Below are 62,693 nucleotides of genomic sequence, written 5' to 3'. Positions count from 1 at the left end.
ATTAATTAATGCCGAGTAGTTTCAATTTATGTAAAACATACATATTAATTACTCCATTTTTTTGTACCCGTGTGTCAGATGAAACCGTCTATGAGAGAATACATGAAAATGAGTATGAATGAAACAGACGTCACACGAGACACAAGCAGAATAGAAGCAAATTACTGTTAATGTGATTCTTATATTGATATGACATTAAACTGACACTGGACACAACAATGGGGAACTTTAGTAACTTGTTTGGTATTTTATTTTAAGTTCCGCCTCTTGCATGTTTCTCTATTTGCTCAAAGTATGTTTCTAATAATAAATAAAATACATGATGACATCACTGTAACAACGATATGTCTTAAAGAAGCGCTTCAGTATTTACAGATTGATAAGTGAAATCATGTGTTTTGATGAACATGTGAAGATGATGATCATGATGATGTCACAGTGTTTTCTGATGGAGTTTCTGTGTTAAAGCATCATCAGATCTCACATCATTCAACATCAGTGACATGAACACAACAACATTACACAACATCTCATTCAGATCAGAGATGTGCAACTCACTAAATGTGATATAAAAACCCTTTTACACTTCGGTTCTATCCTGCTCTCTATTATACTGTACTTCTACTCTTTCTTTTTTATATAAATATGATGCTAAAACAAAAAATCTGAACGTATAGACGCATTCATCTGAACAACATAAACAACCGTTACTGCGCATGCACACTTTTGTGACCCAGACTGAACTTCCACTACACCTTCACAAACAATAGAGCGCCTGTAGATTATTCTGATAACAATAAAGAAACTGAGATGAAGCGTTACTTGGCTAAACTTGTCTCTCCAATATTATGACTTTAGACTGTGATACCAAGATCAACCGCTAGATGTCAGTGGACCGTACGGTTGCTTTAAACGCGACCCAACTACAGGACCCGTTCAACAAATGAACATACATTAAATATTAAAGGTGATGTTAGACGCTAGCCAAACACAAACCGGAAGTTAACTGGGGGTCAGGTGCACGTGCGTCCGATGAAACGCTCTATAAAAAGTATGCCATGTGTTGTCTACCAAGTTCGTTACACTATATTAAGTTGTATATAATGTACTGTAAGCGGCTGCTGCTTCATGCATTTGTCTTCATAAAACTCGAAAACATGAATCACGAAGAAGAAAATGACTTGCGTTTCCATATCCAGGTGAAGAGGACTATAACTCCACCACAGAGCAGAACACCATCATCCCCTGGACAACAAACACGTTTAACGTCTCCACCGCAGAGAGCTCAACAACAACATCAGCAGTCGTCAATCCATCGCCATCTGCCATCACGACAAACACACCAGCCCACGTGACATTCATCTCCTCAGACAGAATCCACATCACACACGGACACAACAGCATCCATCAACTGTACCTTTGACCCCTGTGCTGACCTCCAGGTGACCTGTGGGTGTTCACATGTGACAGCACTGCGCTGGAGTACGAGGTTGTTTTCAGCCGTGGAGGTTTAACACAGAAGACGCAGAGATTGCGTTCAGCGGCCTGTCAGGTGTTTGTGTGCGTGCGCTTCAGGGAAGAAACACATCAGAACCCAAATGACCTTCTGTTGTGATGGACATGAACACAGAGCTCTTATAGTGATGTGTGTCATCCTCACTCTGACCGTGATAACACAAACCTTCTGTCTGATCAAGCTGAACCGGCGGAGAACCCCACATCTAACCAGACTCATCTCCATTCCTAATCCTGCATTTGACAATCCATAAGAGCTTGTGTGAGAACACATACAGTATGTACGCAAATGACTGGACAAAGCCATATATCAGAAATATCATCTTATATCAGATATAGATCCAATATATCAACCAGACATAAGGCTCTACATTTCAAAGTGATATACGATCCTATATAAATCAGATATAAGACCACATTTTTTAAAAGTATGTCCTATATATATATATATATATATGTGCAGTACATAAATACACACACACTATGGCATGCCATTCAGGAAATCAAAGTATTTATAAAATGATTGGTTAAATATATTGAATTAATGTATGAATATATATGGATTAAGACTTAAATATATGGAATACAACAAGAATTTATTGAATAAAGTATGAACATATGGAATTAATTTGCGTAATCATGTGCTCATGTTCATGTGGTGGTCAAGTGACGACACATTTTGTGTTATGCAGTTTACTGCTTCTGTATGCGTAGATTATTATCCCACATTTCTCCTGGATATCTTAAGTTTTAAAGGTTTTTATTGGCAAAAACATAACAAAGAGTCAATATTTACGATGTTGAACAGCCTTGTTTTTCATAACCTCTGTAATCGGCTTTGGCCTGCTGGATATAAGCTTCTGGGCCAAATCCTGACTGATGGCGAACATTTCTTGCCTTATGTCTTGTCCACTCACTTTTTGAGGATCTTGTCCACTCCTCTATATGGGACACCTCGCGAGTATCAGTCACTTGTCTCACAGCTGATTGGTCCAGTTTTGGTTTGCTATCTCTAACCCAGAATAAAACTCGCTCCGTTAGTTACCATGGCGACGAAACCCGCTTAAAACCAAGCCACCTTCTTGAGCCCGAAAACTCTGAGTATACTCAGACTAAATGCAAACTCACCAGGATCAAAACCCAAAACCCTTTTTTGAATTATTAGAAAATGCATTGGATCACTCTGCATAATAATCTGATGAACACTACAACAGTTTCAGCAGAAACTTTGGAAAATACAAGAGTTATGTCACTTCCAATACTTTTGGACAAGACTGTGCAAGACAAATAACAGATAAAAGATGCTATGATAGATATAAGACCATTTCCGTCAGCACTGATAAGCCATGTGGTTAGCGCAACATATCGCCAGAGTGCTCACAGGGTCCCGAGTTCAGTTCCCACCCTCGAGAGTCCTTTGCCTATTGATACTTTCATCTTAACAACATAAACAACCGTTACTGCACATGCGCACATTTGTGACCCAGACTGAACTTTCGTTACTTGGCTAAACTTGTCTCTCCAATATTATGACTTTAGACTGTGATACCAAGATTAACCTCTAGATGTCAGTGGACTGTACGGTTTCTTTAAACGTGACCCAACTACAGGACCCATTCAATGAATTGTTTATTTAATCAAATGAACATTCAACTAAATACAGTGATTATACAATAAAATAATAACAAATTAATATCTACATAAATTAAATAAAAAGTAATATTAGACACAGGCCAAACAAAGCGGAAGTTAACTGGGGGTCAATCGCGCACGTCCAATGAAACGATCAATATAAGGCCTGATATGAAATTAATTTCTTTGCGCGTGAATGGAAGTCAATGGAACAGAAAGTGTAGTGTGATCGCTCAAGTGTCTTGAAACATGTACCCGTACAAACATTAAGCACATGTATTTGATGTTGGTTTTATTCTGAAAATCGGTTCAGAGTTGATTAAAAGTGATTTTAAAAACACCTTTTGTGACGCTGAAATGCATATACCGATGACAAGTGACATCACGTGATATAAATACAGTCATGAAAATAATTTCCGTCTTTATACAGATGAAACAGATGTTGCCTACAAAATGCTGCAGTGTTTGAAGAGAGAGGGATTCTCCACAGATGATCAGTCAAATTATTTATTGTTGTTCAGCACCTCAACAGTCTTTTTACCGTAATGATAGTAGCTGTATGCAGACACTGTGGTGGTCAGTGCGGTAATGTACCTGTGAACAAACATAAGACACGTGTTTGATTGTGTTGACATCAGTGCAGATGAGTGCTGAAGTAAGACTCTTACCACAGTGAGTGCAGTAAAACACTGTCAGTGAAGTGAAACACAGGAGCCGATAGAGACGCCGCCACCAGAAATAATTGAACCGCCGTATTGATCTGAAAACAAATACACACAAACGCCTGACACGTGAATATAAACACACAAACAACTCAAAATAATCCATTCGTTCACACCAGACGCGGTAAATTGCACTATTGGCGTGTTGTTGGACGCTTGAACATGAACGTTTACTCGCTTCATTCGCGCATGAAATTCACTTCAAAACAAACGCAAATCCACGTGATGGGAGAGGCTTTAATATGTATGTATGTATGTATGTATGTATATATATATATATATATATATAGCTCAAATTGAGAAAACAGCATTTTTACAACTGACCAGATTGTCTGACCTCCTCACTCACTTTCTTCCAAGCAAGATCCTTTTTATTCCTGTTTCTATAAAAGTAAGATGTATCCACATACAGAGACGATGATTTTGTCCTCCATTGTTGTTTCGGATTTCTGCCTCCGCTCACTACGTCGAATATTCGCCAAAGTTAAACATTTTCAACTCTCGCGATTTGTGTGAATCACACATTACCTGCATCAAAACAAGTTGAGGTGTTTGATGAAAGCTTTCCAGGGTTCGATTGATGGGGAGAGATCTGTCAGGACGCTCAATACTAGATTACAATTATTACAGTATAACTGGCTAATGCGAGTTTATGTAACACCTGCATTATCAAATACATTTAATGATAATGTCCTAAGTGTAATCTATATTTATGGGAGGAAATCCGGAAGTTTTGGAAAGAAGTGCACAATGCGACAAAGATTTGTAAGAAATGTGTGTCCTGTAATAGGAGGCCTTTAAGATATGTGTTTTTGACTATATTTAATTTAAATGTATTTAATTATTAATTTTGTGGTTGTTTGATGATTTAAATTATGTGAATATTGTTTGTTATAATTTGTGAAGTTATGTGTGGTAAAAAAAAAGAGATAAATTTTTTTTTTTAAATAATATTTTAAACATAAATACAACTTCTATATTACACAATCACGTTGGAAAGGTCACGGTTGACGTAGATTTCAACAGATTAAACATCCCGGATACGCACACGAACAGACCAGTTCAAACTATTATCTTGCACAATGACATATAACGTGTCATTCAACATCCAAGAACCTTTGAGCGCTCGTCTTTCTCCACACTCATAAAATCAAACTCCTCAACTTGTTTTCAACAGAAGAAATAAAAACAATGCACATAATGAAATGCATTGATGCAATAATAAAAACAACTGTATGACATGTGGGAGAGCGAATTATCGTGACATTTTAATTTGAAAGCGAACTGCTCCTTTAAGTTTAGTTTCGATCTCTAAGGGTTCCAGTAGGCTATGTTTCCAAGTTCAGGGAAAACACAGATTCTAATGACGTCGTGACCCGTGCACGAATATCCTTACGACAGAGTTTCTGAGGTGATGTGAAAGATAAACGTCTGACCTTGCTGATAAGTGTTGGTTTTAAGCGAGCCGTTGTGTAGCAGGGATTGAAGAATTTACTGAGCGTTACCTGAAGACACAAGACAAGAAAACATGATTTCTTCACGGCAAAGACAAATCACTTATAACTAATGACACAAATCACAGTTAACACACTTACTGGTGCAGGAACAGTTTTATATCTGACATAGAAAACAGCAGCGATCAGCGCCACATCTCGACATATCACCAGTGCTGTCAGAGGAACTTTAAAAGAGACCAGACGAGACGTTTAGAGACAGAAAACATGATGATGTACCGCCTCAAACATTCTAAAATACATGCATACAGCAGGGGCCGGATTCACCAAACTGTTCTTTACACAAAATATAAGATTACATTTAAGATTAATTACAGGAAAGATTTTTGTCGTAATAATAAAAGAATATGTTTATCTATAAGATAAGCTTTGTGTGTAACAAGCATGCAGCATTCTTATATAGCCAATATATATCAGCATTTATGGTCGCATGTTAGCTAATACGTTGGCAATAACGGATTAGATCATTCACACATCACCCGTATGAGGTCCGTTCGGTTGCAGATGCGGTGCGTCAGTACAGTGATCGTTTACCCATCGAGTCTATTTTTGCTGTACAGCACGGACTGTTTTAAAGTGATAGCACACGTATCACGCTCTAAATGAACACAAATGGACCAAGAAATGCAATAATTTCACCATTAATGCATATAAATTAAGATTACTACCATTTCTTGATTTTATTTGTTTAATTAAGCAATAAAAGCAGATTCAAATGTTGTGTAGTACCGATATTCTACAGTGTTTATATTGCGTGAGGAAGGTGCTTCTATGCAGATGGTAACGGGTGGTACAGAAAGTACAAGACGGCAGCGCGATGGATGACACTCGGCTAATTCTTGAGGTAGAGAAATACAAAGTGATTTATGACCCCAGGACTGTTTTAATAAAGACATGATTGCTAAAGAAAAGGCAAATCAATCATATATCAGAAATTTCCATTGTTGACTGAATCACACTGAAGATGAGGACCGATAGCACGCTACAAATGTAGTATGTGTGGAAGCAAAATGCCACATGACGGATCTGTACTGTATCGTGTTTCTCTACGCACCGCATACGTACTGCACACGGAGTTTGCTTGAGACCCTCTCCGTTTCCAGTCACTTTGTCCCAGAATCATGTAAAAAGCACTCCGTGTTTAATAATGAGAGCTTAAGTAAGGGAGCTAGACCTTGTCATTATTATATCAAAATAAATATTCCTTTATGGCAAGTAAAAGTCAAAATCTGGCACAATACACATCACATGTGAATTAAACAAACACATCTTACCTTCTGAGATTTAACAACCGTGAGGCTGTCTTAACTTTAAGATTATATCTACGCCAGCTTTTGTTTTGAGAATTAGGATTCTTTGTAATGTTTTTCCTAAAATCCATCTTGAGTTGCAACATTTATAAGAACCGTCTTAAGAAGATTTTTTCGGGAAAACGTAACATTCCTACGTTTGTATTATGTATATAATGTATTATTTATTATTAAGAAAAATGTTTTGTGAATCCGGCCCCAGGAAAGACAAATATTGTAACCTGTCTCTGGATAAAACCTCATGTATTTGTATGAGATTCTTTAACGTCCGGTAAGAAGAGTTTCACCTGGTATGAGATGTGCATATGTCAGACTAACATACAGCACACTGATGAGAATCTTATCAGCCAATGGATCCAATGCACTGCCGAGAGCTGATTTCTGATTGGGCCAGTTACGTGCGATGTAACCGTCCATCTGAAATTAAAAACACAGAAACTATAAAGACAACAAACATTTGTATTAACCAGCAAACGTCAAGTAAGCCGTTTTTTAACTTGCTTTATTTCTATGTTGTCACAGATCTACACAGGTTTTTTGTGTCTCACCAAGTCCGTCGCTCCAGCCAGAAAGAACAGTCCAAGAGACACGTGAAAATACTGCTCCATGATTAAATAACCCAGAACCGGAGACAACAGAATCCGAGCCACGCACAGATAGTTAGGGATCGTCCAGGGATTCTCATACTGTCAATAATTGACACAAATACATCAGCATATTTCATTCAATTCAAACAATGCAGTTTATGTTATATGTATATACTGTATGCGATCAAATACTGGGAATGATATAAAAAGGTAAAAAGTTACGAATTAACAGAACAGAGAGTGAGGCTGCGTCTGAATACCACACTTGAAGTCTTGGCCACTTGAGAGTGTGACCGCGAGAGGAAGTAAGAGCGCAAGTCTGTCCAATGTCTTAATACTCCAAAGTGCAGTGCCCTTAACGCACACTATTCTGGGTGAAGTGTATCCCATCATGCATCACGCTCTGGATATATCCTGAGACTTGTTGCCCAGGTCTCGCGAGATGTTGTGGAAAGCCTTCTTATGTGAACTACTTTTTAAGGTTATATTCCTTTATTCTGTGTTGGGCTAACATGTGTTTTTCTTTGGGTACAGCTACAGTTGCTTTGATACAATAGAAATAAAGCTGGAAACACTACAAGACAGAATTTTTTAACTAGACATCACACACTTGCAGAAAGTTTCAGATAGAAATGTGTTTCTATTTTTACAAAAGTCTGCAAGTGTCTGATGAAATCTGTTCATATTTATAAAGTCTTGTAGTGTATTCCAGCCATAACTGATCAAATCTGCAGACCGGAACAGACTTTCTGCAACAAGTCTGGACTGAAAATCTGAGAAAAAGTCTCGCAGTGCATTTTAAAAATTTGACTATATAATTACATATTAAATATAATTTCGAAATAAAACTTATTGGTGAAAACTCCAGTTATGCATTTTGTAAAACTTCTTTTTAGAAACACCACATGAATCAATGTTTGCACTTGTTAAGTGTGTCCCACACTACATGCTCACTAGGGATCTTCACACCCACTAGAACACTTGGGACAAAAACAGGAAATACGTCATGAAAGTAGTCGAGTGGTCAACCGCAAAGACCACAGCCAGATGTTGTTGATAGTTTAATCAAACTATTTCTTGTTTTATATCTAATGGAAATGAAATAGAATCAGACAGACAGGTGTGAGCACATCTACTCACCAGCTCTTTAAACTGGAAACGTCGCTCGTTACTTTGAGGTGAAGATGACGAAACTCTTTCTTCTTCATCCGTTTCTCTTCCGTCCTGTTGTGAAGCTTCATCTCTCGATGCTTTAGTGCAGAATCCATGTGAAGCACGTGGACTGAAGCCGGAAGTCAGAAGTCGAGAGGTTAACAGCTGCGCGTGAAGACTGTAGTGATGCGCGTGTAGTTTCGATCGACACACAACAGATGTCAGAAGTTCAGAGTTCAGATTTGTTCCTCTGTGAAGGTTCGGATCTGATGATGAAGTGAGTCCGGCGGGCGTACAGGTGTGAATGACCCTGATCTTCAAACATCTGGAGTTCTTCAGCTGTATGTGTGGAGATATTTTAGTGACAGCAGGGTTGACACTCAATCTGTGTACGTGCCCTTTAGCACAAGCCCACAAACTGCTTTTACAAGCTGCCCAAAACATGTCAGCTGTTTAAACTCAATGAAACCTAACGCACACGCATCTCTCGAACTCAACTGAACGTATCGATCCGTGCACGTTTAACTTCATTTTCTCAACATTTCAAAGAAACACAAATGACCCACGTTTCGGAATCCCTGCCGTATTCCGAGCCGCCTCTGTGTGTGTGTGTTTACGACAGTTGTCGTAAGGGGGCGGGGCGGTGCCGTAAAGCAAACACGCTTTGTTATTATTATTACACCGAGAGATTCATCAAATCAATATCATCATTCAATGAAAAACATTTAAGATTCCACAAGTTTAACAAAACACATAGTTGTGATCAATAAGTTGTTTTTGATTTCTGTCCAGAAAAATTGTGTCTTAGGACATTCTGAAAATAAATGATTAAAAGTCTCGGTAGAAGTCTTAAAACATCCTCTTTATAATGTTGTATCACCAATGATTTAACCTGATAGACTCCATGGAAAATTTTATACGACAATTCTTTGACCGTGTTTGTGATGCAATGTTTATCAGGTGTCTTCCAATTACTCCAATCAAAACATTTTTGGAAATTTGTTAAATTATTATATTATATATGATTTTATTGTTATAAATCCCCGTTTTTTTACATTCATAAAGATAAATGGTGTGGAAAGATAACTCACTTTGAGAATTTAAAAAATGAAGTTAAAGCATATTTGAAAACAATAAGAATACGTAAAATTTACAAGCAAAGAAGACTATAAAGCTATTTAATAAATACAAGCTCTTTATGGAAAAGGCCTTTTAGTTTAAATTTTTTTATCGTCTTTTTTTAAACCCCTGACTTGGATAGGTTTATGTACTCTTATTTGTATAATACGGTTCAAATTGTTCTTCATTAATAAAAAAAATAAGATTATTGGCATGATAAAACAAATGTTACATAAAGCACAGGGACATTAAATATAAACAAGTACACACACAGATTAAGATAAAAATGTAAGTATATAAGTATCTATACATACATCTCAATAAAAACAAAAAGAGCAAAGTATTGATGAAATATCTCAGTGATATAAATAACTATGCCGCATTAGCACCTGTTTCTATGGGCTGCTATACGTAGGTCGTCCGCCATATTGGAACGGTGCGAACCGTTAACACTCAAAATCAAGCTGACTGTGAAGGATTATGAAGACATATTTACTGTTGTGTAAACTCAAACATTATATCCGTCACAACGAAAGGTTAGCCCATTTTCAGGAATTTAAATTCCCGTTGTTTTCACAGCAATGGCTGCGCGCTGGGGCATCATAATCGACTGTGATTGACGTCAGTAGACCGTTCCAAGATGGCGGACATGTCTTCGTGCCTGGAGCGCTTGAATGCCCCATCTAGTTGTACACATTTATGATTACACCAGTGTGTGACAAATATTATAATTTTACAGGTATACGTTTAATATATTAAATTAAAATAATAAATAATATATATTTTCAAATATATAGATAATACATTTTGAAATATTAATCAACACTTTATAACCTCTTATAAAATAATACCAAAATACAGTTATACTCTACTGTAAAATTATAATTTATACCTTTATTTTTATTTATAGTGATACTATTATTGATACAATTATATTAAAAATAATACATTATAATTAATGCAGTTGAATTAATATAAGAAATAAAATACATGAAATACCACACTGCATAACAATTGAAGCATTCTGTTTTATTATTGAGATACTGTTCAATTAAATTAATTTAACTGTGAGATTTATCTATATTTATGTACATAAAAATACGAAAAAATGGAAACATTGATGTTAACATCAACACATAAATATATATTTTTCTGTATTTAAAACATAACACACAACAGTGAACTCAGCTTGACACATTATAAATATCATACAGTCTGAAGCTGATAGGTCCTGTGAGCTTTCTTCAGAAGGTATCCCTGTTCATTGAGAGCACTTACGAAACCCTCAAAATCCACGACCTGAACAAAAGCAACGAAACAAATGTGTGGATTTTACTCCTGCGATCATGTAGTGTGTTCACTTGTATTTGAAGAGTGGAAATAATGTCTTCACCTGTATTTGTAGATCTTTGGCGAGTTGTCGTAACTCCTGGATCTCAAACATGTTTTTTCGTTGGCGCTCAGCAAGCTTGTTTAACGCTGTGATAAATTTCTTGGCTTTGGAGCGGTTGCTCATTCCAGAGCCGAGCTGAGAACGGTCGAAATCCAGACGGCCAAATTCATCTGAATACGTGTCAACTAAGCTGAGCGCAGAGGAAAGAGGTTCAGCATTTAAAAATGTAAGGTCAAGCAAAAGATTTGAACTAAACACATGAAGATCAAGTGCAGGTTTTAGGAGACACCTGTGTTTCATGATCTCCACCACATCTTCTGCATCACTTTGTGTTGCTTTCTCTCTCAGCTCAACACGAGCTCTCGCCTGCAGACAAGACAACAGATTTCAGCACAACGACATTAAGTTATTAAAGAGAGCTGAATTAATAAAACATGCAAGGCGTCAGACCTCTGTCAGACGGATGAGAGACTCCAGCTGACGGGTGGTGATGGGCGTGCTGTCCGCCGTCTGGTTCTGTTTGCGTAGCTCTAGATAAAAGTTTTGCAGAATTCGCGCAGCCTCTGCGGAGAGCGTGGGGTGAACGTAATGTCGGGCATAACCCAAATACTTTCGCAGGAGCTGGTGCGGAATGAGATCGAGATTCTCTCCAGGAAGCAACTGTGAATAAAAACAGTGCTGTGAAATTCAGTACGGTGCTGAACCTTTCATTTTTAATAAAACCATGAATCACGCATGTGTGTTACATTGAGTCTGTCAGCAAGGGGTTTCTCCTTCGAGACCTCCAGTATGGAGACGTTGGACTCCTGCGTGCCGGAACGTGTGACCGCAGCGCTGCCAATCGCTCCCGTCTTTCCAGCGCGCATAGCCATCACGTGTTCGGACAGCAGGTGATCGTGGTCTTCATTTGGAGTGTCCAACAAGATGAAAACCAGATCAAACCTGGACAATAGAGCACTTCCCATTCTACAGCCGTACAGAGAGAAAATGTTTCTAGATTATCATAGATTATCATTAACATATGTTGTATCTTCAACCAAGATCAGCCCACAGTTCTTATAACAAAGAATTATTTTATTTAGTGTAAGTTTAACTGACAATAAACCACAATGCTGTGATTTCACAGTGGTAAAGGGATTTTGGTAACATACATCTATAAATCTGATTTATTGGAGACATGAACTCACTTGAGGTTCTCAGAGACAGTCTTTCCTTTATTATAATGTCCTCCCGCAGGATTGGCCGCTGCGATGATGGAAGTTCGAGCCGGAAGTGTGCATACGATCCCGGCTTTAGCCAAACTGATGCTCTGCTGCTCCATGGCCTCCAGCAGCGCCTGATGCTGACTGCCCATCTTATCGAACTCATCAATACAACATACTCCTGTCACATATACATCAACAGCAACTCGATCCTCTTAAATACATCCTTACATTTTCATTTGAATTACTGTTTCCCCATTTCTTACTTGAAATGTTTTCAAACCTGTTTCCCTTAAATAAACAGAGACAGAAAAGTCTCGCGTGTCGTTTTGTGCCACGTCATGTTTAGAGGCGTGGAAATGTGCCCGCAGGACATTCACGAACATGTCAAAAGTTAACAGCAACAAAATTATTATAAGTTAATGCCGTGAACCTCGCATACTTTAAAGAATGAGGCGTTTAGTCGATCTTGATGAATTCTTATTGCATTGTAAATACGACAGCTTACTTCTTAGATCAGACAGCTTAATGTTGTTTCCATGCGGACCGTTAAAGAACGTGACACGCACGTCTTCCGTAAATTCTGTGAAATTCTGCCAATCAGATGACGACTTTGAACGTCTTATGCCTTATGCATCAGACATTTAGCCAGTGGTTTGTGGGCCTGACGTCTGAGACTTGTTCATAGATGATCATGTGTAGTTGAAATACCTTGATCTCCTAACACCAGAGCTCCTGCCTCTAGAGCGTAATCTCCAGATCCGCCGTCCCGAGACAGAGAAACAGTCAGCCCTGAGGTGGTGGTTGTGTTCCCGCAAACATAAACGCCCCGTGGAGCCACGTTACACACGGCCTGAATCCACAAATACACACACAATGAGCTTTAATCTACAAACATCTGAGCGGTAGTTTTTAGAGATGAATACACTCATTCACCTGTAACAACTGACTTTTACCCAGTCCAGGGTCACCAACGATAAGCATATGAGGGTCTCCTCGTATCGGGATCCGATTCTTATCGTCGACATACTTCTGGCATCCGCCAAACAGAGCCAGAGATAATCCTGCTTTAACAAGCTGACACACACAGACACTGATGTTAAATATGAAGACATTACACAATATTGTGACTGAGGTTAAATAAAAAAAAACAACTACCACACAATATATGGACACTCACCACATGGCCGTAAATAGCAGGACAAAGTGAGCTGCAATTAATATGACAGAGTGTTACACATGTACAATAATATCACGTGAGATATAATGAAGCACAGGAAGGTGTTCCTCACTTCACTATGAGTTTGAAGAGGTCGTCCTGAGCCTGAATCTCCTGGATGGCATAGAGATCTTTAATGGAGAACTCCACAGAAGGTCCCTGTCCTTCCGTTTCAGAGGACGCTTTGCTCTTCTGTCCCTTTGAGTTACTCACTGAATTTGCCTGAATGTACAGCAGGAACATGCACTTGTCCTTCTTGTGTCGCCCACTTCCTGAAAAAACACACAAATCACATGTCTTTCTTCAGACTCACACCTGAACGCCTTCACTTAAAAATTAGCTGAAGAAGAGAGTTCTCTGTCATAAATATTACGCATGACAAGCACCTCGTACCGTCGTCGCTGGACACTTTAATAACACCCGTGATGGTCACCATGTCTCCAGGCACACAGCTGTCCACCAGATCCTGCGTGAGTTCGCATTCAACGGTGCGCGGGATTCGACCGGACTCACGCTGGTCATCTGAGATCAGCTCCTGAACTCTGAGCACAAATCAGCACGACACACAGAGCATGTGTTTTCAGACGTATAGATCACTTCATCAGATATAAACACCGGTCCAGAGGCACTTCACATTTCATTTGACTTTTAGATTGTACGTATACAATTCAATCTTAAGGATCTTCGTTTAACATTTTGATTCAGTTATAAATATTCTGTTGGTTGTATTTTGTTTCAACATTTTTGTTGTATTAAAGGGATACCTCACCGAAAATTCTGTCATCATTTACTCTCCTTCCAGTTGTTCCAAATGTATATAAATGTGTTTGTTCTGATGAACGCAGAGAAAGATATTAGGAAGAATGTTTATAACCAGACAGATTTTGCCCCCCATTCACTCCCATAGTAAGAAAAATACTTTGCTTTTATATTTTTAAGAGTTTAGGGCAGGAAAAAGTTCTGGGGCACTTTTGACTACCATTGTATTTTTTCCTACTATGGGAATCAATGGGGCCCAAAATCTGTCTGGTTATAAACATTCTTCCAAATATCTTTCTCTGCGTTCATCAGAACAAACACATTTATTCAGATTTGGAACAACTCGAAGGAGAGTAAATGATGACAGAATTGTCATTTGTGAGTGAAGTATCCTTTTAAAGAACTGAAACTTTTGGACAAGCGTTGCTTAAATTTTTCAAGGTGGTCTCTATATCAATCATGTCATATACGGTGTGATAAAATGATCCTCATGAAAGCACAATTATAATGATGAGGCACAAAAACGTGACTCAGTTCTACACTTTCATACTTGATTGTTTGCCAGTCGACAGTGAGGGTCAAGGGTGAACTTCTGTTTGGTGTGAACAACCGGCCACGACATTCAACCTCTAAACACTGAAACATCATACAAACATATTTCAGATTTCAAAAGATACGTCAAACAATTTTTCTTCTCATATCTATTAATCTTTTTATGGAAACAGACTTTATTTATTCTGTTATTAGCATACTTGCACATGGCTTGAATGTTTGAAACAAAACTAAAGTCAACAAACACAGAGTATCAGACGAGTAATGTTCATGAAGCGTACTTTAGTGGGTGTGGAGTATTTTCCATCCGGCAGCATCACGCTCTGTGTGTCTCCACAGGAGTTACAGGTGAAGGCCAACTTACTGCACAGAGGCTTGATGTTACTCACTCGTACCACCGTACCTCTGATGGCAACGAACTTGCCGTATAAATTCGCCCTCAGACTTTTTAAAGGAGTCAGAGGCTCAAAGTTATAAAGCCTAAAACAAAGATACACAAGATGATTATAAAAGACACGCGTGTATGTAACACTGCTGGAGTTACTTCAGTAAAGACAGATGAGCTCTCTCACCTGGCGCTGATATGAGGGATGTTGATTATGGGTCTCAGACCGGCGGGCAGCTCCTCCTGTCCCTGGAGTTCAGCCGCGTGTCTCTCAAGATCAACAGTTAACACCTGCAGATAAAAGAGATTCCTGATTCAGCTGTGGGTCAGCTGTGGCCTAATGGTTAGAGTGTTGGGTTTGTGATCAGAAGGTTCTAATCTCAGTGCCAGCAGGTCATGACTGAAGTGCCCTTGAGCAAGACACCTTACCCCTGATTGCTCTGCAGTAATGTGCCACTGTATAAAACTACTTGTAAGTCGCTTTGGATAAAAGCGTCTGCCAAATGAATAACTGTAAAATGTGATTCTGATCTACAGCTGAAAGCAAATGACTCGCGCTGAAATACGCGCAGTTAGAACTGAATATATTTCATGAGAAGTGCTCTACGGACAAACACACATTTTAAATATACACACACACCTGATGAATTGCTAAACCCAAGCAGTCCAGGATCTTCTCTGGCATTTCTTTTAGCTTCTTGGCGAGGTCGGGTAAATTCTGTGATATCAGCTTGTTTGAGAGAAGGTCTTTATAATCCACCAGAATGCTTCCTTTCCTTTCAATTTCATCCTGATAGAAAGGAAAAACTGTGATTACACGGCTGCAGTATGGAGAAACATTCACAACGAAAGGCCAGAACTGACCAGAAACACAAACATATAATTTCACAGTTATAAATGCATATTTAAAAAAAGGAAATAGTTATTCATCAAGTAAAAAATAATATCCTTCACCTTATCATAAAGATCAATTTGTGATGTGAAGTACTGCTCAAATGCCTTTATCTTCTCAACATACGGTGAACTCTCAACGAAACCTGCAAGAGGAATAAAATCAAGGTTATGTAACGGTTTAATACGGTGAGTGTACAGTATACAGTATGTACATTAAGCAGTCACATGGCTTGATTTAACGTACACAAGTACGTGAAACAAGAAAACACAAAACCTTCAGAGAAATAAAGTCTCCAGCCTTTATATGGACACATGATATCAAGAGTTGACTGGATGATCCGTGCTTGGCTGACTGCTGGAGCTATTCCTGACCCTACACAAACACACAACAGTCAGTAATCAATCAACAACAACAGCTTAGACTGTACATCTGATAGAACACTCACTGTGTTGGGTGACGTTGGTGTTAAAGTTTCCTCTTCCTCCTCTGTCCCACGGCCGACCTCTCCAGCCTCTGTACTGACCAGCATTATATCCACCTCCTCTTCCTCCTCCTCTCCACCCTCCTTCTCCTTTAGCACCTGGCCCGTCTCCTCCTCTTGCACCTGACCTGTCTCCTCCCCCTCTCCAGCCTCCTCCTCTTGCAGCCGAGCAGACTCCTCCTCTTCCTCTCCGGCCTCCGTCTCCTCCTCTAGCACCTGACCCGTCTCCACCTCCTCTTCCTCTCCACCCTCCGTCTTCTCCTCCTCCTCTAGCACCTGACCTGTCTCCTCCTCCTCTTCCTCTCCACCCTCTGTCTTCTCCTCCTCCTCCTCTAGCACCTGACCCGTCTCCTCCTCCTCTAGCACCTGACCCGTCTCCTCCAACTCTTCCTCTCCACCCTCCGTCTCCTCCTCCTCTAGCACCTGACCCGTCTCCTCCTGCTGCTGCTGCTCCCCTCCACGACCCCCCAGCAGAGGCCAGGTTGCTCATCCTAATAAATCTATGATGATTTATCAATTAAGTAATAAACCTCCTAACCTTAATCAAGATGAACAAAACGCTGAATAAAAGAGAAACAATATCTTAGTGCTTTATCGTAGGTATACAGTTTATTATTACAACATCACAGAACTTCGACTGGATTTAATGGGAATTGTGTTGGTTATAATGAAAACCATAATGACGTCTGTGGGTGTAACACCGTCCTTCTTAAAGAAGACTCAAAACACGCAACACAAATGTATTTTCTACTGGTTTCAATGATAAACGGATCACAGTGGTGTTTGTAATGGAAACCATCGTTTCACGGTTAAAACTTGCTACGTCTAATCAGCTAAAATTTACTTTTTATCCTGTAATATATATATATAAGTACATTTATATTACCTGAGTCATTTTAACGTGCTGAGACTGAAATTAGCATCTGTGCTAAAATGAGCTAAAATAATGACGTAAATGCAAATAACTCCTCGGTGTTGTGGTGTATAAATGCTGTTTATATACGTTACTTACTACACAACAACTTGACTAAACTTCACAATCATAAACATGAGACTAAAAACACCTATTTATGTTATTAAATAAAGATAATTTAACACATTTGTTTGACATACTTACAATCACTGTTTACTTCCTCAGTGTGTGACGTCAGCGCCACGTTCAAATTTGGCGCTAAAATGACACAACTTCCGGTCACGTTCTAGGTCATGAACCACGCAAACCTTTACTTGCGACATTTTATTTTATTTATTTATTTATTTGTAGAAGGAAAAAAATGGCTCAGTAAATGAAAAACAAAGCAGAAATAATGATTTACATAACACATTGATTTCGTAAAGTTAAGCTGAATACATGATATCCAAACGTGAGCACCGAATCTGCAGAAATACATGGATTAAATAACGCATACATTTATTCACAATTTTATTTATATTTGTATTATTATTTATCCTACATGTATTCATTTACTGAATCATTTAATTGGCCTTTTTCTCTACGTCCTCGCGCCGCAGTTCCTCTTCTAACCTGAAGGTGTCGCCGTTTCTCCGTCGACTCTCAGCATCATCAGCATCACCCGACAGGAGGAGGAGAGCATCCTTCATGATCCTGCGCTAGAGAGCGGCTCTATATCAACAAACCCCGGGCCTTCACCGATCCAACAGCACCTCCACGCATTATATATCACACATCACATCATGGATAACTCCGGCAAAGAGAAGGAAGCCATGCAGCTGATGGCAGATGCGGATAAAAAAGTCAAATCGTCGGGCTCGTTTCTCGGAGGGATGTTCGGGTGAGACATCGAAATGATGCTGGTCACGATCTGACATTCAAAGACGTCCAATGCCCCAGAGAATTGTGCTGTATTTTTTGTTTTCCTGTCATCTAAATACTTTTGTATGTGTGTGTGCATATTTTAAACGGATCCATAAGATGTTTTTTGGACCCGTGTCCATGTTTCTCAGCATAAGTGTTCAATGTCAAATATTTCCATTGCGACATCCGGTTAAATGAATCGGCATTGCACCGTCACGTGATCGTTGCAATATTCATTACATGAAAACTGATGTGAAAATCTGTCATGAAGAATATGTGCACATGTCTTTCAGGGGTAACCATAAAGTAGAAGACGCGTGTGAAATGTATGCAAGAGCCGCCAACATGTTCAAGATGGCTAAAAACTGGAGTGGTATGAATGACCCTACATCACATTTACAGCTGTATTATGTCTTATTGATGTTATAACATGTTATTAACGTTAAGCTGATTTTCTGTCGTTTACGTTCATCAATCTTTCTGCTTTCATTCATTTAACATGTCTGTTTACGGTTTGTTAAAATAGTATTTATAGGTGATCTTACTGTATTGTTATTGTAGTAACTATTAGTATGTGTGGTCTGTTTTAACATACATGTACTGTGTGTGAAGAGACAGGTGATGGTGTGTACGTATGTTTTGGTTGTCGTAGCTGCAGGGAGTGCGTTCTGTCAGGCCGCAAGACTTCACATGCAGATGCAAAACAAGCTGGACTCCGCCACCAGTTTCGTTGATGCAGGGAATGCGTACAAGAAAGCGGATCCTCAGGGTGAGAGAGACACGTCTACAATAACTAAACCTACTATTTCATTGCTGTATTTAGTCCATTCACCAATAAATAAATGAGCAGAGATTCAAGAGTTTATGAGTTGTGATATATTTTTATCACGCAGAGGCTATCAACTGTTTAAACGCGGCCATCGATATTTACACAGACATGGTGAGATTGTTGACAGATTGTTTTTATTCACTTTAGCCTTATTATGTTTGTTGCATGTTATCTTTTTGTTCAACAAACGATCACACGTAACATGTAATCTGTCGTGTGTGTGTTCGATTGACAGGGAAGGTTCACCATTGCTGCCAAGCATCACATGACTATAGCAGAGATCTATGAATCTGAGCTTGTGGATATTGAAAAGGTGCCGTTTGCTGTTAAGTGTCCGTCTGTTAGACATTTTACGTTTCGCATCAGTCGAGCTGACGTGATCTTTGTGTCGTTGTTTCAGGCCATCGCGCATTACGAGCAGGCGGCGGATTACTATAAAGGCGAAGAGTCAAACAGGTTTGCACTTCTCTCTGGGTTTTCTCCTAGTTTTTCTTGGCAGTGCTGTATTGACAATAAGTGCTGTTGTGTTTAGCTCGGCTAATAAATGTCTGCTGAAGGTGGGCTCATACAGCGCTCAGCTGGAGCAATATCCCAAAGCCGTGGAGATCTTCGAGCAGGTATTTAGTCTCGCACTTGACTAACTTGTGCAGTTGGTGTACGAAACACGTCTGATTTCTCTTTATCTCGTGAGTCAGGTAGCAAGCAGCACGATGGACAATCCTCTTCTGAAATACAACGCTAAAGAGTATTTCTGGAAGGCAGCTCTGTGTCACTTCATAGTGGATGAATTAAATGCTAAGGTCAGCGGGTCGTGTTGGATATAACCGAAGGAAACTAAACCGGACACGCGTGACGTATGATGTTTGTTTTCTTTCAGCTTGCCGTCGAGAAGTATGAAGGCATGTTTCCGGCTTTCTCTGATTCCAGAGAATGTAAGCTGTTGAAGGTAAACACTTCACAGGATCGTGTTGGGTTGTTTGACTTGCGTTGTTGAGCTCTGATGGGTTTTTCTCTCTCGACAGAAACTTCTGGAGGCGCACGAGGAACAGAACAGTGAAGTGTTCACTGAGGCTGTGAGTTTCCACATCTCGAATCGTCATCCTACTGTATATAAACGTTTCAACGCTCACAATAAACATTCAGTTATGAAACGCTGCTTTAGTTGTTTTAGGTTTGAAATGGTCGCAAAACACACATCTAGGGTTCACACGGGTCATGGAATTTCTGGAAAATCATGGAATTTTAAAAGGTCTATTCCAGACAATTTTTTAGTCATGGAATATCAGGGATTTTTGTTTTAGTTTTCCAATTTTAGTTTCCATTTATCAAAGTGTATTTTTTACACATATTTGCGAATTGTTATGGTTATCTTTTGCGCCATTTTATTCCCTTCCCGCTTGTCAACTGGCAATAAGTCAGTTGCTTAACTGTACATTTCAAGAGCTTCAAGAGAGACTGAGTTTCATTCATTATAGGACAGGTCATGGAAATTCAGCTTTTGAGTCAGTGAAAAGTCAGGGAATTTGACATTTGGCTCGTTGTGGGAACCCTGCACCTTCATGTGATGAAGTGCACCTATACTTACTGGCACTTATGTTCACATATATTTACATTGAATGCGTTTGACGTTTTATTCTTATCCAGGTGAAGGAGTTTGATTCGATCTCTCGTCTGGACCAATGGCAGACCACCATGCTCCTGCGTATAAAGAAGACCATCCAGGGTGACAGTGGAGACCTGAAGTAATGCGTCTTAGAGAAACCTGGTGGTGTTGACTTTCATTTCTTACTGTACTGTACTGTACTGTATGTGTGTGTGTGTGTTTGACAATCTGCTGTAGTGAGAAAATAACAGTAAGCAGCATTCACGAGTGATTTATATTGCGAGTGAATGACATTCAGGAGATCTAAAGTAAATATTGTTAACTCCCTCCTGGAAGCTGTCCCTTTACTTCAGCATAAAGAAATCTTTACCGTACCCGTGTGTGGCATGAATCTTTCTAGCGTTCACTTTAATGTTCTCACCGATGTTGTCGTGCATGATAAATGTTGTGTGTTTGTGTGGTGTTTAATATCAGAATATTGTGCGTCCACTTTAGTTCGGAACTTATTAAATGTCTGTTAAGGTGGAAAAGATGATGCCTGTCTATGAACATTTTTGTGCCGTTGGATTCAAAATGAATCTTCACATTGTATTGTTATCACACGCGTGTGTCACTCAAGTCTGAATATTTGCTTTCCTTGTTAAATTAAACGTACAATAAAAGTAGAATCATGTGAAATCACAGAAAGGTTTGATTATCTAATGTTGTGAAATATCTACATAGTTTTCAGTTCATATTATTTGAGCTTTTGTGTTTATTTGGCTTTTTATACATGTTATAATTCATAAAAGTTTGTGTCCGAAAACACATTTGTTTTATACTTTATTGTTCGAGTCATCTTGTGCTTTGAAGTTCTGTATTGTGTTCTGCTTATTTTAATGAAGAATACTTTTATGCTTAAAATGATTAAATGAATGGATATACAGTATCAGACATTTAATAGGTTGAATAACTGTCAGAGAATCGAAAATGAAATGTATGAGATGGCAGACATTTCAATAAATGTTCAATATAATTCAAAGAGAAATTAATAAATGATCATCGACATCATGGCTGAAGATCTCATTTGTTTCCATGTTTAACATATACACTGAATGCTTGATTAAACATGATTTGTAGGGTCAAAAAGGGATAAACCCAGGCGTTAAATTATCTCCGAAAATGGTTTATATTCGACCCAACAGTGGGTTGAAACGGCCCAACACTTCTGTTCATTGACATCCCAACGGCTAAGTTCATCCTTTTTGACCCAATGGTGGGGTTTGTGCATGTACACAAAAAAGCTCTTTAGTCACTTCAATCATTTAAATTCTGCAATAAAGCAGCACTGAAATAAGATCATGTCAAAAATACAGTTTCAATGATTACTCCTCAAACTAAACACATCATCTTATTCATTAAACATACCTAGCGTATAGCCTCTGTTTCAATGACAGCACACACACGCATGAATAATAAATGATATTCATTACCATTCAGTCCATGACACAGAAACAGGACGTGTTGAGAGAAAGCACACAGTCCCAAAACACATTCTCATCAAAAAAATATTTTACAGTTAACTTACTTTAAAGAGAAGGGTTCAACTTCACAAACACTTTCTGTATCCGCCACAGAATCCTTATCTCTACATTAAACGCTGTTCTTTTTTTGAATGCATTTATTCCAAGTTCACTCTGCGATCATTCACTTTTGCTGCTCAGTCCTGATTGGCTGCGTACTTGGTGACTTCAGGAAATCCTGATAAAACACAGAGGCTCAGACCACTGCGGTGTATGGCCATGTCAGTCATCTCACTCCTGTGTACACACACACACACACACACACACACACACAAAAACAGTCAATATAAAATGACAATCTAAAAGTCAGTCTATTCTGAAGGTGAGTGTTGATATCTGGTGTTTGTGTATGTTACCATTGGCTTGTCTTGTAGTCGTAACACTCCACGGTACTGCAGGTGCTTGATCCATTAAATCCCCCGACAACAAACATGCGATCATCCAGCACCTGAAGATTCGGGCGACAGTTTAGAACATCTGAGCTCATTGCAGCAGACATCAAACCATAAACGGCTCACCTCGATGCCAGAGTTACTGCGTTGATTGATCATTGGCTCCACGTCGTGCCAGCGGTCGGTTCGCGGGTTATAAGCCTCAACGGTCTGCAGACGGTTCACGCCATTAAATCCACCGACCTGCAGACATTCATGATGATTTCCGTGTTTAATAAAGTCTATCGACGGTACTGACATGCGAGTGTTTCTATCTGCGTGATACTCACCGCATACACTAGATCACCATACGCAATGACACTGACACCGCTGCGGGGGTTCATCATGGGTGCGATGAAGCTCCATTGGTTCATCTGAGGATCGTAGCTCTCGGCCGTGAACAGACATTCTATCCCGGAGAAACCACCACAGATATATACCTGCCACACAAACACAATGCACACAACTATAGTCCAGCATGGCTATCAATAACATCACATACTGGTTATGAAAAACAAATTTGATTATTCTGAACATATCCGTAAGCAACCACAGCATCTTTACAATGTCATAGCAACCACTCAGAGCAGATGTGTGGGACTACAAGATAATGTTAATATTTGTAGAAGTACATCATTCTTGTTACCTTGCCGTGCAGCGTGGTGGCGCTAGCGTCACTCCTGCATTGGTTCATGGTGGCTATTTTAGTCCACTTGTTTGTCTGTGGGTCATATCGCTCGGCAGTGTTTAGGCGTCGGTGTCCATCATGCCCACCAATGGCATAAATCTGTCTGTCGAGAAGAGCAACACTGACGTAGCAGCGTCCTTCATGCATGGGAGCCACCTACAACCAAACATGTTACGTAAATATATGTTGTCTTGTTTTATGGTTTTACACATGGAACAGTCAGGATGCTCACCTCATGCCAAGTTTGCGAGATGGGATTGAATTTCCTTACGCTTCGGAAATAATTGACACTATCAAAGCCGCCGATATAGTAGACGACGTTGTCTAGGGCCACTGTGCCGTGATAGGCTCTGGCTTCATCGTCCACCTGAGTCACATCCACCCAGCGGTGTGCCCTTACATTATACGACTCGATCCTACTGGTTGGACCGTTATTACTCCACCCTCCGATGGCCAATACGATGGCAGGGGGGAGACGTGGACGTGTCAGTTCTTTCATGAGGACTAGGTCGGAGGCTCCAAGAGTGCCGAAGCCAAACAAGACCTTTGAGGCATTGAAGATAACAGATGCGCAGGACTGATTCTCCATGACCATCCGATTGTTCCTGACTTTATTGGTGAAGTAGTCTAAAGCCATCAAACCCATTCGAACCTGCAGCACAAGAGTCGAATGAATAAAGGCTGCACGTAAACGTGGTAAATGTGTGTAAATGTCAAAGCCTTACCTTCGTCAGAAGTATGGCCATGTGAGTTTTCCTCTCTTCGGGTGCGTGATCGACCCAGTAGAGGACGGCTTCGAAAACCATCTCCTCCTGTTTGGTGTTCAGCTCATCACGGCCGATAAACTCCATGAGATGATCGAACGAGAGCTCCAGGAACTCCTTGGATACGCGCAGGACTTCCTCAAAGTGCTTCAAGATGTAGAGTTTGGCTGTACTGCAGAGCTTTGAGCAGGAGTGGAAACTCTCGACGGACGTGAAAATGCTGATGCAGTTCTCAGGGGCTAATTGTGACCCCAGAAAATCACAACAGGCATCTACCAACCTTGATATTAAAAATCGATCAGCTGTAACCAGAAGCTCCGCCACGTTTTCTTTGGAAATGTGAACGGATTCTGTGTAAGCGTACTGAATGATGCAGTCCATGATGTGTGGAGATACATTGGGGACATCATAGAAATCTTCTGCATCGCCGTCCCATCGGCCAGAGAATAGGATCCTGTGAAGAGAAATCAAACCCTGTTATTGACAAATATCAATGTGATATCTCTACCATGCAAAGTAGTTTTCAGTTACAAACACAAAAAAAACATTATTTGTGTCCATTTGGAGACAAAACAATGGCACAGATGTCACCAACTAAACCTTTATTTAAGTCAAGGACTAGTCTTAAGCACCTCTAAGTTAAATGTATCACAGTCTTAAATCATGTATCATACACCAATTTTGATATGTTTTCATTTCATAAAGTTCTTCACAGTTTACGCATTTAACAAAATGTTTCAATCTCCACGTAAAGCTGCTCTGCAACAAGGCAAAACTGTGAAAAGCTAACTTCTAGAAATAAAAACGTGAGTAAACGCGCATTGGAAATCAACAAACATTAAGCTAAACGTTAATACATAAGTGTAAAGTGTCTGTCCTTACCTGAAAAACGGACTGCATGCACATATGATGGTTTTGTGGACTTTAAAGAGGATGTGCTGGACTCTGATGGTGAGATGGGTGTGCTCTCCTTCATCAAAGACAAATAAATCAGCCAAACTACTCTGAAACTCCATGTTTTACGCTCTTAAAACTAAACCAGCCGCTTCAAACAAAATCTCACACAAGATACAATCTCTTTGTGATGTCATTGTCTTTAAAAAACATTCTACACACGCGTGTGTATGTTTGTTTGTCATATTTAAAGGGTTCAGTAATAACACTTGTGTACATACCTTAAACATATGATAGTTTTAACAATACCTCGTAAGTGACGGGAGTCATTTTGTTGTTGTTGTTGTTTCTCATCGCTCATTCGCAGTTGTTTTGTTTTGATTGGGGAGAAATTTAAAAATGGCGCCAGCGGAAGTGCTTTAAGAACAGACATGCGCAGTAGAGCGTACTCGTTACCTTTCTTGAAATAGTGTGTAAATATGTGATTTCTTTTGAGCGTTAACAAATGATATAAAACACAATTGTAATAATTTTAACCGATTTAAATATAGAGCTTGTCTATTGAAACATTACGTTACCTGACTAAAGGGGCGTGCCTTCGTGCGCGCTGCTGCGTGTGAGTGCGGGGGCGCGCTCAGCTGACAGCCACAACACGCTCATCAGATTAAACACGTATTGTATTGTTTTACTTCGTGAGGTAAGATATTAACTCCTCAACATATAGTTTCATATTAACTGTCATTTTAATTTACTCAGAATGTTGCATAAATAAATGAAACGGTGTGTTTATATAATTAAATGAAAGCAAACAGGCTGAACCTACTATGATAGAAGTCAGTCAGAGTGAGTCTTTGGCTATAAAGACAAGAAAAAAAGAAACGTTTTAAGTTGTTTATCTGTTGTACTAATGGCTAAAAACCAGTTGAGCCAGTTTATTAAAAGCTCAACTTTTAGCAGAATCCATTTTGAATCTGAATAAACATGAGAATTAATAGACAAATACGATGGCTTGGCTTTATTAACTGCGTGAAGTTCATTGTTGTTAAATGTGAATGCATTTGAAGACATTTTAATCCATTTTTGAAGGTGTATATAATGATAAAGCTAATTTGAACATTAATTCTATGTTTTCGTCGAGTGAGGTTTCAGAAATGAGTCTTCATGAGGAGAGAGAGGAGAGGAATAAAGCATCATCTCCAGAACCCAGCTGTGTGTCTCTGAAGAGCAATGAGTCCATTGGACTTCCCCCTAATATCAGAGATGGCGCAGTGACCCCTGACCCCGCGTGAGATTAGCTTTACATTTATTATTCAACATTTTCAAATGATTCACAATAAATCAAATCGACAAATTATTTTCGAATACTTTACTTTTTTTAAACTCAAGTGTAAATTTTTGCTTATCCCTTGATTTGAGTCTGGTGGTTTTGAGACCTCTGACCATGTGTGTGTGTGTTTATAAACACATCATTGAACTGAAATTATTTCCAACCATTGTGATGTTAAATGTTTGACATATTAACGCAAACACTAGATTAGTTATTCTTTTTTAAACCATTTTTATTTCATCTGACATCAGTGTTATGTTGGCAGTAGTTAATACCGTATGTGTCAGTAATATACCGTATGTATATGAGTCTAGATACTGGCCATTATCAGCATCTACAAAGATCAGTCTGTTAGAGTCATAACAGCAGCAAAAGGCCTGTTGTAACTAAAAACATGTGCTTTTATCTGGCTTTACATTTCTATCTACGTGTGGAGGCTTTTCAAGTCAGAGTTTGGTGTGTTGTTGACATTGACATTGTTTCTGCAATTGTTTAATACGTCTGTGCTGAACGGATAGAGGTTTGCTCAGACCTGACACGTGTCATCCAGACCTGCAGACACACACGCTGCTGGAGGAGACTGCAGACCTACAAAGAGTCAAAGACAAACACAAAACTAGCATGAAGAACAAATATGAGACTTTATTTGAAGGACTTAAACGACAAGAGAACCAAACTCTCCTGAAGAGAATTTACACACAGCTGTACATCATAGAGGGAGAGAGTGAAGGAGCGAATGAAGAACATGAGGTTTCATACATGAAGAGAAAGCCTAGAAGAACACAAGACTTACAAGACACTCCAATCTACTGCAATGACATCTTCAAACCCTTACCTATCTCTCAAAATCAAGAGAAAATCAAGACTGTTCTTACCAAAGGCATCGCTGGGATTGGAAAAACCGTCTCTGTGCACAAGTTCATTGTGGATTGGGCCGAGGGAACAGCCAATCAGGACGTAGATTTCATGTTCCTGCTTCCGTTTCGAGAGCTGAACTTGATTCGAGACGGTCATCATCGCTACAGTCTTCACAAACTTCTGCTGGACTTTCATCCTGAACTTAAAGATGTGGACTCGCAGATTTATAAGGAGTGTAAACTTGTGTTCATCTTTGATGGTCTGGATGAAAGCAGAATGACACGGATGTTTTCAGACGACAGTGAGAAAGTTTCTGATGTGACTGACACTTCATCAGTGGCTGTGTTGATGTCAAACCTCATAAGAGGAGATCTGCTTCCCTCCGCTCTCATCTGGATCACCTCCAGACCAGCAGCAGCCAATCAGATCCCCTCCAAATACATCACGCGTGTGACAGAGATCCAGGGATTCAACGACGCTCAGAAGGAGGAATATTTCAGGAAGAGAATCAGCGACGAGCATCAGTTCAGCAGAATCATGTCCCATATTAGAGGAGCGAGAAGCCTCCACATCATGTGTCACATACCCGTCTTCTGTTGGATCTCATCCACTGTGCTTCAGAAGAACCTGACACAAGATCACACTGAAGAAATCCCCAAAACTCTGAGTGAAATGTACATCCACTTCCTGCTGATTCAGATGAAGATGAAGAATGAGAAGTTTGATCCAGAGAGAGATCCAGAGATCAACAGAGAAGTGATTGTGAAACTGGCTGAAGTGGCTTTCAAACAGCTGATGAAGGGCAATGTGATGTTCTATGAGGAGGATCTGAGAGAGTGTGGGATCGACATCACTGACGCCTCGCTGTATTCTGGCATCTGTACTGAGATCTTTAAGGAGGAATCTGTCATTCATCAGAGGAAAATCTACAGCTTCATACATCTCACTGTTCAAGAGTTTCTCGCTGCTTTCTACCTGTTTTACTCGCATGTAGTGAAAAACGTTGAAGTGCTCAGGTGTTTTTTGGGTCCTGTAAGATATAAATGGTACATGGAGGGAAATTCTTCATATGAGATACTGCAGTCAGCAGTTCATAGATCCTTGCGGAGTAAAAATGGACGTCTGGATCTTTTCCTGCGATTTCTCCTGGGCATCTCACTGGAGTCCAATCAGAGGCTCTTACAGGATCTACTGACACACACAGAGAACACCTCGGAGAGTGTCAGCAAAGCCATAAAGTTCATTCATGATCGAATTAGATGCGATTATCTCACAGCTGACAAATGCATCAATCTGTTCCTCTGTCTGCTGGAGATGAATGATCAGACTCTGTTCGCAGAGATTCAGGACAAAAACCCAAAGTTTGAACTCAGTCCTTCTCACTGTTCAGCAATAGCCTGCATGCTTCAGATGTCTGAGGAGGTCCAGGATGAGTTTGATCTGAGGAAATACCGCACAACACAGGAGGGTAGAAGACGACTCATACCAGCTGCCATCAACTGCAGAAAAGCTCTGTGAGTATACATTTAAGTAGGAGTATTTAAAACTTTATAAAAAGGCATCGAGTTAAATCCATCATCTCATCATTATGCCGTTTTTTGTCTGTTATAGACTTGCTGACTGTAATCTTACAGATCAGTTCTATGAAAGTTTGGCCTCAGCGCTACACTCGTCGAACTCTCTGAGAGAGCTGGACCTGAGTAACAACGACATGCAGGATTCTGGAGTGAAGCTGCTCTCTGATGGACTGAGGAGTTCACACTGTCGACTGGAGATACTCAGGTTTGCTCATTTCTAGTGAGATGCAGAGTTGTAAATTCATAAAAACTGTTAACACTTTTATGACTTTACAAAATCTCTTTGAAAATTATATGAAGAGTTTGGTTCCAAAATGAGAATTTTTCAAAAACCATGTGGGCAATTCAAACGTTATGGACGTGACATTTTGCGTTATGGGCGTGAGATGGATGCTCAAAATGCATGTGCACAGGCTCAAAATGCTAAATGCTAATAATGCATAAAAAGAGAATGAATTTGTTAGGAATATTTTTAACCATCTGTTTATTGACTGAACCCCTGTTGATAGAGTCTAAACATAAAAAAGTTTCAGTCTGTGAACTTTCTATTTAAAAAAAGGGAAATAAACATGCGTTATGGAAGTGGCAAAAAAAGGACGCGGTTTTTGGGAGATGACAAACTCACTTCTGTGAGATAAAATGGACAATCCTGAAGCAATAATACCCAATGAATGCCTCTTTATAGAACATATAATCTTAACTTTATTTTAATTTTAATGATTCCATTTATGAGGAATATGTAGCGTTATGGATGTGACAATACTGAAAATAGCTCTTACCTGATAATATAATAATGCACAAAAAAATAAAACAAAGGCTTTAAAAACTTAAAGAGAGACCTCACATGGATATTTAAACCACCAAATGTTAATATCTGTGCTGTAACCGTAGTAAAAAGCGTTGGTAAAAACATATTTTTTTCAAGGTAAGGTTGACGTTTTCATGGAATTGCACATGTTTGTTTATTGTGCATTTCAATTAATATCAATTGCATCTGCAGTTGCTTTGTTTTGATTTAAGCCATAAAAGCTCAAACAAATACAGCTAACACAATAAAAACATAGAAACGTAATAAAAAAACATGATTTTAGAACCGTTTTAACCTCATTTAGGAACCGAACTCTTCATATGTTGGCATCATAATGTAAACTAAAACAATCACTATGACTTATTATATACATGTTATTTTTACCTGTATTGTTTCCTTTCATTGTTGAAATTCAACAGCAATGAATTTATTACAACAATTCATGTTGAAATGAAGTTTATGAGTCTGAACTTGATTTGGGAGCTGTTGTTTTATTCTGTCGTGGATGTTTGTTTTATTGTTGGTCTGTGTTTTTGGCTGCCGTGTCTTGCTGTTCTCAGAGTCAAGAGACATCATTGTCTCTATGTCTGTATTCCTGTTAGACTGGTTTTCTGCAATCTGCAGGATCTGTGTTGTGAAAGTTTGGTCTCGGTTCTCCAGTCCTCAGACTCTCTGAGAGAGCTTGATTTGAGTAACAATGACCTTCAGGATTCAGGAGTGAAGCTGCTGTCTGATGCTCTCAAGAGTCACAATTGTCAACTACAGATACTGAGGTATTTAAAAACATCAATATTCATTGATTGTTGGCATATGGTTCTGTTCACAGGCTTTACTGAAATTTTTAGTAAAGTAGTTTCCTCAAAAACAAATACGGTCCAGTATCTGTTTATTTCAAGAGAACAAACCTCAGGAATGTCACCCAACACGTGCAACAATGCAGAAACACATACTTTGAAAGTTGTTGGAAAGACTTGTTCCATCCATCCATCCATTTTCTACCGCTTATCCGGGGCCGGGTCGCGGGGGAAGCAGTCTAAGCAGTCTAAGCCTTGCGGCTCAGCTCTTTCTTCACCACGACGGACCGGTACATCGACCGCATTACTGCAGAAGCTGCACCGATCCATCTGTCAATCTCCCGTTCCATCCTTCCCTCCCTCACCCCGAGATACTTAAACTCCTCCACTTGAGGAAGGAACTCTCCACCAACCTGAAGTGGGGTGACTTATTCCATCATGTATTCAATTTTGGACTGATCCTAAAATACAACATTAGTATTGCGTTGTTTTAATATGAATATGAACTTCAGTATTCAATATCTGCAAACATTGCATGTTTTTGTTATTTTTCACCAATAATGCTGGGGCTACACCAAAAGATTTTTTAAAATCTTTTTTAGAGTTTTAAAGGGTGAGAGACCACAAATATGATGATTTAATCATTATAATGTGTAACGATGAACACAGCACACCACACACCGACAGATTTTCAATACAGAGTCCGAACTGTGACCACAGGGAATCTCGCAAATTCTCTCAAAACTTCAGAATGAGTTATTTATTATTCACTGCAAGCTTTGTTTATTATATATGTGTTCAATATACTGTAAACGAATGTGTAAATATAACCTTTTATGTCATTTTAAAAATATTATTCATCGTTGAGAAATTGCTCAAGCAGCGTTGTCTAAAGCATTTAAGGGGCACAGCACTAGATATCATTTTATTGCAACTCAAATATTGTGTTATTTATGTCGTCACAGTAAAAGGCTCTTTAGATGATCTTATCAGATTTCCCTGTGGTGTGATGTGTGTTAAGAGTGAATGAGATCAGGACTTTACATAGGACTATCGGAAGGGGAGAAATCGGCCGATTATCTTTTGGTGTGGCTCCAGCATAAGTCCCATTTCTAGTGTCTTCGAATGAAAAGGAAAACAATATTTTCATTTGGAATGTGGATAAAACCTTTTCACAAATTGAATAAATGGTAAATCTACTTCAAATCGTTGCTATGAATAGTAAAGTTGAAGAATACTTTTGTAGTGGTCTTTTCTTTGTGTTTCTGATCTGGTCACATGTCATCTCATCTCATGTGTCTGTAGGTTGTCAGGCTGTATGGTGACGAAGGAAGGATGTTGTTTTCTTGCTTCAGCTCTGAGTTCAAACCCGTCACACCTGAGAGAACTGGATCTGAGCTACAATCATCCTGGACCCTTGGGTGTTCAGCTGCTCTCTGATAGACTCAATGATCCAAACTGCACACTCAACAAACTCAGGTATGTCATATATGTTTTAAATATACGTACGTGTAGTTCAGGCATGAAGCTCTTTTTCCCTCCTCCTCCCCAGCTCCACCTGTAGAGATCTGCATGGGTGTTCTGCATTCTTGCAGCATCCTTCTCTTGTTAGTTTTGACTAAGCTTAACTATAAATGTACATACATATATGTATGTATCTCGGCGGCAGCGTAGCAGATCTCGTTCGCCAAAATCAAGTAAACGTACCTTCATGTCCATGCTAATAACTGGTTGAAAGTCATCACTCCAAGAGTTGTCATGACTGAAGTGTTGTTGTTCTGTTTTGGAGGAAAGAGTTAAAGATGAAAATCAAGTGGTTGATGTTGTTCCTGTGTCTGTGTAGTGTTTTTAATATGTCATGTGCATGTTTAACCATGTGCAAATTAGTCACACGCTGCTGAGGTTTTTCTTCTTACAACTGAAGACGTTGTAAGCAATCCTGTCACGTGGCTCAAGTAGTCCTAGTTGGTGTAATTGAGTGGGGCTGGTGATAATTTGTATAGATATCCTTCCACATTAAGAAGCAAGTGTGTACAGAGTTTCATTTAAGCTGTTTTAAAGCACGAAAGTCATTTTGATGACCAAAGATGAGATATTATTATTGACATCAGAGGGAATTTAGCAAAATCAAAGTGTACTGTACTTGCATGTAAAGACATTCATAAACACATTTTTCAGTAACAGAATGTTTTGTGCTTTTTTAATTTTCCATTTTTATTACATTAATTTGTTCGTTTTATGTTTATGTATGTTAAGTCCACAATCTGTTTTAGAAGAAACCATTCATATCGGCAAATTGTAAATATTAAGTGTCAAAATAGCGTTTTGAGCTAAATACATAACATAAAATATTTTACAGTTACCAATCGTACAACTATATCCAAAACATGACATGATGGGCAATAAAATCCATGAAGTAAAGGGTTTGCTCTGTTAGATACATGATGTTTAGATCTGTTTTTTGTGTGTGTTTGAAGCCGATCATTAATATGTTTAATCTAATTTGCCTCGTATGATTTTTCCTGTAGTGTGGACCATGGGGGGGAGTGCGTGATTGCAGCTGAACTACAGAAATGTAAACACACACAAGCACACGTTTGATCAATTTTCTGTGTTTTTGAATGTTCTGTCGTGAAATGTCTCATCTTGTTTTCAGACGCCTGTGATCTCACACTGGATCCGAACACAGCAAATAATCAACTCATTCTGTCAGGGAATAACAAAATAGTGACATGTCCCCGATCTATGCGGAAGCAGGCATACCCTGATCATCCTGAGAGATTTGATGTGCATCCTCAGGTTCTGTGTAGAGAGAGTCTGACTGGACGCTGTAACTGGGAGGTTAAATTGACATGGATGGAGGATGTAGCAGTGACATATAAAGGAATAAGCAGGAAAGGATATAAACGTCAATGTAAATTTGGATGTAATGAAAAGTCCTGGTGTCTGAAATTACGGTTCTCCGGAATCACTGCTTGTCACAATAATCAGAGTCTTACTGTACAGGCTCCTTCACACTTTAACACTGTAGCAGTGTTTCTGGACTGGTCGGCCGGCACACTGTCCTTCTACAGCGTCTCTAAAAAACACAGACTCACACACCTACACACATTCAACACAACATTCACTGAACCTCTCTACGCTGGGTTTGGGGTACACCGTCTCTCTGCAGATGGTCAGTGTGAGATTATATCACCTTGTGTGTGACCTTTCTTCTCTCTCTTCATCATAAGCTGCATTCACGCTGTATTATAATTACTTTTGTCTTGACAGCACATGACATTCACACGTTCAATGTGATTACAGCATGATGTGAACATACCTATGTACACACTTTCTCGTGGCTCGTGGTTAGAGCATGGCACTAGCAACGCCAAGGTCATGGGTTCGATTCCAGAGGATTGCACATAGTCACAAATGTATAGTATCATGCAATGTAAGTACTTTTCTCTCGGAATAGGGGCGACTTTTAAACTGATTCTGTACGTTGGTAAAACATTTGACATATTCATAAAACATATTGAAATGCACCTAATGAACTAATTTATTCTACCAAATATATATTCTAAAAATCATAGATGGGACACTGGTTTTGGTTTCAATGGTAACAAATGAACGGGTCTCGTCGTGATTCTTTCGTAATAATAATGTCGTTCAACAGCTGCAAGTTTCAAGATGATTATATTTATAACTACTATACAATGATTTTCACTGATCGAAGTGTCTAATCTCCAGTGTTGGGTGTAACTGGTTACTAAATTCTGTAATTTAATTATTTTTCCAATGAAATAGTAAAGTAAGGGATTACTTAAATGTTTTCTGCAATATAATCACAGTTACTTCTGATGTAATTAAACTAACTACTTTGTGTAATATATGTGTGTGTGCAATAGTGGAATTGACATGAACATTTTAAGTCTAACTTTAAATTAAATGCTTTAATGTAATACTTTGGTCAGTTAGTTTTATATAATTTATTTGAATGAATTCAAAGAGTCGTTTCATGTCTCTTATTGAATCACTTCACTAATCAAGGTTGATGCAGGATATAGAAAGTCATTGTTAGATTTATTTTCCCATAGATTAATAGATCCATATAAATGTGTGGTTTAACTGCTCAGCGGTCAGCTGGCTTTAATGTGGAGGAAGGGGATTTATTATAACTAAACATTCTTTGTCTGACATGCTGTTTTCTATACTTTATTTGGTATAACAGGTGTCTTATTGTGCACTATATACATTTACATTGAGTCATTTAGCAGAAGAGTGCGGGGCAATAAGCGATATGTCATAAAAGAGCAACAGTACATTAGGTGCTAGTTTCAACAAAAGCCAGAACAAAACCTGTTGAGAGAAGAGGGTTAGTGAACGTATTCTACATAAAGACGTGTCTTCCCTGAAAGAAATGAGTTGAAAAGCTTGATGCCTCTCTGTGTCTTGTTTTTGTGCTCCCAGATCTGCAGAAGAATTCTCTCGTCCAACCTATTTATGATTTGAGATTTTAATGGTGATCCAAATTGACGAATTGAGCATTGTGTTAACAGCACAAGGTTGTGTGTTGATCTCAGGGGATTTCAGATATCTATGTATAAATGTAAAGGATAATGCAATGTAAGGATAAAAGCATCTGCCAAATGCATAAATGTAAATGTTCATTCAAAAAACAAGAAGTGGAAATGAAATTTAGTTTTCTAAAGGAACCTGTAACAGTCATTAGTAATAAGTCATTCAATACTTTTGTACAGTAATGTAATTACACTATTGAATATGTCTTGATGAATAACTCTACCAACACTGCTGATCTCCAGAACAGGACTCGTTTGATTGGCCATCGGGCGGGTTTTGTTAGTAAAATCTGGCAACCCTGAGTCAGTGGGCGGTCCTAATATTCTCCGTCGCGACGTCAGTGACGCGGTGGTTTGTGTTTGAGGAAGTGCAGGTGTCGAGGATCATCACATCACATATCAGACTGAATTTATCATCACTTCATTAATCACACACATTATATTCATCGTGCAGTTTAATTTAATGTGAACGTGCTCGAAAGATTGACAGACGTCTTGAGGTGAAACGGTACGGTGATGTTTTTCCTCCTCGTGCTTTCTTTGTGACGTTTGACAAAAACATTGATATAATGAATTCATCAATAATCAAACTACATTTATCACTGTGATACAGCAGCTTTCAGCTCTGTGTATAAGACTTATCATGATGTACAAACACTGTCATAAACCGTGAATAATAACATGTTTGTTTTATTCAGTGATTCTGTGTGTTTAACATTTACAAACACTTCCTTTATCAAACCACATTATGCAAAAGTGATGCTTTATATTAATATCACGACATTTTAACAGATTTATTCCACACCATTATTCATTTATTATTACTATTTAATAACATGTTTTTGTTCAAACAACTTGTTATAGATTTAACATCTTAAACAGTATGTTAAATAATACAATTTAATAGGTCTGTCACTGAAAAACATAATTTTGCATAAAATGACATTTAGTCATTGAGCAGACGCTTTAATCCAAAGCGATTTACAGAGAGTTCAGAAGCAATAAGCGATATGTTATGCAGGAGTGATAATACAACAGGTGCTAATACAAAGAACAACACCTGTTGAGAGAAGAGAGAGAGAGATTCTAATGAATTAGAGAGATAAATACTGAAAGGGAGTCAACCAACAAAATATGGAGAAAAAGCACATGTAAGGGATAATCCACAGCACGATAATGGCTTTTAATGCACGACGTGGAGGCCAAGAACCACCCGACTCGAATTATAACCCTTTAACGCACGGCTAGCCGTGGATTATTCCACTTATACGCTGGTTATTTGCCAAGTTAAAGCTGTTATTGATGTTTACAGTGTAGCTTTTGATCAAACCGGTGAAAATGACAGTTCGTCAGTCCATTTGAATGTAATCAGACTGACCGGAGCTACCCGTGCGTTAAAGGGTTTTAATGCACATCCTCCAGCCAATCAGAATCCAGTATTCTAACAGACCATGCTATAAGTGTTCTTATCACAGAGATTGTTGTGTTCTGATGTTCACAGTGAGAGATCAGACCTCTGCCACGGGATGCAGACCAGCGCTTTTCTGTGTGTTCTTCTCATCTGGACCGGATTCGGCGCTTCTCTGCCGTCTGGTAATGGAACTGAGTCTGGTGGTGACACGACTCCTCTTCTTCTGGTGTCGTTTGATGGCTTCCGAGCAGACTACCTCAAACGTTACTCCTTCCCTAACCTGGAGAAGTTCTTCTCCTCTGGTTTGCTCGTACATGAACTGACCAACGTTTTCACAACTAAAACCTTTCCCAATCATTACAGTCTGGTCACGGGTCTGTACGCCGAGAGCCACGGCATTCTGGCCAGCATGATGTACGACCCGGCGACAAAGAAGAACTTCTCCATTCAAAACGACAGCGATCCGTTCTGGTGGAACCGAGCCAAACCCATCTGGGTGTCCGTGGAGGAATCTGGATACAGAGCGGCGTCGGCTATGTGGCCGGGATCAGACGTAAATATTCGAAATCACACGTTAGAATACGCGTTAAAATACGACTCGCAGGTGAGCTTCAGAGAGAGGCTGGGAAACCTGACGCGATGGATGACGGAGAACAGAGCCGTGAAATTTGCCTCTCTGTACTGGGAGGAGCCGGATCGCAGCGGTCATCTGTTCGGACCGGAGGACAGCACAGAGATGACTCGAGTTCTCAGGGAGGTGGATAATCTGGTGGGTTTATTGATGGAACATCTCAACACAACTGGATTATGGGGGAAAATAAACGTTATCATCACGAGTGATCACGGTATGACTCAATGTTCTGAAGAACGTCTTATTAAACTGGATGCGTGTGTCAGTCCGGACAGTTACAGGGTGGTGGATCTCACTCCTGTGGCCGCCATTATACCACTCACAGGTTTGTCATATTAATAACACACAGATGAACCTTTGTTTTATTTAAACAAAGAAGAAACAACATAGAGCTGAATGTTTGCTTGTGTATTTTTTATAAATACACACATGAACCATAGAAGCTGGCCTGATGTTTACCAATTCAATTCCTATGAATCGATGAGTATGTATATTTAATAGGGTTGGATTTGAGACCATTTTGGCATTTATATGGTTTAGATAAAATTTCGATTAGTTCAGTATTTCAAAATTCGACTTGAATAATGGCGCCATCCTCTGGACGAGAGGTGAAGTACTGATCATATGCTTCAAGAATCCATTCAGTGATTTCCCCAATCGATATTGTTTCTTTTAACTTAAGATCGATTTAAACCGAAGAATCACTTTTTTTACCCAGCCCTAATATTTAAAGGCGGTGTGTCCGATTTCTGAAATTACGCTTGTTTAGCTAAAGTGGAGCCGAGTACCAAAACAAGCCTGTAGCCAATCAGCAGTAAGGTGCTCAGGACGGAAATGACTGGAGCCGAGCGCTGCTGAAAGTGAAAGATGGGCGCAGGGGTGTGTTTGTTTTGGTTATTTGAACATCAAGAGAAATGGGACACCCCGCCTTTAATACTGGGATTGATCCTCATTCCTTTGATGATCTTGTCCTGGTCATTCTGGTTTTATCGTCTTTCTTCTCTTTTCTTTTTGCACAGATAACGTGACTGTATATCAAAATCTGTCGGGCTGTCACAAACACATGAAGGTTTATTTGAAGGACGCTCTTCCTGACAGGCTGCACTATAAAAACAACGAAAGGACTCAACCGATCATTCTGGTGGCAGACGAGGGCTGGACGATCGTCAAACAGGGTGGACTTCCACGCTGTGAGTGTTTCCTCAAACAGATTACAAACACTCACAATTCTATGAAATGATGTCATTTGCTTTTGCATCAACACTGTAAGGGTGTGAAAAGAAGCAGTAACTCGCATGTGTCCTGTCTTTCACAGTGGGTGATCATGGCTATGACAATACTCTTCCCAGCATGCACCCCTTCCTGGCCGCCCACGGGCCTGCGTTTCGTGAAGGCTACAAGATGTCGAGTTTTAACAACGTGGATCTGTATCCTCTCATGTGTCATCTCATTGGCATCCTCCCGATGCCCAACAACGGCAGTTTTGCCCGCGTGCGCTGTGTGTTAGCTCACGAGCAATGCAGCGAGCTGGCGTTAGCCGTGGGCGCCGTTATCGGCGTCTTGATAATCCTCACCACCTTCACCTGTCTCTTCAGACTGATGAAGAACAGAGACGTTTCCTCGCCGCGTCCGTTTGCCCGTCTGGAATTGGATGAAGATGACGATGACGAGCCGTTACTGGAATGATGGACGTCGTGTGTGTACGGTCACAGGTGGAGCGAGTTTCACTTCATTCAAGCACAAAGAAAAATTCACATGGAAATTCAAGTTCTGTCATTTACTCACGAAAACGTTACGGTGTGTAAATCATGACTGATTGTTTTTGGGTGAATTTTCCCTTTCAGTGCCACAAATGGTGCCAAGGTGACAATCACATTAAACGTTTAGGAGAGAATTCACAATGGTTATAGAGACATAAACACAGTGAAAAGGATAAAGGGATTGGTAGAACAAAACCACAAAAGCATCTGTTCTCATTTTCACTCGCTTTGCTCGATATAACGTCCGCTTTTAACTTTAAAAGCTTTTAGTGCTTCCGTTTTAACTGAGTTGCCACAATTCCACTGGATAAGAAATATTCTCTGAAAATATTGTTTAAAATATATTCCCTAATGATCTGATGCACTTTTCCACAAGCATGAGGCTGTTCATAGAGATTTTATCATATTATTGTACGTAAAATATCATTATAAGCATTTGCTTTGCATCTATAACTATGCAGTTGTTTGTGACTGATGCTTTAGGACTTCATGCAATCTGAAAGAGGACATCAGCCATATAAAGAAGCTTTACTCTACTGAGATATACTTGAAAATACTGTGTTGACCTGTCGCGGCATTGTATTTGTGGTGTATCGGATAACTCCATATGTCTTCATTTGAATATTTATTTCTTTTTTAAAGGTACAGGTTGTTTTGTCAAAAGCGAACAGATTTGATTTGTCGTGTTCTCAGACAAATCTCACATTTCTGTAGGATTTAATGTAGTGTACAATATTGTACGTTTGTTGCACTGGTTGGGAAATCTTTAGGGGAGGTAGGCAATTTTTCCTCCTGCTGCTGTTTGTTTGGCTTTATAATGTATATTTAAGGAAATTGTATGTTTCTATTTAAATTAGGTTCGATGTGCTTTTCTAAATTGTGCTGCTGTTGGGGAATAAGAATGAATTTATGCATTATTGTTTTGAGCTTAATCATTTTTAATAGTTTTATCTAAACATCGGTTTTGCGACTTAAGTTTGGGTCAAGTTTTAGTAACTGATATAAAGGAGATTGTCCTTGTTTGTTCAGTATTGGACTTTAAATATGTTTGTGGTCATGAATCCAAAGCTTACTTAACCTTCATTAAACGACTATGCAAAGTAAAATTAAGGAAAAAAGACAAATTATTTTTTCTCACATTGCCTACTTGTGTTTGTCAGCTGAAAATCTAATAAAATATCTATTTAAGGTATTTATAAAGAGTCCTTTCTTTCATTTTCTTATAGCGAACAGTAATTAAACTTCACACATTAAACTGCTGTGTAAGAGAAAGTATGTGAACACACGTCATCTTTAATTAAATCATTTATTCAATGATATTGCTGTTATTCTTTTACCTGTATGACTGTTGTAGATGTGGAGACATCTGAAGGTTTCTGATGAAGATCTGTCATCATTCACTTCCCTGCTGGATTACAGACACATTATGGTGAGTATGTGATTTTATTTTAAATTTCTTTAATAGACGGTTTCATCTGAACAACATAAACAACCGTTACTGCACATGCACACTTTTGTGACCCAGACTGAACTTCCGCTACACCTTCACAAACAATAGAGCGCCTGTAGATTATTCTGATAACAATAAAGAAACTGAGATGAAGCGTTACTTGGCTAAACTTGTCTCTCCAATATTATGACTTTAGACTGATACCAAGTTCAACCTCTAGATGTCAGTGGACCGTAAGGTTTCTTTAAACGTGACCCAACTACAGGACCCGTTCAACAAATGAACATACAACAAAATTCAACTAGTCGTTTATTTAATACAGTTATCATACAGTAAAATAATAATACAAAATAATATGAACATAAATTAAATATAAAAGGTGATGTTAGACGCTAGCCATACACAACCAGAAGTTAACTGGGGGTCAGGAGCACATGTGTGTCCGATGAATTTTATAAAAAAAGTCTACTAAAAAATTTCCTAATGAATTCCTACGTGAATTTCCTAATATAGTCCAGTTTAAGGAGCGGATGAAAACGAGTGAGAAAATTCGGACACTGGAATCGCTGAGACGCTGGAATTCATTCAGCACTATCATCATTTCCCTATACATTTAGAACTTTAGCAGACGCTTTAATCCAAAGCGACTTACAAAGAGTTCAGGAAACAATAAGCGATATGTCATACAGAGCAATACGATAGATGACTAGCAGTTAGCCGTGAGTTTACATCGATTGTACACTCGTTATTATGATGCATCATGGGATTGAATGAGTGCACTCAATATTGTTTACTATGAATTCGGACACCACAAAAAATGTATGGCCCCTCAAATAGTGCACTATAGGGGGCTATTTGGCACACAGCCTATATATATGTGTGTATGTTTATATGTTGAGGTCACTCACACTTCACGATCAGTGTCTGTGTATGACAGGATTACAGCTACACATCTTTAGAATCATTATTTTAAAGTTTCCCTTAATTAATATTTCATATAGGAATTTAGAGTCTGTTTAATATTTGCGCATCCGTCTGTGTGCGCACGTGTGTGTGTGTGTATGAGTGTCAGTACGTGTGCATATTGTGTGTGTGTGTGTATGAGTGTCAGTACGTGTGCATATTGTGTGTGTGTGTGTGTATGAGTGTCAGTACGTGTGCATATTGTGTGTGTGTGTGTGTGTGTATGAGTGTCAGTACGTGTGCATATTGTGTGTGTGTGTGTGTGTGTGTGTGTGTGTGTGTGTGTGTGTATGAGTGTCAGTACGTGTGCATATTGTGTGTGTGTGTGTATGTATGAGTGTCAGTACGTGTGCATATTGTGTGTGTGTGTGTGTGTGTGTGTGTATGAGTGTCAGTACGTGTGCATATTGTGTGTGTGTGTGAGTGTCAGTACGTGTGCATATTGTGTGTGTGTGTGTATGAGTGTCAGTACGTGTGCATATTGTGTGTGTGTGTGTGTGTGTGTGTGTGTGTGTGTGTGTGTGTGTGTGTATGAGTGTCAGTACGTGTGCATATTGTGTGTGTGTGTGTGTGTGTGTGTGTGTGTGTGTGTATGAGTGTCAGTACGTGTGCATATTGTGTGTGTGTGTGTATGTATGAGTGTCAGTACGTGTGCATATTGTGTGTGTGTGTGTGTGTGTGTATGAGTGTCAGTACGTGTGCATATTGTGTGTGTGTGTGTGTGTGTGTGTGTGTGTGTATGAGTGTCAGTACGTGTGCATATTGTGTGTGTGTGTGAGTGTCAGTACGTGTGCATATTGTGTGTGTGTGTGTGTGTGTGTCTGTGTGTCAGTACGTGTGCATATTGTGTGTGTGTGTGTGTGTGTGTGTGTGTGTGTGTGTATGAGTGTCAGTACGTGTGCATATTGTGTGTGTGTGTGTATGTATGAGTGTCAGTACGTGTGCATATTGTGTGTGTGTGTGTGTGTGTGTATGAGTGTCAGTACGTGTGCATATTGTGTGTGTGTGTGTGTGTGTGTGTGTGTGTGTATGAGTGTCAGTACGTGTGCATATTGTGTGTGTGTGTGAGTGTCAGTACGTGTGCATATTGTGTGTGTGTGTGTGTGTGTGTCTGTGTGTCAGTACGTGTGCATATTGTGTGTGTGTGTGTGTGTGTGTGTGGTGTATGAGTGTCAGTACGTGTGCAAATTGTGTGTGTGTTAAAATCTGATGGTGTGTGTCTGTGTTTTCACCTTTAACCTTGTATGCTTTGCTTATAGTCAATATGTTTCATGTACAGCTGCTTTGTAACAATGAAAATTGTAAACAGTGCTATATAAATAAAGTTGACATCTAAGAATAATGTAAAGTGTTGTGCAAATATCTTTTCACTGACTTCATGTTTAAAGATAATGTGTGACTCTTGACTGTTCTGAGGTCAGCAGTCACGTGTAAATGAGTGTCAAGGCTCTTATATTTAGAGTGAACTCGCTGGAATGTTTTACCCATCAGCCCCGCCGGCCCCCCGTACATCCTCATGTCACACGTTCAGAAATAAAGCGGATATAATAGATGTAACCAGTAAATGACGTTCAGATAAGATGATCTGGATAATGCACATCTATGACAATAGGGTTTTATAAATTCAACGAAGAATAGAATAGAATATATGGGTAACACTTTACATTAAGGTACCCTGTATAAAGCATTTATAAATGTGTTCATTAATGATTAATACGTTGTTTTTAAATACATTAGGAAGCAGTTATAACTGCATGAATAAAAGTTATTCTACAGAAATTCCTGCCAAATAGTGAGCCGTGTTTAACTCACATGTTATAAATGCTTAATAAATGTATTTATTTGACTGTAAAGCAGATTTATTATCATCTTGATGTTGTTTGTAATATAGTCTGTCAGACTGGACACTGTAGGGTGTTGTGTTGTTTTTCTTATTCCTGCTCACTGTTTGTCAGGTATTATGTTAGAATCCCCCTTTTTATTCTTGCAGTTATAACTGCTTTATAATGCATTTGTAAATGACTTATTAATCATCAACGAACACATTTATCAATGCATCATAAAGGATACCTTAATGTAAAGAAAACAGACGTCTCATGAAAGAGTTCATCACTTTCAATGTGATTGTTCTCTGATCTGCATGACACACAGTTTTGACCATGAAGGGTTGAAATGTGATTCATCATCATGTTTTGAAAGTGAGCGGGCGAGTGAGAGTGAGAGAGTGAGTGATACGGTGTAGGTGACATTCAACTCCTCCCTAAAGCGCCGCGTGGAGGATATTTTGGGGCCGTGTGTGACAGTGGAAGTGTCTCTCTGACAGCTGACCACAGGGACCAAATCAAAACAAGCATCAGACATACAACACGAAGATTATCTGTGTGTCAGCCGGACCGATATGACCTCAAATGAAGAGGATAAAGATCCTGAGATAGAACTCTTTGTGAAGGTAAGATAGATGAAAAGAAGTGACTTCCAACACAGAGGAAGATATTCAGTATATTATGTCACTATATGAGACCAGTTTGTTGATTGAACTTTTAGTTTTTTGCTTTTTGTTGTCCTTATTTTGTTCCAACGGCTATTTATTGTTCACCTCTGTGGATAAATGCGTCTGCTAATGTAAATATATGTAAGATTGTCAGTAGCCAAACAGATCTCGTCCCCCAATGACTCCCATATTATTTATTTTCCCTACTTTGGCAGTCCATTGGGGACGAGATCTGTTTGGCTACTGACATTCTTACAAATATCTTCTGTTGTGTTTTTCAAAACAAAGACATTTATACAGGTTTGAAACAACCTGAGGTGAGTCAACGATGACAGAATTCTCATTTTCAGGTGAACTGTCCCATTAAAAATGTGAAGTTTGCAGATGAAGCGTTAGGATGTTCAGTGTTTTGAGAGGAGAGGTCCGTGTGTGATAAACGCATGAGTTCAGGTGTTGTGAATGACGGCTAACTCAGGTTTGACCCGGACTCTGTTTGCTGCGGTCTAATAGGGCAGGTAATGGAATTTCCGTGAATAATTCAGCTCGGGTACAGATCTGATGTCCAGCTCCGGTTACCGGTCACCGCTGGAAAGCTCCAGATCCCAATATTAGAGCGGGACATTTGGCACTGATTCTTAAGCGCTCGTTTGTATTGAGTTGTGTTGTTGTGACACTGTGTACGTGTGTCTTCATCCATAATATTTGATATACACATCAGAGAAATCTCTTTGTGATCTAAATGGTTAAGGATCAGGACACAACCGGTGGCGTGAACTTTGACAAATCTGCATTCCAGAATCCTCCAAAAATAAAACAAAAGCTCATATGTTAATGTTTTCAGAACGTCGGATGTGTTTGGTTGAATTCACATTTAAGAGAAACGGGGGTATTACCTTCATGATAGTGTTTAAAACTAACGTTAGGGGAACGTTCTGTGTTGGTTGGGGGAGCGTTGTTGTGTAATGTTCTTGACTCTTGTATTGTCATGGATGTTTGGCGTTCGTGTTCTTCAGGCAGGTAGTGATGGCGAGAGCATTGGAAACTGTCCGTTCTCTCAAAGACTCTTTATGATCCTGTGGCTGAAGGGTGTTGTGTTTAACGTCACCACCGTCGACCTGAAGAGGTGACCATCACACATCTGTGATCAGAACATATCACTCCCGTAATGATTTGAGGATTTATTCACGCAGAAATGATATCTTTGTTTTATAAAAGGAAACCAGCAGATCTTCATAACCTGGCCCCGGGAACTCCTCCGCCCTTCCTTACATTCAACGGAGAGGTGCGGACGGATGTCAACAAAATTGAAGAATTCTTAGAGGAGATGCTAGCACCTCCAAAGTAGGTTGACAAGATCGATCGTATCTGAAAGAGACATTGTATTGATCGTGATTTTACAGCGTTCACCGTGGTGGCGTTTTGTTGTTTTGACCTCTCAAGGTTTCCAAAACTGGCTGCAAAGAACAAGGAGTCGAACGCTGCGGGAAATGACATCTTCGCAAAGTTCTCGGCCTACATCAAGAACACCAAGCCAGAAGCCAACGCAAGTGAGTTTGATGCAATGAGATTTACGAGACCGATTCATGATGTTTAAAACGTTCATGCGTTCATGTGTTCATGCGTCAGGTCTGGAGATCGGGCTTCTGAAAACTCTGAAGAAAATGGACGACTTTCTTAACTCTTCTCTGCCGGATGAGATTGATTCTGATGGCGCGGGAGAAGAGACGCACTCCAGCCGCAAGTACCTGGACGGCAATGAACTGACCCTCGCCGACTGCAACCTTCTCCCCAAACTACATATAGTCAAGGTGATGACATCTGATGATACTGAAAATACTGCCGGGGCTAGTTGTCACACGTCCTACTACTGTCCATATTTCTAAAACAAGGGTTATATTTTTAAGTCTTATTTGTGATATTTCTGTAATAGATGCTGTATGTTAAGGTACATCACTAAGCTGGATTTTATAACGTTTGTCCATACCCGCATTTTTAAAGGAGTAGTTCTGGCATCATTTACACACCCACTTGTCAATTCAAACCTGTATGACTTTCTTAACATTTTTCTAAATATCTTCTTTTGTGTTCTGCGGAGGAAAGAAAGTCATACAGGTTTGAAATGACAGGAGGACGTGTAAATGATGACAGAATTTTCAATTCGTAGGAGAACTGCTCCTTTAAGGGTTTGCCCAAAGTCTGAAAATGCTTGATAAGCTTTTTTCTGTCAGGCGTTTATTTACTTTCCGTCTCTTTAAAATGTCAAAGAAATATAATATAATTTAAAAAAAAACATATAATATAAATCGTAGATTTTTTTTCTATGCATCATCGTTCTCAATAGCTGTTGTTTTCACAATCCGCACTACAATCAAAAGGCCCTTTTATAAATCGATTCACTTATGTTTTCAAAAAGCTTCATTTTCATTCACAAAATGTTAATCCACTTCTCATGTTTGGTCAATGTTTTTCTCGTGTCGTTCAGGTGGTTTCAAAGAAGTATCGTAACTTTGAGATCCCAGCAGACTTGAGTGGAGTTTGGAGATATCTTCAGAACGCTTACGCCCGAGATGAGTTCACTAATACGTGTCCGGCGGATCCAGAGATTGAACTGGCCTATCAGGACGTAGCCAAGAGACTCGGCAAGTGAACGCGACACTCGTGAATAATCTCTTGCTGAAAAATGTCTCGCTGTGTCTTGAGGTGGATTTTTAAAGCACTGACTCGGAGTACCTTAAGGGACGCCATAATGACTCGGTCCTGTGATGCTCTCGTTCACTTCTCTAATGCTTTTGTGTTGTTTTCATACTCATGCCATTATGTTCACTATCTGTATGTCACATGATCTATGATGGTCTTGAACAAACCTTGTGCCACTCGTTCTTTACAGATTTTCAGGATCTCTAAACTCTTAAATCTTCTGAAATTGTAAATCTGTTGGATGTAGCTGAGCTTTTCCTTTATTCAGACGTTTTGTGTACAACACATTCATTTGTGCTTTAATCTTTATATATATATGTTTTGTTATATAAGTTCATCTTCAAGTACTTGTCTCCATCTTGTGGAAACCGAAAGAGTTGACAGAATTGGTTCTAATAACGATTGTAATGGGGTTGTTCACCAGAAAATGAGAATTATCATCATCAGGATTTCTTCATCCTTGTCACGTTAAACCTGTTTCAGTATCTTTCTTCTTCAGAACACAACAGAAGATATTTTGAAGAATGTCGATTATCAAACTACACTGAACTCCATCGACATTTCTCCAAATATCTTCTGTTGTGTTCCACTGAAGAAAGAAACTCACACAGATTTACAAACACATGATGACAGAATAGTTTTTTTAGGAGAACTGTCCCTTTAAATCAAGTTGAACCCTCACAGACTGAACACGCGATGTAGGTGTATGTAGGTCTCGTGAATTTCTAATCTCTTCTTGACTGTTTATCTAAATTAAACGACATAATGGCCTATTGTAATATTGAATAAAAAGTATTTTTTCATGAAGCTTGTCATCTGATGTTATTTACACACAAGCGTCTCATAAACACAACCGTACATTACAACAGAAAATGATTTTGAGCGTTTTCAATGTTAAAGATGAAATGATGTGAAATAATTTACAGAAGTAAAACTTGTATGAAATGCCGTCTGCAGGTTTTTACTTTATTTGGACTGGTGTAGTTTGAGGGGATCTATCAAAGAAACCAGCAAATAATTTATAGGTAACGCTTTACGTTAGGGTTCCCTTTATAAAGCATATAAAGCATTTGCTAGAAACGTTGTGCTTTTAGTGGTGAAAAGTGATAAAAAGTTTGATTAATTTTTTCTTGTTAAATTAATACATTTATTGAGCATTTATAACATGTGAGTTAAAAATTGCTCAGTAATTGGCAGGTATTTGGTTAGAATCCCCCTTTTTCTTCATGGAGTTATAACTGCTTTATAAAGCATTTGTAAAGGGCTTATTAATCATTAATGAACACATTTATAAATGCTTTATGAATGGAACCCTAATGTAAAGTGTTATCCATTTACGGCAGATAAATGTTTCAATCTATGTGTTAAGCTTTAGTTTTCACGAGAACCCCTCGTGTACGTCTGACGTGTGTATGTCAGATTGAGTTTGGCAGTGAAATAATATTTCTTCAGGATTACAGGAGCACACAGAGATCAGATTGGAGAAACAGGAGAGGGTTTTCCGGCTCGGCCTCTGGGGTTTTCATTACTAGAGTTCCTGTGAAGAAAACTCTTTCACCTCCAACTCAAACATCTGCATTCATGCCTGCAGGCTTCCTTTCACTCCAACATCTCTCCGTGCTTCAGTGAATTTACCTCAGTTCTTTGTGAAACGGGCCACTCATTTGTCTTAAGCTTTAATATTTTCCTCAGATCCACAAGTTCAGGTTTCATCTGAACAACATAAACAACCGTTACTGCGCAGGCACACTTTTGTGACCCAGACTGAACTTCCACTACACCTTCACAAACAATAGAGCGCCTGTAGATTATTCTGATAACAATAAAGAAACTGAGATGAAGAATTACTTGGCTAAACTTGTCTCTCCAATATTATGACTTTAGACTGTGATACCAAGATCAACCTCTAGATAACAGTGGACCGTACGGTTTCTTTAAACGTGACCCAACTACAGGACCCGTTCAACCCATTCTTTATTTAATAAAATGAACATACAACAAATTTCCGCAAATCGTTTATTTAATACAATTATTATAGTAAAATAATAATACAAATTAATATTAATCTAAATAAAATATAAATAGTTATAATAATAGACACTAGCCAAACACAAGTTAAAGTTCCAGTCAGTAGCGGCAAGGTGCAACAAAGCGCTCACTCCGCCCCTCGCCCTCCTCGGCCCCGCCCCCTCCCTTTCGAAGCACTACTGCTAACAGAAGATGGCGAATTACATGCAAGAGGACCCGCGGTGTATGCAGATACAAATAGCTCATTCTGATGTAATAAAAACATACCGCTTCATTGTGTAAGCTCTTTATACACATATTCATTGGCTTGTATATTATTTTGCATTTCTCATCCAATCATCAAAAAAATGACACACTGGACCTTTAACAGGGGGTCACGCGCCGTACGTCCGATGACAAGTTTACATCAATTGTTTTGTTTTATTCACTTCTGTAGAACACGCAAGTGCCAAAATAACTTTAATATATAGATATATGTATATATTCAAGTTCAGTACAAATGAAGAATCTAGTTTAGTGTTTCATTCCTCAGTTGTCTGTGGTTTATAGAGTGTTGAGGTATCCTCCCTCACGCTAATGGTGTCCATCTGTCTCGTGTCATTGCATTAAGATGAAACTAGATCTTTTACTGTGGAATTCTCACCACCGTGATGCATTGCGACTGGTTGCTATGTGGTTGCCAAGGTGTTTTGAGTGGTCTAGCTGCCGTGGTTGTTGTCCAAACAGTGTGAATAACATGAATGTAAAGAGTTGAGAATGATCGTGTATGATGTTTAAGGATCACTAGTGTCCAGCAGATGGCGCACTCGTCCTAAACGCCACATTCACTTTATTCATGATAATGCGCGGATTCAGCAAAACCTATTTATATCAGTGTGTAGAAAAACACCAGAAAGGGTGATATAGTGTTAGTGACGCTTTAAGGATAAAACTGATCAAAAGGTCAAAACTTTCTTCACTGTAAAAGGTGTCGCAGCAGGCTGCAAGTAACTAACTGTAGATTTAAAGGAGCAGTTCACCTTTAAAATGAAAATGACGTCATCATTTACACGTCCTCTTGTCATTTCAAACCCGATGATGTTCTTTCTGCTGCAGAACACCAAAGAAGATATTTTGAAGAATGATGGTAACAGAATCTATCGTATCGTGCATGTGAATTGGCGGCTGTCAATATACCTACATTCTTCAAAATATCTTCTTTTGTGTTCTGCGGAAGGAAGAGAGTTTGAAGGTTTGAAATGACAATAGCGTGAGTAAATGACAATTTTAATTTTTAAAGTGAACTACTCCTTTAATTTACAATTTTATTTTCAACGTAAACTTACTTAGTTCTTATATTTTCTTGCGTAAAACAGTATATCTTAGGTCACTTTTCTCGTCATGTAAATGTTTTAACAAGTTTGAAATATTTTACGATGAAACGAGACATGAATGTCATGTTCTTTGCAGCGTTGCTGTGCTAAAGCCAGTAGTGACACAGATCTCTTCTCGCTCATTCTGAATCTCAAAAGTCAAATGTAAAGTTTGACTCAAATTGAAAACAGTACTAAATGAAAGTATTAAGTAGTCATTAAATCTACAGTAAGTTGCTGGCAGAACTATGAAAGGTTTTACGGTGTGGATGGAAGCTTGTAAAGACTCCAGCACAACTGTATTAATGGACAATGCTTTGAACACCGTTTAATGTCTTGGTGTCAGATTCCAGGACGGGGATTATCTTAAACCAGGACTAGACCTCAGTTTCATTATGATATTTAAGTGATTTTAACAAACATGTCATACTAACTTGAGCACGGGATGTGTTTTCAGATGTGTCTGTGCATCCGTTATCAGTTTGAACAGGTCTTAGAATGATTTAGTCTTGGACTAGAAACCAGCCCGAATGTTTCAATGATAATGTTAATGAAAAAAAAACACTGATAATAAAAAAATAAACAACTTTGATAACAATGTGAAAAAGAAAAGTAAAATTACGGTACTGAGCTGAAATGTTGAGAAAATAAGAAAAGAATAAAGTTACAGCTCATTGAAAATAAAGTACTTACACTATTGGTTTGGATGAGATTATTTTAGAAAGATCTCACCGATACTTTATAAAGCACACATCGGTAAAGAACTCGATGATTAAGAATCACAATTTCTTGGGTAAATCTTGTTTAGTTGATCTGTTGAACACAAAGAGTTTTGCAGCTCTGAGCGACACAAGAAGAGTTTTCAGTCACCACAGCTGTTAAACACATCAAAAACCATCAATTGTTGGGTGAAACATTTCCCTAATTGTTAAAGACCATTTTGCCCATATTGTGGACAATAAAGTTAATAAACGAAACCAACAAAAAACTGTGAACCATCGAGGAAAACCTGAACATTATCTGACTTAAGAACGGTTATCCACAGAAACAACAAATAATCGACGTTCTGATATAACCCACCATAAACCCTCAACGCAGCTGTCAAAACGACTTTATTAAAGTGTTTGACAATAACACGCGTGATGCGGTGCACAGACACACACAATAACTACAGTATGTCTACGGTAACTACGGTAAACGCACAGACACACACAATAACTACAGTATGTCTACGGTAACTACGGTAAACGCACAGACACACACAATACCTTCAGTATGTCTACAGTAACTACGGTAAACGCACAGACACACACAATAACTACAGTATGTCTACGGTAACTACAGTAAACGCACAGACACACGCAATACCTTCAGTATGTCTACGGTAACTACGGTAAACGCACAGACACACACAATACCTACAGTATGTCTACGGTAACTACGGTAAACGCACAGACACACACAATACCTACAGTATGTCTACGGTAACTACGGTAAACGCACAGACACACACAATACCTACAGTATGTCTACGGTAACTACGGTAAACGCACAGACACACACAATAACTACAGTATGTCTACAGTAACTACGGTAAACGCACAGACACACACAATACCTACAGTATGTCTACGGTAACTACGGTAAACGCACAGACACACACAATAACTACAGTATGTCTACAGTAACTACGGTAAACGCACAGACACACACAATACCTACAGTATGTCTACGGTAACTACGGTAAACGCACAGACACACACAATAACTACAGTATGTCTACAGTAACTACGGTAAACGCACAGACACACACAATAACTACAGTATGTCTACGGTAACTACAGTAAACGCACAGACACACACAATACCTACAGTATGTCTACGGTAACTACGGTAAACGCACAGACACACGCAATACCTTCAGTATGTCTACGGTAACTACGGTAAACGCACAGACACACGCAATACCTTCAGTATGTCTACAGTAACTACAGTAAACGCACAGACACACGCAATAACTTCAGTATGTCTACAGTAACTACAGTAAACGCACAGACACACGCAATAACTTCAGTATGTCTACAGTAACTACAGTAAACGCACAGACACACGCAATACCTTCAGTATGTCTACAGTAACTACAGTAAACGCACAGACACACGCAATACCTACAGTATGTCTACAGTAACTACAGTAAACGCACAGACACACACAATACCTTCAGTATGTCTACAGTAACTACAGTAAACGCACAGACACACACAATACCTTCAGTATGTCTACGGTAACTACAGTAAACGCACAGACACACACAATAACTACAGTATGTCTACTGTAACTACAGTAAACGCACAGACACACACAATACCTTCAGTATGTCTACAGTAACTACAGTAAACGCACAGACACACACAATAACTACAGTATGTCTACGGTAACTACAGTAAACGCACAGACACACACAATAACTACAGTATGTCTACGGTAACTACAGTAAACGCACAGACACACGCAATACCTTCAGTATGTCTACAGTAACTACAGTAAACGCACAGACACACGCAATAACTTCAGTATGTCTACAGTAACTACAGTAAACGCACAGACACACACAATAACTACAGTATGTCTACGGTAACTACAGTAAACGCACAGACACACACAATACCTTCAGTATGTCTACAGTAACTACAGTAAACGCACAGACACACACAATACCTTCAGTATGTCTACAGTAACTACAGTAAACGCACAGACACACACAATACCTTCAGTATGTCTACAGTAACTACAGTAAACGCACAGACACACGCAATACCTTCAGTATGTCTACGGTAACTACGGTAAACGCACAGACACACGCAATACCTACAGTATGTCTACGGTAACTACGGTAAACGCACAGACACACGCAATACCTTCAGTATGTCTACGGTAACTACGGTAAACGCACAGACACACGCAATACCTTCAGTATGTCTACAGTAACTACAGTAAACGCACAGACACACGCAATAACTTCAGTATGTCTACAGTAACTACAGTAAACGCACAGACACACGCAATAACTTCAGTATGTCTACAGTAACTACAGTAAACGCACAGACACACGCAATACCTTCAGTATGTCTACAGTAACTACAGTAAACGCACAGACACACGCAATACCTACAGTATGTCTACAGTAACTACAGTAAACGCACAGACACACACAATACCTTCAGTATGTCTACGGTAACTACAGTAAACGCACAGACACACACAATACCTTCAGTATGTCTACGGTAACTACAGTAAACGCACAGACACACACAATAACTACAGTATGTCTACGGTAACTACAGTAAACGCACAGACACACACAATACCTTCAGTATGTCTACAGTAACTACAGTAAACGCACAGACACACACAATACCTTCAGTATGTCTACGGTAACTACAGTAAACGCACAGACACACACAATAACTACAGTATGTCTACGGTAACTACAGTAAACGCACAGACACACACAATACCTTCAGTATGTCTACGGTAACTACAGTAAACGCACAGACACACACAATAACTACAGTATGTCTACGGTAACTACAGTAAACGCACAGACACACACAATACCTTCAGTATGTCTACAGTAACTACAGTAAACGCACAGACACACACAATACCTTCAGTATGTCTACGGTAACTACAGTAAACGCACAGACACACACAATAACTACAGTATGTCTACGGTAACTACAGTAAACGCACAGACACACGCAATACCTTCAGTATGTCTACAGTAACTACAGTAAACGCACAGACACACGCAATAACTTCAGTATGTCTACGGTAACTACAGTAAACGCACAGACACACACAATAACTACAGTATGTCTACGGTAACTACAGTAAACGCACAGACACACACAATACCTTCAGTATGTCTACAGTAACTACAGTAAACGCACAGACACACACAATACCTTCAGTATGTCTACAGTAACTACAGTAAACGCACAGACACACACAATACCTTCAGTATGTCTACGGTAACTACAGTAAACGCACAGACACACACAATAACTACAGTATGTCTACGGTAACTACAGTAAACGCACAGACACACACAATACCTTCAGTATGTCTACAGTAACTACAGTAAACGCACAGACACACGCAATACCTACAGTATGTCTACAGTAACTACAGTAAACGCACAGACACACGCAATAACTTCAGTATGTCTACAGTAACTACAGTAAACGCACAGACACACACAATAACTACAGTATGTCTACAGTAACTACAGTAAACGCACAGACACACACAATACCTTCAGTATGTCTACAGTAACTACAGTAAACGCACAGACACACACAATACCTTCAGTATGTCTACAGTAACTACAGTAAACGCACAGACACACGCAATAACTTCAGTATGTCTACAGTAACTACAGTAAACGCACAGACACACGCAATAACTTCAGTATGTCTACAGTAACTACAGTAAACGCACAGACACACGCAATACCTTCAGTATGTCTACAGTAACTACAGTAAACGCACAGACACACACAATACCTTCAGTATGTCTACAGTAACTACAGTAAACGCACAGACACACGCAATAACTTCAGTATGTCTACAGTAACTATAGTAAACGCACAGACACACGCAATACCTTCAGTATGTCTACAGTAACTACAGTAAACGCACAGACACACGCAATACCTACAGTATGTCTACAGTAACTACAGTAAACGCACAGACACACACAATACCTTCAGTATGTCTACGGTAACTACAGTAAACGCACAGACACACACAATACCTACAGTATGTCTACGGTAACTACAGTAAACGCACAGACACACGCAATAACTTCAGTATGTCTACAGTAACTACAGTAAACGCACAGACACACACAATACCTTCAGTATGTCTACAGTAACTACAGTAAACGCACAGACACACACAATACCTTCAGTATGTCTACAGTAACTACAGTAAACGCACAGACACACACAATACCTTCAGTATGTCTACAGTAACTACAGTAAACGCACAGACACACGCAATAACTTCAGTATGTCTACAGTAACTATAGTAAACTTAATTCTCATAAGAACGCACAGACACACACAGAGACAGTGAGACACTGAGTCTGTGTTTTCAGAAGCGGATGAGATTTGGGCCTGTGCACGGCTCCGGGCGTCCTCCTCTGTCAGCGCTGGCAGATTTAACACTTTTAATCATGTAAATCACACTGATTTAAATATCTGAAAATAAAGGCCGTGTTGTAATGGATCTTCAATGTGTTCACACTGTTTTATGGCAGGATTCGGACGTGGTGTGCATTTTTTCCTGAGACGTGTCTTGATGTATCGTGTAGATGAAATGAGAACAAATCATTCACGGGACATGTACACCGCTCGATGTATAAAACACACGACGCTTGAACGTAAACACGCGAAAACATATATTTGTTCTGATGTGAAATATGTAGTTTGAACTCGCGTTGTGGCTTTTAAGAAAACAGCATCTTAAAATACAACCTCTGCGTTTCTGCTGAAGTCATCACAGCTAGTTTTCCTCGACATTCATCATTTCCAACATGGACATGTAATAGAGTTGATCTGAAATAATAACTACGGCATTAAATAGCTACACATCTAAAGAACAAGTAACCTTTGTCTCAAACGTTTTCATTCTAGAAAAAAGGTTGTTTTTAGTCAAACATTAATGTAGACCAACATGCATCTATATTCAAAGATATTTATATTCAATTTTTCATTTTTAGACGATTTCTTTCTGATTACAGAATTAAAATCAGCATTACTTCATGTGCTGCTTCACTGTATAATACATACAAATATTTTCTACAATATTGTTACCATTAAGGACTTTAAAGCGTATTGTTATCGCAATGTCCCATGAATAAATGACCTATATGATTTAAGCTCTCCCTGAACACAAGCACCGCTCTTCTGAACGATGGAAACCGCAAAACTCAAAAATACAAACAGATCGTTTCTAAATCTTAAAGACAACTGAACAATAAACCAATGAACTTCTCAGTTAGTAAAATTAACTAAACGAATTCATGCTGTCCCACCACAAAATAATGAAGTAAAGATCCTTTATACAAGTTTACATGGGTTGAACATTCAATGTTTAAATCACTATCATTTGTGTATTTAAAATTCAGAGATTTTTTCTAGAAATTTAACTATAATTTTGGTTAAAAAGAAAAGAACACAATTGTTTTACTCAGTTTCTTGGAATCTACTTCGACACAGAATCACTTTATTCAGAGTTTTTCAGAGGAGAATGATTCGTATAATTTGATTCACATCATTTTCATACAGAAACAAGTCTTAAAGTCAACTGAGGAGACAGAACATCATCACAATCTGTTTTTCGTGGTTATTTAATTTAGTTGTTTGAACGTTTCAGTTTCTTGTTGAAAAGTTAGAAATATTCTCCTGAAATGAAAGAAGGTTGATGAATGTTGTATGATGGCAGCTAAAGACACATGTGTGTTTGTCTCAGGACCACCTGTTAAAGAAACACGCGTGTGTGTGTGTGTGTGTCCGTCCGTTGGTTGGTTCTGTTTCATGTCAAGTCTGGAGACACCCGTGTGCTCTTTAGTTTTATTTGTGCTGTTGGACGCCGCTGCCGGCAAACTCAAACTCGACTGAAGTGTCAAATATCCAGAAGGCGCTTCAAATGCCAAACTAAGCAGAAATCCTCCTCGTCTCTGCAGAAAAGATTTGTGTTTCATTCCCTCTGTTATTTTCATATCATTACCCAGAATGCTTTGATAGTTCAGACCACCTCTGTTCATTAGTGTGAATATACGGCGGGGGATCGCCGTGTCTGTTCCTCTTAAAATTAGCCGTGTCCACATGTTTGAATGTTTGTACAAATCCTTGACTTATAAAACCAGATCGGTATCAGAATCTCAGTTAAACGCTGGGATACGATTTCTGTGCTGAAAGATGCTGGATAAATGTCGTGTTAGCTACTTCATGTTTCATTACTGTAGAGTCACAGCATTAAAGAACAGATCCTGCCATCCGATGATCTACAGTCTTTACATAATAAATGAGTCTTTATTGATATCAAAGAACCTTCAGTCAAGTCAAAGATATGTAAACGAATCATTTCTTTCTTTGAAGAAGTCTAAGTATCTTTCCTAAAGACAAATATTGCTAATGTACATCTTTCAGATTTACAACAATAACTTCAATATTGAGTATTCAAGATTACATTTGAATTCATTATAGTTTTGTTTTGATGATGATATATATTTCCTTAAAAGCTCTTCACTCATTCAGGAGAAACGTGATCGGTTTTGGCAAACATCACACATATTTATGACCCCACAGAGTTCTCTTGAATTCAATAACGTGACGATCGCACATTAGATCAAACCATGAGATGTTAAATGTATGTGGAGTCTGATTACAATCCAAATATTAAACATGAAATATTCCTCCGACGGACCATGAAACAGGAAACGTTTCCATTATATCGTCCTTCTCGAACGTATAAATGAGTCCATTTCATATTTTGCCAATGATCCCATCAGCTACACTGAAGGTACGTATCCCAGCATGCACCTGTGTTTATGTCCCCACAGTCTGTTCTCCTTCTCTGAGATTCTTATCAACCAGAGCTCTATGAAAGACGCTTTATTCATAAACTTCGCTGCAAAAATATTTTAAAAGCATGTGTGAGCCGCTGAAAGAGCCGGACGTGTTTAGCACGCGATTCTACACACATGAAGAATACAACAAGAAGAAGAAGAAGAGACATTTCTGAGACACAGAGGAGAGCAACGTTGTACAGAAAACAAGCGTACGCCTCTCTTCATCAGATGTGAAATCTATACATCGCAGATGATCGTGAACAGTTCGAGATCTCCGTCTTTAAACGATGTCTAAATAATGTCATTGAAATATGAAAGAGCGCCCGTGAACGTCCACATCCTTACGAGCAACAAGAATGACTAAGAGGGCGTTTACACGAGACCGTTTTCAAATAAAAACTTTTTTGTTTCCATGTAAATTGCAAGAAGGAACTGTCTGAAAGCGATGGTCAGTCGCGCGAGTACTTTAAACACACATATACGTCGACCAATGGCATTAAAAAGCACTTTTGTGCCAAGGCTCGTCCTGTTTCTTTACACAACAACATCACCATCCACTGGCCTGGCGTGCATACTACAGCGTTTAAATCCGTTTCCCTGGATCCGTGTAAATACAGACCGTTCTGATAACGCTGTCACGTATACGTGAAACTTTACCTGCAGCACTCGGAGAGGCAAAAGTGTGTACGTTTGCGTAGACCGTGATGTGACGCTAAGCACTTTGTGACGCCAAATACAGTTTTTCTGAATATGAAATCTGTGCGTACGCAGGTTTAATAAACAAGGCCCTTGATGTTGAGATTCAGTGAAGTATAATGCTTGATTGGATTTGATTCTGTTTGTTTTAATAGGCGACGTTGAGGTGTTGTGATGGATGTTCTGACGTGTGAGAATCCAAGGACGTCTCTTCTTCTTCTTCTCTCTCATACACGCTGGAGTTTTTTTAAGCAGTAAAGTGTGAAACTCATGATGTCTGAAGGCTTTCTATCTCACTTTTGAAACCCCCGCCGCCAGAGACGAAACGGGCGTAAGTGATTGTACAGGCTGTGAGAGAATGAAAAACTCTTAAGAACTTACACATTTTATGGGCTCATAATTAAAACCTTTACTAGTTTTCCCCAGTGGCTGTTTGGCGTCCCCAGAGACTCAATATTACTCGATAGCTCATTTCTGTGTGATTTATGAGTCTGTACTGTTTCTCACACATCTCGCGACCTCAACAACATCGAGCAGGAATAAAATCACATGGTTCACTTCACTTTGAGAAACAGCATTCGTGTTTGGATGGAGACTGCGTGTCCTATCGTTCAGATGATTAAATGACGTCATGTCGGTTTCAGAAGCCAGACTCAACGCTCCTAATCTCTCTCTCAACTTTAACATCTACAGACAGAATTCACCACGCATGCCGTTCGACAGACGTTCATAACGCAGAAGAACAAACATACAGAGATGAGATCTGTGCTTCTCTCATGGGACAGAAATCAATGAACATCTTTAATCATTCACCTTTTTTTCTAATCACATTTATATTTCAGGACTGACAAATTAAATCACCATTTACCAACAATCCAGAACACCTCATCATCCACTGACATCTGCTCATCATCACTAGAAATGAATGTGTTCTTCATCACAGTCTGTCGTGCTGTTTTCAAAGAAAAGATTGAATGAAATCTGTGCCATTTGCTGTAAGACACAAACACACATTACACCCGTTTCAATAAATCAAATGTCTAATAGCTGTAATGATGAAGTCTTCCGCTTCTGACAGACAGACACACTGAGCTTTTATTGAGAACCAGCGCTGTCTCCAGTTTTATAGTCCATGATGTCTGTATGAGAACACAGCGGATATTCATGACACCAGAGAAACACTGGAAAAGAATTGTGACACAGCAGCCGTCACGAGAGATGTTAGCTCATATTCTGGCAGCGAGTGAATGTGAAAATCTTTACAGATTCATGAGTTTGTGTGCCAGGAATCAATTATCACCAGCAGAGAAATTAAACTTCAACATACAGAGGATATAATATCACACGTGATCTGTCAAACACTTTCCAGACATTAACTGATTATCATTTTTACTCATCAATACTGTTGTATCATCACATCTGTGACCAGGAAACCTCATCCCTGAACCAGGATCCTCAAGCCACAATATGGAAAAACTTTGTTATGAAATATCCAAAACTCACCTGCACAGTGTGATATATTTGTGTACTTACATGATCACAAATGTTCACAAGATTGTGTAAATCCAGAGAAATTCCTGTTTAAAATATAAACCCTCAGTTTCCGGCTGTAGAAACTACGGCAACACGCACATGCAGAAGTGCTTATACAGCATCTGTTGTTCTGTTATAATGGATCACGATGACTCTTTGACGACTAAAGGAAACACAAACAAGCGTAAACGTAGTTTGTCATACGACGACTGTATGACTGTTTTAAACACGTTAAACTGTGTAGCATTACGCTACCAAATCAACTGACAAAGTCCAATATCATTCACAGGCTAACGTAGCTTAACATTACACGTCTCTTACAAGATAATTCATTACGATGACATAAAATAAAACTCATTCATTACCTCATCTGTGAACATGATGTGATCTCCATACACCTCTAGATGGTGAAAACCACATGTCCCATAATTCCACTCTCCTACATGACGTCATTTAGCTTCACCTTTTGTTGGCTTTAAAATCAGAATAGTTAAATTGGGATATTTAAGCAGTTTTTAAAAACATACTTTATAAAAATATTACACTTGATCCAAAACAATCAAGCTGATATATTTTATGATGTGTAAGTAGTTTTTGATCAAGATGCGTCTGACATCTCGGACTAGACTAAAGCCCTTTCTGGGAAACAGCCCCTATAAATGATATTAGCAGTAAAACATTTTCCTTTTATACATAAATAGTTGCAAACACTTGTACTTCTGTGAATGACAGAAACAGCTTTATGAATGTGTATGAATATGATGAGATTAGGTTCATGTAGCCAAATTTCATTACTGTAAACGTCTCAAGCATTCAAGTGTCAACAAGTTAAGTGAATCCTTTTGCAGTTTACACAAGCTGAAACATTTATCAACCACAAGTAAATGAATTAAAACATATCTAAAGTTTACTGATGTATGAAACAAGTGTTTATAAATCTATATTTCTGCCAGGTGTATTACAATAACAGAACTGTAAGTCTAAACCACAAAACAATGATGGCAGATGTGTCTCATTTACATGTGTTTAATATGAAACACACAGTTACTCGGCTAAACTTGTCTCTCCAATATTATGAATTTAGACTGTGATACCAAACTCAACCGTTAGATTCAACAAAATGTTTATTAAAGACTAAGCATTTGGAAAGCAGTGTGTTTACGGCGGATATTATATATGTAACGCTTATGGGTCAGCAAGTTGTCAAAATATATGCTTTACGTCCCGGACACGAGCGCACCTTCAGAGAGAGCATCCAGCCTCTGCTGTCATGAAAACGAAAGCATCAGCACGTCATTTACATTCACTTTAGCGACTGAGAACACTGCAGCGCGCAGGCTTCAAATAAACATAACACTATTGTTATCATACACTTATATTTATAGTTATTTAGGCTCACAGAAAGGCGTGGATTAGACGGACGATTTGCCGTACGAATCATTTGAGAAGTAAGGTAAGAAAAACTACCTTTCACAACAAAATAATAGTGTTATCACACCTTGTATGTATGTATGTAATAATAATACAAATTAATATGAACATAAATTAAATAAAATATAAATAGTTCTATTACCAGACACAGACCGGAAGTTAACTGGCGCGCGATGAAACGGTCTATACGTACAGTACACAGTATATCATACATTTAACATTTAAGAGATATTTTGTGATGTTCTTATCTCTTCGGCTCACATCGTTTCTTTACTTTTCTGTCTGAATATCAGTCTTAGAATGTGTTTATAAAGCCGAACAGAATCAACAGTCTTCTTGTATCTAAGCTCATGATATGAAATCACGTCGTGTGGAATATAAATCAGAGACACACACAGATAGCAGCGATGGCGTGTTGCGTTCGTGACCGCTGTGAGCCGCTGGGATTCCTGACGCTCATAAAGATCGGCCGCATGTGAACTCATTCACTTTACTTCTGTCAAATCTCTCTGAGGAGCATCAACCATTAAAACCATTGAACCCTCGTGACGCAGGAACAGTTCTCATGAATCTCAGCCGTCATCTTTCTGATTTCACTGTGAAGCTGTTGATAATCTGCTGACAGAATCATGAACACGCGTGTGTTTCTCTTTATACAGTCGATTATTGTGATGTGACGTCGGTTTCATTCAAGCTTCTTTGCTGTTCAATTTAAGAGTGATTTTGGTAAATGACCTGCAATCTCATCCAGATCCTCATGCAATCGAACACAAGGCCGCTCGACTCGAGTCTGATGTATTCAGTGCAGATCATCTTTCAATCTCTGAACCCATAAACCAGAAACAAGTGACCTTCTGTTGACATGAAACTGAACCGTGGGGGGATACGTGAGGCACAAGCGGCGGGATAAAACACTTTAACAGATGTGAAACAACATCACTACTGTTCGTATGATATCTGTCTCTGTGCGTTTAGCAAACCTCAAAATCAACGTGTCTAACTGATTTAAAAGAGTGAAAGACTCCTTCAGCATTCTCTCGTTCATTCGTCTTCATCAACCTACCATGTCAACAAACATGACAAATACATGGAAAATTCTTAACTCACAAAAGAAACATTTATTCTCGGATTTAAAAAAGTACAAGAAAAATCTGAAACATTTAAAGCATCAAATGAAAGACGGATTTTCAGTCTGAACATCCAGAACTGATTCTATATCACCAACACAAGATCCACATCCACCAGGGGAATTGAGAATAACTAAACGTACAAAACCAAAAGAAAAACCTGAAGTGTTCACAGGAATCAAGGTCAAAAGCAGTTTTGCGTGTCTGGATGAAGCTGTAAACAGATGAACGGACGCTTCAGGTTGGTGTGTTTGTGTTCAGCAGGCGAGGAAGGTCATGCCGGTCCTGCGGTGGACGCTCTGTCACAGAGAAACACAAAACATTCACATGTTTGAGGGGAAACTGATGTGTTCAATGGACTTTAAATGCAAACTACTTCTTATATCATTCACATACCGTGAATTCCATTATCAAGAATATAACACATAAACTATAGATAATATTATAAATCACTCATATATTTTTCTAACATTTGGTTATTAAAGTGGACAAAATCACATTATTATACAGAATGTATTATATGGGTCAA

General features: G+C 39.0%; 7 protein-coding genes across 10 annotated transcripts in view; 3 read left to right on the top strand and 4 right to left on the bottom strand.

The window, feature by feature from the left end:
* Positions 1 to 2,096: 2,096 nt before the first annotated feature.
* Positions 2,097 to 9,352, bottom strand: crls1 (cardiolipin synthase 1). Its single transcript, XM_079457911.1, has 7 exons — positions 8,421 to 9,352; positions 7,242 to 7,379; positions 6,981 to 7,110; positions 5,465 to 5,550; positions 5,306 to 5,374; positions 3,816 to 3,907; positions 2,097 to 3,741 (listed from the first exon to the last, which is right to left on the bottom strand). The coding sequence occupies exons 1-7, from the start codon at positions 8,874 to 8,876 to the stop codon at positions 3,651 to 3,653; spliced, it is 1,062 nt and encodes a 353-aa protein (XP_079314037.1). The 5' UTR covers positions 8,877 to 9,352; the 3' UTR covers positions 2,097 to 3,650.
* Positions 9,353 to 10,556: 1,204 nt separating this feature from the next.
* On the bottom strand, positions 10,557 to 17,576 carry mcm8 (minichromosome maintenance 8 homologous recombination repair factor). Its single transcript, XM_079458132.1, has 19 exons — positions 17,555 to 17,576; positions 16,402 to 16,997; positions 16,230 to 16,328; positions 16,016 to 16,098; positions 15,702 to 15,851; positions 15,249 to 15,352; positions 14,958 to 15,156; positions 14,675 to 14,760; positions 13,759 to 13,907; positions 13,439 to 13,637; positions 13,327 to 13,357; positions 13,083 to 13,223; positions 12,858 to 12,999; positions 12,132 to 12,327; positions 11,691 to 11,910; positions 11,395 to 11,604; positions 11,234 to 11,310; positions 10,945 to 11,134; positions 10,557 to 10,850 (listed from the first exon to the last, which is right to left on the bottom strand). Exons 2-19 carry the CDS (start codon positions 16,925 to 16,927, stop codon positions 10,758 to 10,760), a joined length of 2,895 nt encoding a protein of 964 aa, XP_079314258.1. The 5' UTR covers positions 16,928 to 16,997; positions 17,555 to 17,576; the 3' UTR covers positions 10,557 to 10,757.
* Positions 17,577 to 18,000: 424 nt separating this feature from the next.
* napba (N-ethylmaleimide-sensitive factor attachment protein, beta a) lies at positions 18,001 to 21,734 on the top strand. Its single transcript, XM_079458686.1, has 11 exons — positions 18,001 to 18,230; positions 18,547 to 18,626; positions 18,906 to 19,022; positions 19,147 to 19,193; positions 19,318 to 19,395; positions 19,483 to 19,538; positions 19,615 to 19,699; positions 19,778 to 19,882; positions 19,960 to 20,028; positions 20,105 to 20,155; positions 20,727 to 21,734. Exons 1-11 carry the CDS (start codon positions 18,133 to 18,135, stop codon positions 20,826 to 20,828), a joined length of 888 nt encoding a protein of 295 aa, XP_079314812.1. The 5' UTR covers positions 18,001 to 18,132; the 3' UTR covers positions 20,829 to 21,734.
* Positions 21,548 to 25,673, bottom strand: klhl10a (kelch-like family member 10a). 2 transcript variants are annotated; one of them, XM_079458684.1, is made up of 9 exons: positions 25,334 to 25,673; positions 25,013 to 25,100; positions 24,092 to 24,584; positions 23,599 to 24,018; positions 23,325 to 23,522; positions 22,969 to 23,118; positions 22,766 to 22,882; positions 22,604 to 22,695; positions 21,548 to 22,484 (listed from the first exon to the last, which is right to left on the bottom strand). In XM_079458684.1, exons 1-9 carry the CDS (start codon positions 25,455 to 25,457, stop codon positions 22,385 to 22,387), a joined length of 1,782 nt encoding a protein of 593 aa, XP_079314810.1. In that variant the 5' UTR covers positions 25,458 to 25,673; the 3' UTR covers positions 21,548 to 22,384. The 2 variants fall into 2 exon arrangements, with proteins under 2 accessions (XP_079314810.1, XP_079314811.1); XM_079458685.1 differs by having other exon boundaries at positions 21,608 to 22,484; positions 25,306 to 25,407.
* On the top strand, positions 25,643 to 34,568 carry LOC306895451 (NACHT, LRR and PYD domains-containing protein 3-like). The gene is made up of 8 exons (XM_079458683.1): positions 25,643 to 25,721; positions 26,167 to 26,309; positions 26,870 to 28,723; positions 28,821 to 28,991; positions 30,197 to 30,367; positions 31,694 to 31,867; positions 32,917 to 32,963; positions 33,045 to 34,568. Exons 2-8 carry the CDS (start codon positions 26,176 to 26,178, stop codon positions 33,593 to 33,595), a joined length of 3,102 nt encoding a protein of 1,033 aa, XP_079314809.1. The 5' UTR covers positions 25,643 to 25,721; positions 26,167 to 26,175; the 3' UTR covers positions 33,596 to 34,568.
* Positions 34,569 to 35,293: 725 nt separating this feature from the next.
* Positions 35,294 to 47,161, top strand: clic5a (chloride intracellular channel 5a). Of its 2 annotated transcripts, XM_079457865.1 has the most exons (9): positions 35,294 to 35,461; positions 36,455 to 37,320; positions 38,015 to 38,185; positions 38,311 to 38,534; positions 44,673 to 44,782; positions 44,875 to 45,000; positions 45,100 to 45,206; positions 45,286 to 45,467; positions 46,142 to 47,158. In XM_079457865.1, exons 2-9 carry the CDS (start codon positions 36,480 to 36,482, stop codon positions 46,304 to 46,306), a joined length of 1,926 nt encoding a protein of 641 aa, XP_079313991.1. In that variant the 5' UTR covers positions 35,294 to 35,461; positions 36,455 to 36,479; the 3' UTR covers positions 46,307 to 47,158. The 2 variants fall into 2 exon arrangements, with proteins under 2 accessions (XP_079313991.1, XP_079313990.1); XM_079457864.1 differs by lacking the exons at positions 35,294 to 35,461; positions 36,455 to 37,320; positions 38,015 to 38,185; positions 38,311 to 38,534 and adding an exon at positions 43,506 to 43,617 and having other exon boundaries at positions 46,142 to 47,161.
* A 14,969-nt stretch (positions 47,162 to 62,130) lies between these two features.
* Positions 62,131 to 62,693, bottom strand: part of supt3h (SPT3 homolog, SAGA and STAGA complex component) — a 67,088-nt gene continuing 66,525 nt past the window's right edge. For both annotated transcript variants that reach the window (XM_079457862.1, XM_079457863.1), the window contains exon 12: positions 62,131 to 62,463. In XM_079457862.1, the coding sequence (XP_079313988.1) occupies positions 62,422 to 62,463 (42 nt within the window). In that variant the 3' untranslated portion in view covers positions 62,131 to 62,421. The remainder of the gene's footprint in view (positions 62,464 to 62,693) is intronic.

The sequence above is a fragment of the Barbatula barbatula genome (genome assembly GCF_947034865.1).
Source record: "Barbatula barbatula genome assembly, chromosome: 6".
Classification (NCBI taxonomy): Eukaryota; Metazoa; Chordata; class Actinopteri; order Cypriniformes; family Nemacheilidae; genus Barbatula; species Barbatula barbatula.
The sequence above is the reverse complement of the archived record's forward strand: the minus strand, read 5'-3'. Positions and strand labels throughout refer to the sequence as shown.

What these genes read in the sequence shown, in the direction of transcription:
- crls1 (XM_079457911.1), bottom strand. Translation starts at nt 8,876, where the DNA reads ATGTTTTGGGCAGCTTGTAAAAGCAGTTTGTGGGCTTGTGCTAAAGGG. An exon ending in GTTTCCAGTTTAAAGAGCTG is followed by an intron (nt 7,380 to 8,420) that starts GTGAGTAGATGT and finishes AATTATTGACAG; the next exon opens with TATGAGAATCCCTGGACGAT. An exon ending in GTTTTACTGCACTCACTGTG is followed by an intron (nt 3,742 to 3,815) that starts GTAAGAGTCTTA and finishes GTTTGTTCACAG; the next exon opens with GTACATTACCGCACTGACCA.
- mcm8 (XM_079458132.1), bottom strand. Translation starts at nt 16,927, where the DNA reads ATGAGCAACCTGGCCTCTGCTGGGGGGTCGTGGAGGGGAGCAGCAGCA. An exon ending in ACTGTCTCTGAGAACCTCAA is followed by an intron (nt 11,911 to 12,131) that starts GTGAGTTCATGT and finishes GTACGGCTGTAG; the next exon opens with AATGGGAAGTGCTCTATTGT. An exon ending in CTCTCATCCGTCTGACAGAG is followed by an intron (nt 11,311 to 11,394) that starts GTCTGACGCCTT and finishes TCTTGTCTGCAG; the next exon opens with GCGAGAGCTCGTGTTGAGCT.
- napba (XM_079458686.1), top strand. Translation starts at nt 18,133, where the DNA reads ATGGATAACTCCGGCAAAGAGAAGGAAGCCATGCAGCTGATGGCAGAT. An exon ending in CAAGAAAGCGGATCCTCAGG is followed by an intron (nt 19,023 to 19,146) that starts GTGAGAGAGACA and finishes TTTATCACGCAG; the next exon opens with AGGCTATCAACTGTTTAAAC. An exon ending in GAGAATGTAAGCTGTTGAAG is followed by an intron (nt 20,029 to 20,104) that starts GTAAACACTTCA and finishes CTCTCTCGACAG; the next exon opens with AAACTTCTGGAGGCGCACGA.
- klhl10a (XM_079458684.1), bottom strand. Translation starts at nt 25,457, where the DNA reads ATGTCTGTTCTTAAAGCACTTCCGCTGGCGCCATTTTTAAATTTCTCC. An exon ending in TGGCCATACTTCTGACGAAG is followed by an intron (nt 24,019 to 24,091) that starts GTAAGGCTTTGA and finishes CTTGTGCTGCAG; the next exon opens with GTTCGAATGGGTTTGATGGC. An exon ending in CCACCACGCTGCACGGCAAG is followed by an intron (nt 23,119 to 23,324) that starts GTAACAAGAATG and finishes TTTGTGTGGCAG; the next exon opens with GTATATATCTGTGGTGGTTT.
- LOC306895451 (XM_079458683.1), top strand. Translation starts at nt 26,176, where the DNA reads ATGAGTCTTCATGAGGAGAGAGAGGAGAGGAATAAAGCATCATCTCCA. An exon ending in TGTCGACTGGAGATACTCAG is followed by an intron (nt 28,992 to 30,196) that starts GTTTGCTCATTT and finishes TATTCCTGTTAG; the next exon opens with ACTGGTTTTCTGCAATCTGC. An exon ending in TGCAGCTGAACTACAGAAAT is followed by an intron (nt 32,964 to 33,044) that starts GTAAACACACAC and finishes TCTTGTTTTCAG; the next exon opens with ACGCCTGTGATCTCACACTG.
- clic5a (XM_079457865.1), top strand. Translation starts at nt 36,480, where the DNA reads ATGCAGACCAGCGCTTTTCTGTGTGTTCTTCTCATCTGGACCGGATTC. An exon ending in GCAGCGAGCTGGCGTTAGCC is followed by an intron (nt 38,535 to 44,672) that starts GTGGGCGCCGTT and finishes CGTGTTCTTCAG; the next exon opens with GCAGGTAGTGATGGCGAGAG. An exon ending in ACCACCGTCGACCTGAAGAG is followed by an intron (nt 44,783 to 44,874) that starts GTGACCATCACA and finishes GTTTTATAAAAG; the next exon opens with GAAACCAGCAGATCTTCATA.